We start from the raw sequence: 72,089 nt of genomic DNA, 5'->3' as shown, positions 1-72,089 counted from the left end.
AAGGGAGAATTATTGGGGTGTTACACAGGATGACTTCTTGTAGCGCGCATTTGGAAGTGCATAGACCACCCCATTGTTCCGAATCTTTGCCGATTCAATTGTCTGGTTGGGGATTAAAACTCGACACTGATTCATGAGCATGACCTTCTTAAGATCAAAGTTGAACAAGGTACCGCAGTGATGGTATAGGTTGCAAAGTTTTGTGTCGAGCTGACCATCCACCTTCACTTTTTTTGGCTTGTCACTGACATCGGTGATGTAGAACTTCTTAATCCAGCTATTCATGTTAAACTTTGGATTCTGCATGTACACAACAATAACAATTAATTGAGTGAAGGGTGTATCAAACGAAACTAAAAAAATGATCAATTAAAAAAATTAATAAATAATTTAAACGTTTAATGTTTTTAGAATATAAACCTTGTGATTTGCCACCAGCATATCACCTTGGCTAATTCTCACATACTTAGCAATGTCGTGTGGAGAGATAACTACCCCGGTTCTTTCATTAGTCAAGAACATGTCCTTCACCTTGCAGTCCACTTTATCCGCGTAATCCTTGTAGATATCTTCAAAGATCTGGTTTCTCTTAATTGCGTACATAATACCAAGATCACCCTTGTTGCTGCTTGCAACAACAAGGTAATGCAGGCTAGTTCCCCAGGGTTTCTGAATATTACCGTTGTCCAAATGCATCACTTTAACGGCCTCTTCAGCAGGTCGCATAAAGTCAGCTACACGTGGAATATTATCATCAACTCCCACCATCACCTCACGCCCACCCTTGCGTTTAGGAGTAGCCACCCTATGTCCGCAATACATCTGACGGATCATCTTGTTCCTAGCACACCAAGGCATGTACTCTTGTCGGAACGCAGGGATGTTTTCATGAAGTGCTTCGAATGCATTGTTCCTCAGGGTAGCTCTCAAAAGAGAACTACTGCTTCTCTTCTTACTCTCACCAGTAGTTCCCTTTCCCTTACGTTTGGCTACTAGAGACGAAGAAGAGCCTCCAGTGTCGGAATTGAGGGAAAGAGGTGGCTGGTCTTTTTCAGAGGATTTCATAGTGACTGCTAATTTTTTGTAATTGAGTTGTTGTGGTGACAATGAGGTTGGAACAATGTGGATATTTATAGTGCTGTTATGCTAACTAGGGTTTTTGACATAGTGACATGAGTTCATTTAGAACATTAAAATTACTTATGTTAATAGAACATTAGAATTTCTCTAAACACGTAATTAAGATGGTTAGATAATTTAAATGTTTAACCACCTCTAAGCTTAAAACTAGATAAAGGTGGTTACACAGGTGTAATTCTAAACATTGATAAATACATATAACGATAAACGCATAAATATCACGTTAAACAAGATTATTAATTTTTTTTTCATATACAGAAGTTCGACCCTAACAGATTAATTCGATCTCGGTCTAGGAGTGCACTTTGTATATTATTTAATCAATCAATTACAACCCTACTTCCATAAGTAAGGTCGGCTAACATGAATCAAATTAGATTATTCCACGTTTGGTTGGTCAATAGGGTTTAGGATTAGAATTCATAATATTTCCTAATTCAAATTAGTGTCTCGACTATTAAGTTTAAGACTTGGATGGTTGATTTGTTTTTTCGTATCCGAGTGTTGGAATAGTAATCAAAGCCGGGAATAATAACATTTTCCTAAAATATTACTTTATAACAAAAATTATAAAAAAAATAAATAAATAAAATTTCTAGGATTGCTATGGATGAATACCATAAGATAAAAAATACAAGATCTTTATCCTTAGATTTTTGAGGGTCATACGTTGAGCTTTGCTATCAACTTGAACTTGGAGAAAGATAATCACACTAATTTCAGTAAGGTCAACTCAATAAACGAATAGATAAGTTAGTAGCTGAGTCTAGCCACCCGTTGTTTTATTTACTTAGCTTTAAAAGGGTAGTGGTAGTAGCTGAGTGTAGGTGTATAGCATGTGGTTAGTTTCCAATTTATTGTATTGACATATAGCCAAATATTACGGATAGGCGAATATACAGAAAAAATTACCGTCAAAACATGGGAAATGTCGCAGTTCCTTATGTTTACATGTGAATAGAAATTCACAGAGAAGATTTAAAATCATTACGGAAAGATTTTGCTGAATTTTACGTATATAATTATTTCGCAAATCAAAGTTACAATCTCATTGTCATTTCGCTGGATTATAATAATACAATTATTTAACCCTTTGCATTTGAAAAGTTGTAAATACTTGTAATAACAAAAAAACCAAAAAAAAAAAAAAAAACCAACAACTTGGGAATTAATATAAATTAGAACATTAGCCAACATTAGCAAAGACTATATTAGAATTAGGTTTTTACTACGGTCGGCTCAACTGTTGATCGTTTAAATTAGGTTTGAGCTAGGACCGAGATCTAATCTTTTAGGGTCGAGCATCTGTATATGGAAAAAAATGAATAATCTTGTTTAACTTGATATCTATGCAATTTTCGTTGTATGTAAGATGTGTAGACTTACACTTGTGTTACCACCTTTGACAATTGTCATTTACAATTATATATTAGAAGATAAAATAGTTGATTCACCTAGACTCACCTTACAAAAACCCTTCATCCAATAATCCTAAACCCTAAACCGTAAAACCTTATAACCCCAAACACTAAACACTAATTGCTTAACACTAAATCCTTATAACCCTAAACCCTAAACCCTAAAATCCTAAACCCTTAAACCTATATCTTTATAACCCTAAACCCTTATAAACCCAAACCCTAAATCCTTATAACACCAAACCCTAAACCGTAAACCCTTATAACCCTAAACCCTAAAATCCTAAATCCTAAACCCTAAATCTTTATAACCCCAAACCCTAAACCGTAAACCCTTATAACCCCAAACCCTTATAACCCTAAACTCTAAAATCCTAAATCCTAAACCCTAAATCCTTGGTACCCCAAACCCTAAATCCTTATAACACCAAACCCTAAACCCTTATAACCCCAAACCCTTATAACCTTAAACCTAAACCCTAAATCTTTATAACCTCAAACCTCAAATCTGAAACCCTTAAAACCCTAAACCCTAAACCCTAAACCCTAAATCCTTATAACCCCAAACCCTAAACCGTACCCTAAACCCTTATAACCCCAAACCTTAAATCCTTATAACCCCGAACCCTAAACCCTAAACCCCAAAACCCTAAACCCTAAAACCTTATAACCCCAAACCCTAAACCGTAAACTCTTTTAACCGTATACCCTAAACCCTAAACCCCAAACACTAATTTCTTATAACCCTAAACCCTAAATCCTTATAACTCCAGACCCTAAACCGTAAAATCTTATAACCCTAAACCCCAAACACTAATTTCTTATAACCCCAAACCCTAATTCCTTATAACCCCAAACCCGAAACCTTCCAATCCCTTTTACCCCTGATCCGTTTTCCTCCATCCTTGTCATTTTATTAATATTATTATTTTTGTATTTATCATTGTTTTGACTCTTATCGAACCTAAACCATTAGTAGGTTTTTATCCTTATTGTTAAATTGTTTTATATTAATTCTATAAATATTTACTAGTAGGTCACCGTCCACCCTTATACCCTTGTCATTTTATTAGTAGGGTTGGATATTATTAATAAATTTTTTTTTTTTTTAAAAAAATTAACTGATTATTTTTTTGCATCATATTGTAAAAAATTATGGTTTATGTTACCAACTTATCACTCCAAAGAAGGTACCAAAAAAAAAAAGACGGTTGCTCCATGAACAAAAAATGTTTTTAAATAATTACAAACATGAAAGGGTTGTTGATAGTGACATAACACAAAAAGTAATTTCATGTCAAGTTTCAGTCGTAGGCACTAATATACAAGTAGTTGATAGTGACTGGTTTGTCTTAATGCTATGGAAAACTAACACTGCTCCATGATTTGCGAAAACAGTCGCTTTACTAACGGGGTATGAGGTTTGGGATAAGGCATCAGTAGTACAGTCATTAGTTTATCCATTTTTCATTTTTCTTTATTAATAAAAAAATTCTTTGGGAACTACAAGTAAAACAAAGTGATTAATTAGATATAATATTGTAGCATTTGTAACCTCGTACTAATCCTAGTTGGTGATTATGAAAAACTGACTTACAATGGGACGACAAACAAGGAGGAATAATGTGATTAAAAACTTATTAATAATTTTTTTAATTCGCATTCTTACATAAAAAACAGTAACTAGTAACTATTATTATTTTTTTATAGCTATGTATGATCAACTAATCAACAATTATTATTTTTTGCATATGTATTTCTAGGTTACGTAACTGTAGATATAATTCAAATAACAAGCTTTTTTTTTAAAAAAAAAAAACACAAAGAGTATGATGTATTTAAACCCTTACGTGCAAGAGTATATAGATACTGGGTTTACTTAAAAATAATTTATAAAAAACAAAAAGATTCAACGAAGGAACCCACTATTTCTTTAATCATCTTTAATTAATTTCAATGTACATTTTTTTAGTTACTTTTACTGATACATTAATAATATTTTTCTTTTTTTGGTCTTGTTTTATCTAGTGGCATTTGATGACAGATACCATTGACAGCAAAGAAAATGACTAGAATTTGTTTTTCAATCAGAAGTGGTGAATATTGTGGTTGTTTCGGTAATTTTGTAAGCCTTGCACCTCTATTGAGCAATGCCTGAGTGAGTCGCAGCATCGATGTCTAAGGATGGCATTGGGTCGGGTTAAATGGGCGCCCCATCCCCGCATAGGTGGGGCGGGGATGGAGGGAGGTTTGGCGGGGATGGGTGTTAAATGTGTACCAGCCATAGGTGATGGGGCGGGGATGGATCCTATCTTGTACCCGTTGGGACGGGTATGATATTATACTCGCCACGGGTGGTGGGGCGGGGATGGGTACAAGCTTTTTAGGCTGGTATGGGTATGGAGGCACCATCATCCGCATTCGACCCAACGCATTGCCATCCCTAGGTCTAACCCATATTGAACAGGATGTAGAATCTACATATTGATTTTTTTCACAATTTTGTTTGAACCGTATGCATCAAAAGGTGCCTGTACGGTTTAAATAGGAATTGGGGTATAAGGTTTCGGATTTACGTATATGAATTCTTATTTAGGATTTAGGATTCAGCGCATCAGGGTTTAGGGTTTAATTAGGAATTGGGATATAAGGTTTTGAATTAAGGTATATGACTTAGGATTTAGGGTTTAGGGTTTATTTAGGGTTTGGGATAAGGTTTAGGTTTTAGGTTTTAGGGTTTAGGGTTTATTTAGGGTTTGGGATAAGGTTTAGGGTTTAGGGCTCAAGGTAGTCAAGGGTTAAGTCTTTAGGAAACAACTTTCATAGTGAAAATCAAACATCATTTTGGAAAAATAACTTTGATTATTCCATTTTTATCAAAAAATAAAAAATCAAAAAATTTACACTGTTGATTTTGTTTAGGTGAAAAAATAATAAAATCAAAAACAGTAAAAGGACATATAAAGTCAGTAATCAACTTACTTTTTCATGACATGCTGTAAGCGAATAATGTCATTTTGGATTCTCATTGTTTACCATTTAATTTTCAAATTCTGAAATGAATTTTTGTTCCTCAAGCCTTCAGTTCACCATGAACAAAGCTAAGAAATCTATTAACAATGACTTGGCAAACGTTCAGATTGGAAGGAACAACAACCCAAAAATTTCATACCACCCAAAAAATCCTGTGTAGACACCCGTTTGTGTCTCCCCAAAACCAAACCCGGTGATGAGTACCTTTCACGTCGAATCATAATCGAATGAAGTGAAAGTGTGGAAAGTTTAGTGTTGCGGATAGTTTTAATTTCTTTTCTCTTCTCTCTGTTTTAGAAAACCTATTTTAAGAAAACAGCCAATCCAGTTTGGTTGGTCCATGATATGGGTCCAATAATAGTGTAGTTAGATAGGGCTTGAAAAGACCTTTCCGACGATATATTATAAGCTCAATTCCGATGAATATTGAGGAATTTATGGCCAAACTACTGAACTGGGCCTGGTTTGAGCCTTATATGCGGCCCAATGATCTAGAGAAGGGCCTAATATAGATTTATCATTCCTAATGCAATTAGGAATGATTTTAGTCTTCTAGATTCTTCTAGAAGGTTCTTTTCATTCCTAATTAAATTAGCATTGATAAATTGACTTTTGTTGACTTTTTAGAGTTTTAATCAGAACGAAAGAATGTTTTTGAGGAAAATACAATTTTATCCTCCTGTACGGCAATTTCTATCTAATTTTAGAAAACGCGTCAATATTTTAGTCAGCGCCAAACGCCAGCATCAGCGCCTGACGCTAAGCTTGGCGCCTGGCGCTAATGTCAGCGTCTAGCGCTAACCTCGTTTTACGCGTCAGAACTCTGTTTTGATTTTTTATTTTTTCGGCTGATTTTCTCTATAAATAGCCTTCTAAAAACTCCGTTTTCATGGACCAATTCTCTTCATTCACCAACTCTCATCAAGATTTTATTGATTACTCTTTCTCTCTCTTCTAAACTAGCCTTTTCACAAATACAAAATTTCGCATTCGCAAGACTTAGATACACCTAGCCATATTCGAAGTTGCCTTCGCCCTAGACGTGAAAGGTTTTAATTTCTGAGGGTTTGGTCCCAAATCTCTATTTCAATTATTTAATTTAATTGTTTTAATTATTATTTTCCTTGAAGTTACAGACGTGTGTATTTTGTTATTAGAAAGAGGTACGAGGCATCCAAGTAAGTACTTTAATGGTTTAATTGATGTTATTATATAGAAGTCATGCTTAGGTTGTTATTATAATTCCTAGTATCATGTCTAGGGTAAATTTAATATCAAGTATGATTAAAAGTATGATGCCTTTTATGTTCTTCCTAATATTTATGATTGTTAATATCATGTTAGGGTTAAAGATTTGATTTTTATTGCTTAGTGACATGCCAGGGTTTGTTATTAACCTTGTTAGTATCATGCCTAGGATCTTGCTATTATGTTTTAACATGATTATTTTTGTATAATTGTTATGATTATGATTGTTATAATTATTATTATAATGATTATTTATTATATTGCTTGATATATATTTTATTGTTATTGCTTAATCACGCCTTTTATGCATGTTTAAAGGGAATTTGTACTTGTAATCACGCTTAATAAGATAATTAATAATCTTGTTTAGGGTTAATTTGATTATAATTCAAGTGATCGCCAATAATAGATTTATTTGTGCATTAATATTCAACCAACATAGATTAATCAGGTTTAGGGTTAAACCTATTGATTGTATGTTAGTCAGAAAGCGCATATGAATACGATCAGAATAAAGTAGAGGCCTATTATTAGGGCAGGTTCAATCTCTTTTAGGTTGGATTTGCACCTTCATCCCCGAACTACCAGTCATGGTTCAAGACCTATTGGAGTTGACGATATCTTGGATCGTTAAGGGGTGTAACCTTCACCTCGTGAACGGTTTACAAGTTCCTAAAACTTGTTGGCGACTCTTTTGCTCTATCTTCTTTCCATTTGGACGCCACCGTACTTTAGTGTATGATCACAGTGGGGTTCAAGCTAGGGGTAATGCTTGAAATATTTCCTACAGTTTTTGGCGACTCCACTGGGGAGGATTTCTATTTTAATTCCTAAAATTTATTTCGGCAATGATTTAGAATGAGTGGATGAGCTCGAAAAGTTCTAAGTATTTCATCTGCGTAATTTTGATTAACATTATTGTCATATGCATAAAAAAGATCTCATTGGAAAGACCATCCGTAATGAGTTAAAACATAGGATTTTTACACGTAGGAAATTTGAGGAATATCTTTCACAACTAGGACTGAAATAACACTGCGCGAAACTGGAAAATTTTGTCGAGCACAGTAAGTTGTTGAGGAATGTAGGAATTAGCGTCAGAGAACAGAAGTTAGCGCCAATATTTTGGCTTTAGCGCCAGACGACAGCTTTGTCGCCAGGCGCTAAAGCCAAAAGCTGACGCCAACCTCTGTTTGCTGGCGCCAAATTCTTCCAATACCGAGCCAGAAATATGCGTTCTAATTTCGACCAGTTTTTAGCATTGTTTGCTCGATCCTACTTCCTGATTGAGTTTTTCTCACTTTTCTGAAACCCATATGTGTTCTACATATGGACATAACCCTCTAGGAATTCATGCTCCATCTACCTGATTGAACGCTCTGAGCAACAAAGGGTACATTCAAGAATGTTGAATTCACCAAACCATGGAAGCGAGTTTTTCTAAATTCGCGGTGTCCCATCCACTCGCGCCAACCCTTCACGGTTAGGCTTCCGCGCGGTGCATCTGGACAATTAACCATGGACCCTCGATCTTTGACTAACCCATATCCCGAACTTTAGAGAACTAGAGCCATGGTTAGGTTGCAAACTCATTGCATCATATCGTGCCTACTTGACTAATTGTGCATTATTTGTTGTGCATATGGTATATGTTTTTCTTAATCGTTTTTTTGACTTGTGCTAAGATTAAATAAATTGATGACTAAAAGAACTTTGCCTAATTAATTAATTAATTAATGAATTTGAGTAAATAAAGTCTAATATTTTAACCAGAATTGACCTAGTACGACTTTATGCATACCCCTGTTGATTAATAATACCGAAAACAGTTTCAGATCGAAGCTCCAGCAATGGCGCCAAAGTCTGAACTGTAGGGCCACTCTGTGGAGTGTGGCGCCTGGCGACAATTCTGTCGTCTGACGCTACACTGTAAAAAGAGGCGCCAATCCTGTCGTTTTGACGACAGTTCGGATTATTGATCGAGTCATCACTTTGTGTCTAATTAACCAGTTTGCTAATTAATTCGGTTAAATTCTACCGTCAATAATACCTTGTTAGGTCATTAATTGAGTCTAGGCACTATGTCCCATGGTCTTACACAAGATTTAAAGCATGTCACCTACACTCACTAGTCTTAGCACACACCTTCTATATGTCACCATGACCATGCCTTAGGTTCATGCATCAGTCGGTTTTTTCTGTCATTTAAGTTGGGGGTACATTCCATTCCAATTTCTTCATATCCCTCCATCTACATCATCTTTCTTCACTTCTTCCATCCATTGCATGTTGAATAAAGTTTGAGTCAAACAATTAACAATGAATATCCCCAAATTCCTTTTCCAAAGTACTTGGTCGAGGAGAGAAGGGCGATTAATCAAGGATAACCTCTTCATTCAATTCTTACTTTTTGATAAACCGATTCGTCAAAAGAGGAAGGCTAAGAAGATAATGGAAAGTCAAGAGGAAGTTAATGAACTTAGGATTCAATTGACTAACGTGACTGAGGTGTTAAAGGCTTTAACCCTCAAAATTGATGACCCTATGAAGCAACAACTAATGAACCTTATGCAAGAAAGATTGAGCAAGTTATCTAGTGACTATAAATTTCAGGGCATTAGTTCGCAAGGGGTCTCGCTGGACATGGAACTTCTTCTGCATAAGTTCAATGCCAACGATATCACAAATTCAAGGCAACAGATAACCCTTACTTTGATCTAAGAGCTTTTGAAACTATAATGAACATTAAGGGGATTGATAATAAATTCTTTCATTCTTTGTTTTCCTTATCCCTTGAGACCGTTTGTCAATAATAGCTCTTTTCCCTTGACAAAGAGAAAACTTCTTCTTGGGAATCAATAACAAACGCTTTCATAGATAGATATAAGTGCAACATCCTAGTCGAAACTGATTATAGACAACTTGAAATGCTAAGACAAAAAGAGAATGAAGGCTTTACTTCTTTCTTCAATAAGTGGAGGGAAAATTCCGCTAAGATGAGTGAGGTCCACATCGAAAAAGAGTCTGTGAGGATGTTTATCAAGAATCTCCAAGAAAAGTATTCAAAACACTTAAAATATCAACACAACTTGAATACTTTCAGAGCCGTCTATGACATAGGTATCGAGATCGAAGATGACCTCGCAAAGAAAAAGGCTACTAACAATAGTAACCACAGTGGCTGGAAAGGAAAGAAAAACGACAATCCTTCTTCTTCCAAAAACGCCCACTCTAGTAATAATGTTAGTACCTTTGACCATAATGGTGTCTTAGCCATGGAAAATCAAGGATATAAAAGGAAACCCAGGAGAGAGTTCACACCCATTGGAATGACCTACGATGCTGCTTTCGATCGTCTCTACGATCGAGGATTAATCAAACCTATTGGCCCTACCGAGGATCCAACGCCAGAAAATCGATCTTCGAGATGGAATCCCAACTCTTATTGCAAGTACCATCGACGACGCAGTCATACTACTGATGAATGTTACAGGTTTCAAAATCTCATTCAAGATCTCATAGAAGCAAATAAGATCTCATTGCCTCTAGCTAACCAGAAGACTGGGTGATGATGAAGCAAACAACACAAGACAAGAGGCGAGCTTCAACGACAAGATTTCATGACCTCTTTTTCCTTTTTCTTTTTCTTTTTTTTCCCTCCCTCAATAGGTCTAGCATAGGCACCTTTCTTTTCCCTTAGATTAATTTTGTAGATTATTTCTTTTTCCCTTTTAATAAAATGAGCATTTATTTTCTTGCATATGATCATTTCATTGCATTGCACAAAAAAAACAAAAAAAAATCATTGTCGAATTAAGCACAAGGTATACCAATGGTTTGAGGCACCCCTTGTAGCCACATCATATTTCCTTTCACCTTTCAAATATACAATCTCTTCTTGATAAACCACTTTGAGCCTCGTCTAACGATAGACCTTTCATTTTTCAACCAATATCTACCTAATCTTGGGATGGGATGGTGTGCAACTTATGCAATTTTCAATTTCATAAAAAGCTTGAGTGACCTCAAAAGATAAAATAGCAAAAAATAAGCAAAATAAATAAATAAAAAGTGTACAAAAGGGCAAGTGTTCCAATGTCTTTGACATGAACATGCTTTTAATAAGAACACGTCTCAGATTGCGTCTCTTATCGAGTGCTCGATACCGTGCCTGAGAAACATGAATGCCAAGTAAGGGATAGACCGCATGATCGGGATTGCCCACACTTATTAAAATAAAATAAATGCTAAAGCAAAAAAGAGCTAAAAAAGAGTAGAAACTCAAGCAAAAAAAAAATACAAAGATTCAAAAACAAGGTTGCACACCTTGGGGGCTTATCGAGGGTCTTGAGCCTTTATCCCCTTCTTCTATATATAACCTTTAGCCTAACCACGTTACAACCCTTAAAAAGCCCTTTTGGAGGTATACACATACTTGTGCGAGGTTTGGCTAGAGCTACGTTCGGCTTGATTCCTAACGGATACGTAGGCAACCTCACATCGAGGTGCGGCCGTAATAAAAATGCATTCACATTCACACACTCACACCATGATCATATCGAGGGATATCCTGTGCTCATCCCTATTCATTTAGAGCTAGACTTGGGGGCTTGATCCTTACATCATTAGCCTACCTAGCCTAAGAGTCACCATTATTTGACTCTTCTTGAAATAAAATTTTCCCACACACTTAGCCTTTGCGGCCTAACTTTACTATCACTTTCACACACCGCACAAATACATGACTAAATATAATTCCCTTAGGAACCCTTTGTCATGAAATCTCAACATAATGCTGAAGCATGCCTTGTCATGTCGAAATCACTCATCAATCATAATCATCATTGCATTACAAAGTACGAAGTGCTTAGCCTCCGAGCCTAAGTTACCTAAATACTGTCATCATGGAATCAACCATTGAGATAGCCCAGGATGGATTAATCCTTGCACCTTGAGAGATAGTATCAAACAACATTTGACTAAGCTCATTCAACATGCACCTTTAAATACTTTGATTCTTTTTCGCGTCTTTCTTTTTCGGGAGAAAGTCGGTACCCTCCACACAAATGACGGAAAATTTTTGCTTTTTTGCATTTTTGAGTCCCACGATCACATTACGATGCACACACGAGTCATGTACACATTGAGTCATGTCGTGTTATCACATTGAGTCAACACTATGCACACACGAGTCACATGAAGCGAGTCATGGTGAGTCAAGTTTATACCTTGAGTCATGTCAAGTCAATGAGTCAAGCAACACTAAGTCTTAGGTCAACCCTATTGAAAGATAAGCAAAGTCCTATAGTCAAAGATATAAATGCAGGTGCATCCCAGCAAACGAGGACATTCCCGGATTTTTTTTTCAAAAAAACCGCGAATATGATACAGGAGATCCCTCCAAGATAAGAGGAGTTACATGGATCAGTAAATTAGAGATGAAGAGCTTTAATTTGCAATAGACTTGAGCGGATTTGGTTGAAAAGAAACAACCAAGTTCAAAGTTCGAAGCGAAACCGAGCAACAGCGGCAGCAAGAGCAGAATAGGGAAGATCCGACTCCAGCGCCAGACAACAACATCCAATGTTAGCAACAGATTTCAGCGCCTGGCACTAGATCTCATCATCTGGCGACAGAGCCAATTCTTGGCGCCAGCGATATTTCAGCAGCACTAGAGCTCGAAGCCTCTCAGAACGGTTATTTCGACTTCATACAACAATTTTGGGTTCCTTGGTACGCCAATTAGCCCCTATAAGCAAATTGACATGATTAGTAGTCGGCTCGATTACAATCGTAGTAAGTGATTGACCTGACAAAAAATCGTCTCACTTAGCTTAAGCGCTTAAAACACTGGCCCATTACAAGCACCAACGTATCGGTTTAAATGCAAGCACTTAAACGACAATATTTCAAAATATGGATTGTCGCGCATTCTTCTTAAATGACAATGTTTCCAAATACGGATTTTCGCACATTCTTCTTAAACGACAATATTTCCAAATATGGATTGTCGCGCATTCTTCTTGAACGACAATTTTTCCAAAATTGGATTGTCATCCCCAACTGACAAAATTTCCAAATATGGATTGTCGTGCATCTTCTTCAATGACAATTTTTCCAAGATTGGATTGTCATCTCTGGCAAAGTTTCCAAGCGTGGATTGTCGTGCTCCTTCTCTGTTTGGCAATTTATTCCAAGTTCGGATTGTCATCGCTGGCAAGTTTTCCAAGATTGGATTGTCATACACCCAGTTCCCTATGGAAAAATTTCCCAAAGGATTGTTGTAGGTTTCTATTCATCATAAATATCGACAAAGGTTCCTCAACGTGGATTGTCATTCATTTCAGTAAGTGGCAAATTTTCCCGAAGTGGATTGTCAGTCGACTCTTTTTTGCAAATGTTCCAAGACGCGGATTGTCAATTGTGGCAATATTTTCCTAAAAGGATTGTCGCATAGCGTTGGAAAATTTCTAAGGTGGATTGCTTTCAAGAGTTATATTCCAAGATGTGGATTTTCGATCGTAGCAAAATTCTTATGACAGATTGTTACGAAGCATTGACAACTTTCCCTAAATCGGATTGTCATACATCATACGAGAGTTGTGTTGGAAACTATTCTCAAATAAAAGAGGATTGTCATCACAACAAAAGCACCGACATACTGGTTCACAAGCAGCAGAAGCGCCGACGTACTGGCATAGCAGCATTAAGGATCAACAAGCAGTGATCTTTTCGAAGACTATCACAGCGGAAATTGGAGGCAGTTACAGGCGTAGCAGTCTTCAGGCGGTATTCTCTAGCTTGCGGAAGATCGTCACGACAAATCGGTTACCCTTTAGAAACGTGTGCTCGACGGTGCAAGATACGCATTTCTTAACTCTTTTATCTGTTTAACTAATACTAGTTTGCAGGTATCGACGTTACAAGAGTGATTTAGGATCGCAGAACGTTCTAAATCATTCTCCGTCCCTATCGATACTTTGACTTTTGTTTTTGAAACTTGCGTTTCTCCAAACTCAGTCAAAGTGGGGGCTTCTGTAGACACCCGTTTGTGTCTCCCCAAAACAAAACCCGATGATGAGTACCTTTCACGTCGAATCATAACCGAATGAAGTGAAAGTGTGGAAAGTTTAGTGTTGCGGATAGTTTAAATTTCTTTTCTCTTCTCTTTGTTTTTGAAAACCTATTTTAAGAAAACAGCCAATCCAGTTCGGTTGGTCCATGATATGGGTCCAATAATAGTGTAGTTGGATAGGGCTTGAAAAGATCTTTCCGACGATATATTATAAGTCCAATTCCGATGAATATTGAGGAAGTTATGGCCAAATTACTGAACTGGGCCTGGTTTAAGCCTTATATGCGGCCCAATGATCTAGAGGAGGGCCTAATATAGATTTATCATTCCTAATGCAATTAGGAATGGTTTAGTCTTCTAGATTCTTCTAGAAGGTTCTTTTCATTCCTAATTCAATTAGCATTGATAAATTGACTTTTTTTTTACTTTTTAGAGTTCTAATCAGAACGAAAGAATGTTTTTGAGGAAAATACGATTTTATCCTCCTGTACGGCAATTTCTATCTGATTTTAGAAAACGCGTCAATATTTTAGTCAGCGCCAAACGCCAGCATTAGCGCATGACGCTAAGCTTGACGCCTAGCGCTAGCGTTAGCGCCTGGCGCTAATGTCAGCGTTTGGCGCTAACCTCGTTTTACGCGTCAGAACTCTGTTTTGATTTTTTATTTTTCGGCTGATTTAATCTATAAATAGCCTTCTAAAAACTTTGTTTTCCATGGAACAATTCTCTTCATTCACCAACTCTCATCAAGATTTTCTTGATTACTCTTTCTCTCTCTTCTAAACTAGCCTTTTCACAAATACAAAATTCCACATTCGCAAGACTTAGATACACCTAGCCATATTCGAAGTTGCCTTCGCCCTAGACGTGAAAGGTTTTAATTTCTGAGGGTTTGGTCCCAAATCTCTATTTCAATTATTTAATTTAATTGTTTTAATTATTATTTTCCTTGAAGTTACTAACGTGTGTATTTTATTATTAGAAAGAGGTACGAGGAATCCAAGTAAGTACTTTAATGGTTTAATTGATGTTATTATATAGAAGTCATGCTTAGGTTGTTATTATAATTCCTAGTATCATGTCTAGGGTAAATTTAATATCAAGTATGATTAAAAGTGTGATGCCTTTTATATTCTTCCTAATATTTATGATTGTTAATATCATGTTAGGGTTAAAGATTTGATTTTTATTGCTTAGTGACATGCTAGGGTTTGTTATTAATCTTGTTAGTATCATGCCTAGGATCTTGCTATTATGTTTTAACATGATTATTTTTTTATAATTGTTCTGATTATGATTGTTATAATTATTATTATAATGATTATTTATTATGTTGCTTGATATATATTTTATTTTTATTGCTTAATCACGCCTTTTATGCATGTTTAAAGGGAATTTGTACTTGTAATCACGCTTAATAAGATAATTAATAATCTTGTTTAGGGTTAATTTGATTATAATTCAAGTGATCGCCAATAATATATTTATTTGTGCATTAATATTCAACCAACATAGATTAAACAGGTTTAGGGTTAAACCTATTGATTGTATGTTAGTCAGAAAGCGCACATGAATACGATCAGAATAAAGTAAAGGCATATTATTAGGGCAGGTTTAATCTCTTTTAGGTTGGATTTGTACCTTCATCCCCGAACTACCAGTCATGGTTCAAGACCTATTGGAGTTGACGATCTCTTGGATCGTTAAGTGGTGTAACCTTCACCTCGTGAACGGTTTACAAGTTCCTAAAACTTGCTTAGGGACGCCATTCCGGGTTATGAAATTACCAAATGGGGATTTAAAACCTGTGTACATGCCCCTATTATCTGATTTGGAAGGTTACATGCATCTGGGTGGGGCAATGTTTGTGAAATGGTACTGTTGGCGCCACTGTGCATCTCTACCAGAATACATACCCCGTGGGATAGTCCCAATTTTCGACTTGAAACTGATGGTAAACCCAGATGAGCTACCATTGTTTGTTGTCCCAACAACAGAGCATGAGGTCTTTTTTGGAGCAACAAAATTAGGGATTCATGTGATAGAAGTCCAACACCTCCTGTCAATCATATCGTTGGAAGTCCACGCAGACGTCACAACGTCAACCAGATCTAGATATTTTCGCGTTACAGTGAGCTCAAATATAGCAAATGAATTACAGGGGCAAGGTAGCCATGAAAAAGGGTCCACAATTATAATTTGGAATGCAAGGAACATCCACCGCCCATCGTTTGCAGAAAATTTCCGCAAATTACATGAAAGATTTTCGCTAATGCTAGTTGTAATGATAGAGGCTAGGTCTAAGTGGCCCTTTCTTGAAACAGTAAAGAAGGATGTGGGGCTAAATTACATGTTTGAATCGATTAGCCCACCATCAGGTGTAGGAGGAGTGGCACTTGCGTGGGATGATCGTGTGGAGCCATATTTCTTGCACAGGCAAGCTTTATTGTACGGCCACGTACTCAGCGTTAATACAATCGTAAGCCTCTTAGTTGTGTAATCGATTACGTAGCAACTGTATGTGTTTGGAAAAAAAAACCGTCTTGGTTAGCTAATGCAAATACATCTTAATTAGTGTTATGTGATATGTTTTCAGCCAAGCTTTAAAGTAAGTCGTGGAGCACCGTTAGTGATTCCAGAAGGAAAGCACTACCTAGCGGAATCGGATTGTAGTGACGATGAACTATACGATGTCATGGCGGCGTGGTACACAAATTCGGGGTTGGACGAGGACCCATCTATCCACGACTGGTTATTTTAAATAATTCGTTGCTAAGTAGCTTTTCTAAGTTTTAGATTAGTTGGTAATTTGTTGGTAATTTGCACTCCCTAATATCACCCACTAGATTTGTTGGTAACTCCAAAGTAGTCAAGCAACTTAAGTTATGTGTGTTAAGCTACTAATATGTTATACAAATTATAGTAGGTAGTTGCTATGAAAGCTTTCTTTTGCGCCAAATCAAGGCAAACTCTTCTTCAATCTAACCCCTTTTAATTTTCTACATACATTTGTTTTCTTGGTGTGTGTGAGTGTGTTGATGAAATTGCTTTTGATAAAAATAGTCCAAAGGTGCCATGTACCATTAGATAATTTGTCATTTTAGTTGCATAAAATTGTAGTAAAAGACAATGATGTTTATAAAATAAATCTTTCCATAATGATAAAAAATCTTACCACTGATATCCAGTTGACATGAAAACATAAAGAATTGCCACATTTCTCTATTTTGACCATAAGTTTTTGTCTATATTCGCCTATTCCCATTCTTTGGCTTTATGTCTATAAAGTATATTGGAAACTAAACACATGCTATACACCTTAATTAGTGGACAAAGCTTTGGCGCAATAATTTCCTGCCCAACATTACGAATGGCGCTATGTTGCAAAAATTGGCGCCAATAGTGAATCACTGTATAAGTGTTGTTGTAGGGCGGCCTATTGTAAGTTGCCTTGAGCTAAGTCAACGAACCTCATTACACAAAAAACAGTGTAACATTATCATCGAAAATGAAACAACGCATCATAGCAATACCACTAAGTGTTTTTGTTCCACAAAAGCCAGGTAGATTAGGAGTCACAAACAAGGGGGGTAAACGTAGAGTTGTGAATAAAAGGCCGGTAAAGGTCCCTAAGTTCCTAGTGGAGACTCATCAACTGTGTGTGACCAACAAACCAGCACATTCAGTGGGTGGAAATGCTAGGCTAGGGGCTGGTATTATTGGTTTTATGGGCTCAGCCAAGCTATCTCCAAACGGCATGGTTTCTGTCGAGATTATGACTGCAAGGTCACTCGCTGCACGAGTTGCAAGTGGGAAGAATGAACCAGGAGATGTTATGGTGCTACAGAACAGTAAGGTGTACCCTGCCCATGTTCCAGTCCTATCAGATTTGGCATTGCTACCAGCCGCGTTAAAACTGTCTATAAGATGGGCACTGTTGAAGGACGGAGGAGAAAACGGAGAGGGTAAACAACATCTAGTCCCTGCATCCATAAAAAACATACTGTACCAGGTTGCAGCGTTACCCACGGTGATAGAATCCTTTAAGGTAACTGAAGGCATCCACGAAATGGTTATAAACAGCTACAGTGATGACGTGAAGCTGCTGCAAACTGGAGATAATGTGAGAGTCAACCATATATCTGTTGCCTTAAGCTGGTTAGGACATCATCTTTTGGACGGTCGGAAGGCATCAATTACATTATGGGAAATGCCGGGTCCAAAACATGGTAAGACGAAAATCTTAATATGGAACTGCAGATATATGGGTACATAATTATTCCTAGAAGAATTAAGGTTGTTGGTTGATGTACACATGCTAGATATCGTGATATTGACAGAAACGAGAGTTTCGATTCACATGGCAAGGTTCATATGTAAGAGCCTACATTGGATGTCTATCCACGGTTCAACAAAGTGTGGTGTGATTGGGGGCGTTCTGCTCATGGTCCTGTCCAACATGGTCAAAGTAGGAGTCGAAGGTCAAGACGGGCAATCAATAAAGTTGAGTATTAAAGAATCGCATGTACACGTATGATTGCTTTGAAATTTAGCATCATAGTGTTTGTATTGATTTGTATGTGCAAGTGTTAGTAAATGTGATCTACAAAAATTGGTGTTGCGTGCGTTGCAACTAATTAATTTTAGATGAAATGTATTTCCTCTTAAGTATGAGCCTTAACCGTACTAAGATTCTCATTTGAATATGTTTGTCTTATTCTAATATATATGTAAAAAAAATTAATATCTTTATAAGAATATTTTTTTAAAGTTTTTTTAACTTGTAAGTGTCCTTTTAACTAAAGCGTATTTGATTCAGTCCAGTCCCAACAAGATTCCTCCAGTTACATTGGTTGGAAGAAACGACGTATTAGCTGTGGGCCCCTATTCTACTGTATATAAGATGAAAACACCTCCACAGTAAGGAGCACATCTCAAACAGATCAAAAACCCTCTATTACAATTGCAGGTACACGATTCTATGACCAATATCAACTTCACAGTGTTAGTAGACCAATTCATGAAGGACGAACCCCCAAGTCGTTACCATGAAATCAAACTAACTCCTGAAGAAGAGGATGACAAGGCAGACTTAAGCATCGGATCAAGCATTGTGTTATGGAATGCACGTCGCCTCACGAGACCATCATTTGTGCCTCATTTTCGCGAAATTGTGGCCACCCACAACCCAATCCTGATGATTGTTACTGAAATCGGGGCACAAGCCATAAACTGCGAGAGGCAGCTCAAAAGGCTCGGAACAACCATGGCTTGGAAGGTGGACGAGGGCAACGGTTTAACTGGAGGGACGGTTGTATTCTGGGATCCAGCTAGGGTTCAAGCTGAGATTCTCTTGGCAGAAAGCAGTGCAATTGATCTCCGCATTGTTGGCACTGTGCGTGCCCTTGAAGACTAAGGTTCTAGTTTACCTCTTGTCAGGTAATTCTTAAAACATAGGACGCTATCTAACAGTTAACTTGACAAATGAAACAAACTGACAAACGTTTGTTTTATTTCACAGGACTGGAGGGTGGAGGATTGGATTTGGAAGCTTATGTATCAGAAGGATGCTTATTATAAATGTCTTTATTTTTAGCTTATTTTAGTGGGTTTAAATTATGTAATGTTACCAATGTGATAGTTATGTTAAGAAAATTATATATTCAAATTTCAGTACTAGTAGTTCTAAAAGTTTGGGATGTACTATGCCTTATTTAATTCGGGATATTAAGTGTGTTAATGTAAGGTATTTTAATGTTTCGTTTTGGATAGTTCGTATCTTAACGTATTTTAATGTATTGAAATTTGGATCATTGAATAGTGTTGTAAATAAATCACACACTGGGCCCAAAACAATACAACAACCAAGTATTGTAAATGGACCCTAAAGACAAGCCAATTGGGCAATTGGACAGTAGTGTTGTAAATGGATCATACCATGGGCCTAGAACAATACAACAAATTAGTATTATAAATGGACCCAACACAAGTATGATCTCAATTCTGAATACAAGCCTATGTCTGATGGGCCATAATGTAATTGGGCTTAAATATCAAATGAGCCACAAACTTAAAATTCACGAAACATCATCACGAACTTTATAACACAATGATGAGATTTGTTGTTTGAACTCAAATAACTGAAATTCATTTGTAAGACAAACTGGTGACAATTGAAGCAGGAAATCCATTACCTAGTCACACAGACTTGATTATCAATTGGACTTGAACCATGACTCTCCGTCCCCTTTGGTAGCTCTCCTTTGTCTTGGCTTAGGTGATGGAATGACTATAGACATTTCATCAATCTGCTGCAGAGGACCGAATGAAGTTAGATCAATGATGAGGCTGACTGAATTTAGATAAGTTAGAACAGTGATGAGGCTGAGTTAGGCTGGAGGTTTAATAATAAGATCGTAGTATGAAGAATCTTGATCTACATGGGTATTACTATATGAGTTAGTAGGTCCATTGCTATCCATCGCGTCCAACGGGTGTCTTTCACCATACGCGACATCCAACATTTGTAGGATGAATGAGAAACGAGGTTATAAGAAAAAACATATCTATGAACACGATCCTGCCTAGCAACTAAATGAGACTCACTCCAGCAGCTCTAAAATCACCGAAACAGCCATGTCTATGAACACGATCCTGCCTAGCAGCTTTAGACATGGCGTTATTTCCCCATAAACTAACGCGCGGGAATGCCCCCCAGCGGATGGGATCAGCATTGAAACGGTCCAAATATAACACCTGCAACAGCAATATACTATCCAGTCATTCATCCTACACAAGATGCAGTAAGTATGTTAACCATAATCCAATGTACACACCACAATGAATAACAAACAACCACAGCTTCCAGCAGCGTGTCCTCTAGAATAAAACTTCCTAGCAAACGAAGTGACACTAGAAACAAATTTTGATATAACAAGCCCACACCAGTCATATTCAGCACGATCTTTTGCACAAGTCAGAGCTGGCAACATATCAGGTGAAAATTGTGGAGATTGCGTAGGACAGAGAACCATGTACAACGAAAGAAGGAGAAACAATGTCTTAAATTCAACTTCATCCTTATCTTCCCAATCACCTTCCACTCTATCCATTATTGCAGAGTTAACTAGAATTCCTGTCACATTATAAACACGGCCTTTGGTGCATTTAGTCTCATATGACTGGCCATACTTCCTTAACAATTCCTTAACATCACCCTTCACATGATCATTCATCCTGCTCTTCGAAGGAACAGCCTTGCCACCATTTGGAATGCCAAAAATCCAATACACTTGGTTCTGTGACAATTTGAACTCTGTGCCATCAGGGGATATTAAACTTTTCTTAATAGGATCAACTCGACTAAACAACCAATACGCCAACTGCCTTGGGAGATGCATGCCTGAAGCTAGATATAATAATCCCCCGAACCCCATTTCACCTACCCACTTCTTTCGTTTGTCATCAAACTTTTGACAGATTCTACCAAAAGACTCGATACGTGTAGGGAATATTTCAAGCATTAATCACTAGCTTGAACCCCACTATGATCATACACTAAAGTACAGTGGCGTCTAAATTAAAGGGAAAGAAGATAGAGCAAAAGAGTCGCCAACAAGTTTTTTAGGAACTTGTAAACCGTTAACGAGGTGAAGGTTACACCCCTTAACGATCCAAGAGATCGTCAACTCCAATAGGTCTGGAACCATGACTGGTATTTCGGGGATGAAGGTACAAATCCAACCTAAAAGAGATTGAACCTGCCCTAATAATAGGCCTCTACTTTATTCTGATCGTATTCATGTGCACTTTCTGACTAACATACAATCAATAGGATTAACCCTAAACCTGTTTATCTATGTTGGTTGAATATTGTGCACAAATAAACTATTATTGGCGATCACTTGAATTATAATCATATTAACCCTAAATAAGATTATTAATTATCTTATTAAGCGTGATTACAAGTACAAATTCCCTTTAAACATGTATAAAAGGTGTGATCAAGCAATAAAAATAAATATCAAGCAACATAATCATAACAATTATCATAATAATAATAATAATGAATATCATACAATAATTATAACAATTATAATCATAAATCATAAAAATAATCATAATAATGTTAAAGCATAATAATAGCAAGATCCTAGGCATGATACTAACAAGATTAATAACAAACCCTAGCATGTCACTAAATATCAAAGATCAAAACTTTATCCCTAACATGATACTAACATGAATATTAGGAAGAACATAAAAGGCATCATACGTAGTACTTTTAATCATACTTGGTATTAAAGTTACCCTAGACATGATACTAGGAATATCATAATAACAACCTAAGCATGAACTCTATATAATAACATCAATAAAAACCATTAAAGTACTTACTTTGATGCCTCGTACCTCTTTCTAATAACAAAATACACGCGTTAGTAACTTCAAGGAAAATAATAATTAAAACAATTAAATTAAATAATTGAAATAAAGATTTGGGACCAAACCCTCGGAAATTAAAACCTTTCACGTCTAGGGCGAAGGAAACTTCGAATATGGCTAGGTGTGTCTAGATCTAATGAATGCGGAATTTTGTATTTGAGAGAAGGCTAGTTTAGAAAAGAGAGAGAGAGAATAATCAAGAAAATCTTGATGAGAGTTGGTGAGAGAGAGAATAGGTGAGAATTGATGATTTTTAAAATGGAGTTTTTAGAACGCTATTTATAAAGAAAATCAACAAAAAAAGATAAAACATCAAAACAGAGTTCTGACGCAGAAAAATTTGATTAGCGCCAACGTCGGCAATTGGCGCCAGACGCTAACATAAGAATTTGGATCCCAATTGGGAAACCGTTTTTCAGGCGGAGGGTCTTGACTGGGACCAATGGGGTGAATAAGACCTTGATCGTGAAGATAGTCAAAAGCTTCATTGTAAGTCATTCCTATTGGTGTGTATTCTTCAATGGTCCGTTTTGCCCGTGGCTTAGGCGCATTGAGTTCTTTATTAAATCCTTGGCGAGAATTTTATTCGATAACCATCACCCGATTTGCTAGTCCTTCTACCACATTCAAGAGCATGGCAACGACATCTTGCAGTTTTCGAACGTCCTCTTTTAGACTTGACGAGTCTTCCCTGGTATTATCTAAGAAAAGACTTTCATCCTCCTCGATTATGGCCACTTCATCGAGAGAGGTTATATAAGCTGTCTCAATTATGGGCTCTCCTACAGGTGTGATAAGAAGTGATGGATCGAAGGATGCTTGATCTTCTTCGATGGCTAGAATTTCGGAAGTTTCATTGTTATCGATCAGATCTTGAATAACTTCTTTGAGTTTCCAACACTCCTCAGTGTCGTGACCCTTTCCTTGGTGACATTTGCAGTGCTTATTAGGGTCCCACTTGGGTGGTCTGGCTTCTGGAACTGGATCTTTGATGGGCCCTATGGGCATGACTAGTCCTTTTTGATGTAGCTTCTCAAAAGATGTTTCATAACTCATACCAAGTGGAGTGAACACCCTTTTTGACCTTTGGATTTGTGATTTAGAGGCGTTCGTGGCATGTACCTCATTAATGGGAGAGGAAGAAGAAGGATGGTCGTTCTTCTTTCCTCTCGCACTATTATCTTTCATAAGGTCATCTTCAATGTCAATGCCTATATTATAGAAAGCCTTGAAAGTATTCAAATTGTGTTGGTACTTTAAGTGCCTTAAATACTTCCCTTGGAGATTCTTAATAAACGTCCTAACAGATTCTTTTTCGATAGGAGCCTTGACCATATTAGCGGAAGTTTCCTTCCATTTGTTGAAGAAAGAAGTGAACCCTTTGTTTTCTTTTTGTTTTAACATCTCGAGTTGTCTATGGTCTGTTTTATCTTGGATGTTGCACTTATATCTATCTATGAAAGCGTTTGCTATGGACTCCCAGGTGGATGTTTTTTCTTTCTCGAGAGAAAAGAACCATTGTAGGCAAACGGTCTCGAGAGATTGTGAGAACAGAGAGGGGAAAACCTTCTTATCGATACCCTTAATGCTCATTATAGTTTCAAAAGCTCTTAGATGAAAGTAAGGGTTATCTGTTGCCTTGAATTTAGGGATGTCAGTGGCGTTGAACTTATGTGGAAGAAGTTCCTTGTCCAGCGAGACCCTTTGTGAACTAATGCCCTGAAATTTATAGTCACTGGATAGCTTGCTCAAACTTTCTTGCATAAGGTTCATTTGTTGTTGCTTCACAGGGTCATCAATTTTGAGGGTTAAAGCTTTTAACAACTCGGTCATGTCATTCAATTGATTCCTAAGTTCATTGATCTCTTCTTGACTTTCCATTATCTTTTTAGCCTTCCTCTTTTGACGAATTGGTTTATCAAAAAGTGAGACTTGAATAAAGAGGTTTTCTTGATTAATCGCCCTTCTCTCCTCGACCAAGTACTGTGGAAAAGGAATTTGGGGATATTCATTGTTAATTATTTGACTCAAACTTTATTCAACATGCAATGGATGGAGGAAGTGAAGAAATATTGGAATAGAATGTGAAGAAAAATGATGTAGATGGAGGGATGTAAAGAATTAGGAATAGATTGTACCCCAACTCAAATGACGGAAAAAACCGACTCATGCATGTACCTAAGACATGGTCATGGTGATGTGTACTCAAAGTGTATGCTAAGACTAGTGAGTGTATGTGACATACTTGGACTTGTGTCACAACCATGTGGCTAGACTATGTGACTAGATTCAATTAATGACTTAACAAAGAATTATTGACAGTAAAATTTAACCGAATTAATTAGCAAACTGGTTAATTAGACACTAGATGTTGACTCGATCAATAATCCGAATTGTCGTTAAAACGACAGGACTGGCGCCTCTCTTTGCAGTGTAGCGCCAGGCAACAGAGCTATCGCCTGGCGCCACACTCCACTGAGTGGCGCTACAGTTAGACTTTGGCGCCATTACTGGATTTAGACTCCATTCAATTAATGACTTAACAAAGAATCTGAGGCTGTTTTCGGTGTTATTAATCAACAGAGGTATGCCTAAAGTCGTACTAGGTCAATTCTGGTTAAAATATTAGACTCTATTTACTCAAATTAATTAATTAATTAATTAGGCAAAGTTCTTTAAGTCATTAATTTATTTAATCTCAACACAAGTCAAACAAACGGTTAAGAAAACATAGTATATGCACAAAAAATAATGCACAATTAGTCAAGTAGGCAGAATATGATGCAATGAGTTTGCAACCTAACCATGGCTCTAGTTCTCTAAAGTTCGGCATATGGTTTAGTCAATAGAGGGTCCATGGTTAATTGTCCGGATGCACCGCACGGAAGACTAACCGTGAAGGGTTGGCACGAGTGGATGGGACACCGCGAGTTAAGAAAAACTCGCTCCCATGGTTTGGTGAATTCAACATTCTCGGATGTACCCTTTGTTGCTCAGAGCGTTCAATCAGGTAGATAGAGCATGAATTCCCAGGGGGGTTATGTCCATATGTAGAACACATATGGGTTTCAGAAAAGTGAGAAAAACTCAATCAGGAAGTAGGATCGAGCAAAAAGTGCTAAAAACTGGTCAAAATTAGAACGCATATTTCTGGCTCGGTATTGGAAGAATTTGGCGCCAGCAAACAGAGATTGGCGCCAGGTTTTAGCTGTAGCGCCTGGCGACAGAACTGTCGTCTGGCGTTATATTTAAAAGTCTGGCGCTAATACTCTGGTCGCTGACGCTAATTCCTACATGCCTCAGCAGCTTTCTGTGCTTGATAAAATTTTCCAGTTTCGTGCAGCATTATTTCGATCCTAGTTGTGAAAGATATTTCTCAAATTTCCTACGTGTGAAATCCTATGTTTTAACTCATTACGGATGGTCTTTCCAATGAGATCTTTTTTATGCATATGACAATAATGTTAATCAAAATTACGCACATGAAATACTTAGAACTTTTCGAGTCTCATCCACTCATTCTAAATCATTGCCGAAATAAATTTCATGAATTAAAATAGAAATCCTCCCCAGCGGAGTCGCCTAAAACTGTAGGGAATATTTCAAGCATTAATCCCAAGCTTGAACCCCACTGTGATCATACACTAAAGTACGGTGGCGTCCAAATTAAAGGGAAAGAAGATAGAGCAAAAGAGTCGCCAACAAGTTTTTTAGGAACTTGTAAACCGTTAACGAGGTGAAGGTTACACCCCTTAACAATCCAAGAGATCGTCAACTCCAATAGGTCTGGAACCATGACTGGTAGTTCGGGGATGAAGGTACAAATCCAACCTAAAAGAGATTGAACCTGCCCTAATAATAGGCCTCTACTTTATTCTGATCGTATTCATGTGCGCTTTCTGACTAACATACAATCAATAGGATTAACCCTAAACCTGTTTATCTATGTTGGTTGAATATTATGCACAAATAAACTATTATTGGCGATCACTTGAATTATAATCATATTAACCCTAAATAAGATTATTAATTATCTTATTAAGCGTGATAACAAGTACAAATTTCCTTTAAACATGTATAAAAGGTGTGATCAAGCAATAAAAATAAATATCAAGCAACATAATCATAACAATTATCATAATAATAATAATAATAAATATCATAACAATAATTATAACAATTATAATCATAAATCATAAAAATAATCATAATAATGTTAAAGCATAATAATAGCAAGATCCTAGGCATGATACTAACGAGATTAATAACAAACCCTAGCATGTCACTAAATATCAAAGATCAAAACTTTAGCCCTAACATGATACTAACATGAATATTAGGAAGAACATAAAAGGCATCATACTTTTAATCATACTTGGTATTAAATTTACCCTAGACATGATACTAGGAATATCATAATAACAACCTAAGCATGAAATCTATATAATAACATCAATAAAAACAATTAAAGTACTTACTTTGATGCCTCGTACCTCTTTCTAATAACAAAATACACGCGTTAGTAACTTCAAGGAAAATAATAATTAAAACAATTAAATTAAATAATTGAAATAAAGATTTGGGACCAAACCCTCAGAAATTAAAACCTTTCACGTCTAGGGCGAAGGCAACTTCGAATATGGCTAGGTGTGTCTAGATCTAATGAATGCAGAATTTTGTATTTGAGAGAAGGCTAGTTTAGAAAAGAGAGAGAGAGAGAATAATCAAGAAAATCTTGATGAGAGTTGGTGAGAGAGAGAATTGGTGATAATTGATGATTTTTAAAACGGAGTTTTTAAAACGCTATTTATAAAGAAAATCAACCAAAAAAGATAAAACCTCAAAATAGAGTTCTGACGCAGATAAAATTTGATTAGCGCCAACGCCGGCAATTGGCGCCAGACGCTAACATTAGCGCCAGGCACTAACGCTAGTGTCAGGCGCTAACGCTAGCGCCAGGCACTAATTTTGGCGTTAGTCGCTAATCCCGCTTTTAACGCGTTTTCTAAAATCAGAATAATTTAATCGCACAGGAGGATAAAATCGTATTTTCCTCAAAAATGTTCTTTGATTCTAATTAAAACTCTAAAAGTCAATTTATCAATGCTAATTGAATTAGGAATGAAAAGAACCTTCTAGAAGAATCTAGAAGACTAAAACCATTCCTAATTGCATTAGGAATGATAAATCCATATTAGGCCCTCCTCTAGATCATTGGGCCGCATATAACGCTCAAACCGGGCCCAGTTTGGTATTTTGGCCATAACTTCCTCAATATTCATCGGAATTGGGCTTATAATATATCGTTGGAAAGCTTTTTTCAAGCCCTATCCAACTACACTACTATTGGACCCATATCATGGACTAACCAAACTGTATTGGCTGTTTTCTTAAAATAGGTTTTCAAAAACAGAGAGAAGAGAAAAGAAATTAAAACTTTCCGCAACACTAAACTTTCCACACTTTCACTTCATTCGATTATGATTCGACGTGAAAGGTACTCATCACTGGGTTTGGTTTTGGGGAGACACAAATGGGTGTCTACAATAGGACATGTCAAATTCGGTGCCTATGTAACACAACAACGGGTGAAGTATGAATAACATATTGCAACTAATTCGTTTATCAAAAGGCACTAATACCATCAGGATTTGGAGCATACCTTTGACCGACTAGAAGAGTGATATTTCAACACTTCACCTTTTGCTTTGAACTGACCCCCCACACTCAGTCGGTTGTCCTACATACACCATTTTTCACAATTACATGCTCAGGTGATCTTGGAAAAAACAAAAATACATCTGGAATACCGTAAATTTCTTACCTTAAAGATAGCATAATGCAGTTGTAAACATTTTGGGCCCGTTGTTGTATCAGCAAACATTGAACTTTCATTGTCAAAAAGAGCATATATTTCAGATAATAAACAAAACCTCACATTTGAAATTTCAGGCCTGATGCAGTTAAAAATAATTCATACCTTCTCTTCAACTGTATGTTTTGAACTCCTAACACCATTTGCCTACATGTTATGACCACATAATTGACATTAGATGAACATTACCTTAAACACCAAGTCATCAATTATGTTTGAGTAAGCTCAAAGCTAATACCTTAGAATGCTTTCTCGTTTTTGTCATTTATCAACCTAAAATAACAAATTTTAATCAAACGCATCAGAATTGGTCCTAAAATAACAGCAATGCCTCCCAATTCAGATCATTAGAACTCCTAATCGAGCACTAACGCATCCAATTAAATCCCATTATCAAATTACAAATGCATGCAGTAATTATGACTCAAATATTACTCAAGTCAATCAAAGTTGAAATTCGATTTATTGAGATATTTAGATAATCGAATCAAATTACATGTATTTCAGAACATCCAATTACAAAATCAAGGTATTAACAAAAACATGCAACCATGGTATCGAATTCAGGCAATTCAAGAACAAAGATATGTCAAAAGCTTACTTGTAAAGAAGGAGCCACATTCAATTTGTCATCCCGAGTCTATTTACCTATTAACTATGTAATGACGCTGCAACAATCCTGAGAATCCCGACGGATTGAAGTTTGCTCATACTAAAATTCGGTAACAAGTTACAAAATGAAACCCTAAAACTCAAATTGAAGGAGATTGAAATTTATTGAGTAATTCCCTAATTGAAGTTCAAATTAGTTCGACGGACTAGCAGGGGAAGATGGAAGTTAATGCATGACAGAGGTAAAGTAGGAAACTCCAGTTAACCATGGTTTACTCACTTTTCACTAACGTCGTTTGAAGAAAGTTAAAAGCAAAGATACCCAGTAAAAGTTCAATTTCGGACATACCCCAATTTTGGCTGGTCAATTTGACGAAATTGACCCTTGATAAACGTTTTCTGTTTATCTACAAGATCAACCTAGGCTTGCTCTTTGTTATGCATTTGCAAATGCATAACACTGCATTAGTAATTCCTCGCATTACATTGCAATAGAGATTAGAGAGCCTCTTTTAGTGGCTGAGCAAATATTTGCACTAGTAATTGAAGCCAACAATGGACCTTCAACTCACTAAATGCAGATGTTGGCTTCGATCACAGGATAAACAATTTTGTAACTTATTTTATCAGGAGAGTACGACATCACCTTATCTAACAACCTTTTTTCATCAATCTCTCATTTTAGATCTAAATTTCTCTGTTTTGTTTATCGTTCTCTATTCTTCATTGTCTCTGATGTACAATAAAAAAGGGTGTTGCAGGTTGATTTTTTTTCGAATAATTTGCATTTCGTCTTAGTATTCTGTGGATATGCGCATCTATGTTCTCACCAGCAGGCTGTTTAATTTTAGCATTCATCAGGGACATAGCTAACTTGTTTCGCCTTTCTTGAGTTCCTGCCCTTGTAAACCTCCTCCATTTGCGTCTAAGCACAGTGTTCTCCAAGTATTCTCCTCCATTTGTGTTTTTGTAGCACAATCTTCTTTCAAAAGCTAAAACAAATACATCCTCTAGATCTTACATTATGTGAAGAAACAAATAATAAAGATCCATCGGGAAATGAAACAAGTGTTACACAAGCACCATAGCACAACATCAATTCACACAATTGGATTCCATAGAGCAAAAACAGACCGACCTTAATAAGTTTTCGATTGGATCAACGAGGATGGGACACCCATTGAAAATATTGCTGACGTAAATTTAGAGTACTCAAGGTTACAGAAAGAAGTTATGTAAGTTCACTCAAACCTCGACTAAAATTTACATTTTACAGTACTCAAAGACAGATTAGTTGCTGATCTGCCATCATTCTTGTTAACTTATGTAGCTCAAATCTTTTAACAAAATTCTACAGAAGTTAAATCTGCATCAGAAATCACATGATTGATACATACAAAACCCAAATGTGGCAAAAGGAGACCAACTCGGGGGTAGGAGGGTAAATCCAAAATTTCTATGTTATAATTATTCCTTGTAATTATTGTTCTAAAACAGATAGCTAACACAAAAACGTCAGGGTTAAACTTTTTATGAAAAATCAATTCACTACCTGCTTGGGACTTCCTCGCCCCACAGATATTCCAACTCAAAATTTCTGGGATATTCATAAACATATTGAGCAATAAAACTTAACGATAAAAAGGTCATAAAAAGTGTCAAAAGTGTATCTGAGATACACGGTCAAGGGTTATTTAAGGCTTGTTACATAAATGACACTACTTAGCAAGAGCCAAACACGGCCGGTGATGCAAATGCTCATATGAGAACATAAGCAGGGAAGCTCCAAAAAGACACCAAGTACAACACCTGTACAAAATTATAGAGAAGGCAAACCAAAAATAAGAGAGAGGGACAGCTAACTCTGAACCGATAAGAGAGTACATGACTAAGCTAAACCAGAAGAGAACAATGACTAAAAGACAGTAGCAATAACATAGTAACAAAATAAATAGCATGATAAGATAAAGATACACAGAAGCAGTGTTAATATGATTGTCAAATGTGCTTGACAAGCACAATGGGCAGCAACATTTCAAAAGAGAAAAACTCATATCATACTTGAAGAAAAATATCAAGACTATATGCTACAAATATTCTTCACCGCACATATGCAGGCAACATTATGATGCATGAGATACAATTTCAATGGTTTGACACCTACACTCTCAAAATTATCAAACACTGGTTTCAAGCAAAATAGACGCATTTGGAAATACTAATGTAATAGTGCAAGTACCAAACAAGAATCTTACAACCATAGGCACAACAAAATGACAATAAATTACGGGAAGCCATAAGCACATCAAGATTTATATAAAATTATATATAAAGAAACAAGTTAAAGAAGCCAAGCAAGAAGTTGAACCTCAAGAAAAATTAAACCCAATCCTCCTTCTCCAACTTCTTATCTAGATATTCATTATAGATGTAGTTTGAGTCTATGCTTGTGTGTTGGGCCCGTATTATCACACGACCCATTATAGTTAGGGCACCAATCCAAGGCCAATAAGTCGACAAGAATACGCAAAACGGCGTGATTGAAATAAACAAGGAAAGCAGCATCAAGCATATCAATCAAGGAGATACTTGCCAAAGATACACCTACAGAGCAGGAAACAAGATAAATCAAGAAGATCTTATACATTTCAAAGATATTCTGAATACATTTGTAAACCCTAGAGATCCCTAAGTATAAATAAGAAGAAATAGATATTTGAACATTCATGTACGTTCGCATATACTTAAATATAAACAATTTGCTCTATTTTTATCTACGGAACTGCGTCCTTACTGAACAGGGAAGCCTATCCTTACTCAGTATTGCATCTCTGAACTCATCTTCTTTATATAATTGAATATTTATTGCTTACTTATTGAATGCTTATTTATTCATTATCATTCTTAGTTATTTCATATGCTGTTAGTAGAATGATTGTTATTACCCCTCAAACCTAGCAAATTCTTAGATACCCTTATTGAGATTTGCCTAAACAATTTGGTGCCCACCGTGGGGCTGATAATCAATTAACCTACCAATTCACCAAAAACCAAGACAAACACCATGACTGGGCAACCAGTACCTTTTACTATTGCCGAAATTAATGAAGGAATGAACGCATTCCGCCAAACTTTAGACTAGCAGAAAAACCAAATCGAAACGCTGCTGGCTCAAAAGGTCCAAACTGAAGCCAAACTCACCATCCTTACTTAACAAAATGAAGCCCTTCGCAGCCAAATACAATCAGTTGCATCTAAAACCATTAACACCAGAATGAACACTAAAAGTATAGCCATGCAGCTCGACTTGTCCGGAACCTTTCACACCCCTAACGGGGAAAAAGGATCTAACAACAGGGAAAAAACCCTGGATCTAGTCTCTTTGGATGCAGGAACCCCCAAGAAGGGCAGTCAAGAAGGAGCCGAAGAGGGAAAAGTAGAAAAGATGGTCAAGGAATACCTCAAGACAATCGAGGCCAAAATAGCCAAAATCCCTGGAATGCCGAAACCCATGGAAGAAGAGGCAGCAGATGGCTATATAGAATCCCCATTCTCAGAAGAAATCGCCATGGTAGAGGTCCCAAAGAGGTTCAGCACCCCCAATATGACTATGTATAATGGAACAACAGACCCCGATGAGCATGTATCCCTTTACAAACAGAAGATGATAACAAGCTCAATCCCTAGAGACATCAGAGAGGCTATCATGTGCAAAGGCTTTGGAGCCACGCTATCAGGTCCAGCTCTAACTTGGTTCATTAAATTAGATAATGGGACTATTCGATCTTTGGCAGGAATGGTGAACCTATTCAAGGTCCAATTTGCTAGCAGCAGAAAAATCGAAAAGCAATCTTCAGATCTGTACCGCGTTGTGCAGAGACATGGTGAATCCTTGAGAGATTATCTTAACAGGTTCAACAGGGAGAAGATTGGAATACATAAGTGTGATGCTCCCACAACAATTGAAGCGTTCAGAAGAGGATTACTAGACCATAGTGAGCTCTACAAGGAGTTGACTAAATATCCCTGTACAACCTTTGAAGATGTTCAAGCCAAAGCTATGGCTCAAGTCAGATTTGAGGAAGATGCATATGCAAGAAAGACTCCCGAGCCAGATCGCCAGTCAAGAAGGAACAACAATTTTCCCAGAAGGGATCATCGATTCAAGCCATATCAGCGTTCCCGCTTTGATGAGGGAACAGTCAATGCAGTCGAAGAAGAATTTTCTGATTGGAGGGAAGATCCTGAGCTCCCACCTAAGTTACATGAGTATTGCTTTAACGTTAACCCTGCAGGAGCAATTAGGACCCTAAATAAGATGGGAGATACTGTGCAGTGGCCCAGGAAGAGTGACAGGACTGGAGAGAAGAAAGATTCGTCCAGATGGTGTGATTTCCATTCAAATATCGGTCACACTACTGATGAATGTGTCGCGCTCAGAAAGGAAGTGGCATACCTGCTAAAGAAGGGCTACCTCAAAGAGCTCCTCACAAATAAATCTAAAGCTTCTGGGAGAGAAAGAGAATCTAAGCAAGGAGGTCCTCCTCCTCCGCCTCCAATTGTCAAAACCGTCTGTTTCATATCAGGAGGATCAGAAGTATGTGGCTTGACGTATTCTGCAGCAAAGCGGCATGCAAAGGAGAGTAATAAAGATCAACCTGACAAGAGGGAGAAATCCAAGATAGACATTCCCATCATGTTCGAAGAAAGCGATGTGATGGAAGGCCATCATGACGGCCTAGTGATTTCACTCCCAGTTGGAAACTGCATGATCAAGCGAATCCTAGTGGACAATGGAAGTTCTGCAAACATCATCATGCTTGACACTCTGAAACATATGAACATAGACGAAAAAAATATCGTCAGCAAGTCAACAATGTTAGTGGGATTCAGCGAGGAAACCAAGAAGACAAGTGGAGAGATTACATTGGCCACGTACGCAAAAGGAATCAACCTACAAGTCAAGTTCTTAGTGATTGACACTCTATCTTCATACAATATGATCTTAGGCATACCTTGGATACATGAGATGAAGGCCATCCCCTCTACATACCATCAAGTCATTAAGTTTCCTACTAGGTGGGGTATTCAAGAAATCAGAGGAGATCCTAGGGAAGCAAAGGAATGTTACAAGATCGCACTAAAAGCAACATCCTCAGAAAAAAGTTCAGCATAGCAATCAGAGGGTCAGCTGGGCCAAGAAAAGTTAAGCATAGCAGAGGAACAAGAAGCTACAGAAGTCCAGTTGAACCCCAAACATCCAGACCAAAAGGTCAGAATAGGATCAGAATTGAAGTCAGAACTCAGACAACAAATATGACTTCTTAGAAGAGGAAAAAGATGTATTCTCTTGGACCCATGAAGACATGAAAGGCATCTCTCCAGACGTAATTACTCACAAGCTGAATGTAGATCCACTACATACACCAGTAAAGCAGAAGAGAAGGAAATTTGCGCCAGAAAAGAATAAGATTATTAATGAGGAAATCCAGAACCTATTGAAGACTGGAAAAATCAGAGAAGTAAAGTACCCAGAATGGCTTGCTAATGTAGTAGTAGTCAGAAAGAAGAACGGAAAATGGCGCATCTGTATAGACTTCACAGATATCAACAAGGCATGCCCAAAAGACCCGCTCCCTCTACCTCATATTGATGCCATGGTAGACGCTACAGCAGGGCATGAGTTATTATTCTTCATGGACGCGTACAGTGGTTACAATCAAATCCTCATGCACAAGGACGACCAAGAGAAAACCGCTTTCATTACTAATCAAGGAATATATTGCTACAAAGTAATGTCTTTTGGATTGAAGAATGCAGGAGCAACATATCAAAGGTTGGTGAACAAAATGTTCGAAGAGCAAATAGGAAATACAATAGAGGTCTACATAGACGACATGGTAGTAAAGTCCAAAAAGGCGGAAGACCACGTCAGAGACCTTAGAGAAGCATTTGCCATCCTGAAGCAGTACGGCATGAAGTTGAACCCCACAAAATGCACATTTTGAGTACAGTCAGGAAAGTTCCTGGGATACATGGTTACCTAGAGAGGAATAGAAGCCAACCCAGACCAAGTCAAAGCCATCCTAAACCTAGATCGACCAAAGTCGAAGAAGGAAGTACAGAGCTTAACAGGGAAAATCGCAGCGTTGAATAGGTTCATTTCAAAATCTTCAGACAAGAACAAAGCCTTTTACGAAGTATTGAAGAAGAATAAGGAATTCAAATGGGAACAGGAGCACGACGAAGCATTTCAGAAGCTGAAAGAATACTTGGCCAACCCATTGATTCTCTCTAAGCCCAAGGAAGGAGAGCCACTCCAGCTGTACCTCGCAGTGTCTGAAGGGACGATCAGTGCAGTCCTCACAAGAGAAGAATACAAGGAACAATTCCCAATCTACTACGTAAGCAAAACCCTACTCAGTGCGGAGACAAGGTATGCGTCATTAGAGAAGGTCATTTTAGCCTTGGTCACTGCTTCAGTGAAGCTACGCCCGTACTTTGAAAGCCATTCCATACGAGTACGCACCAACTACCCCATCAAAGCTATCATGAGAAAGCCAGAAATGTCAGGAAGGATGGAGAAATGGGCCTTACATTTGAGCAGGTACGATATACAGTACGAGCCCAGGACAGCAATCAAATCACAAGCCTTGGAAGACTTCGTAGCAGACATCAGCCCAACTCTCGAGGAAGAAGCGCAAAAAGAAGTATTGGCACTACGGGAACCAAAAGCTACACAAAAGTGGATACTCCACACAGATGGCGCAGCAAACATACGCGGAGTAGGCCTAGGAATAATACTGACATCACCCCAAGGAGACAAGATAGCACAAGCAATAAGGTGCAACTTCAAAGCCACCAATAATGAAGCTGAATACGAAGCGCTGATCACAGGATTAACCGTCGCAAAGGACATGAAGATACAACATCTAGAGGTAATTTCAGACTCCTTACTCATGGTAAATCAAGTCAACGGAGAGTATGCAGCAAAGGATGCCAGGATGGTAACCTACCTGGAAGTCACAAAGAGGCTCATTAAAGAGTTCAAGGAATTCAAGATAGATCAGGTACCCAGAAACTTGAACACTGAAGCAGATGCACTAGCAAACCTAGGATTAAACATCAACCCAGAAGAATTTAGAGCTATCCCCCTAGTGCACGTACTTTCTCCAGCCATAGAGAAAGAATCAACTGAGAGCGTCTACAAAGTTCAAGAAAACCCTACAGAGAAAGAAAGCAGCAGCTGGACAGCATCACTGAAAGAATACCTCTTGGACATGACGAAACCAACAGGGAAAGTAGAAGCTCAAGCACTCGCTCAAAAAGCCTCCAAGAATTTCCTAATCAGCAACGTACTCTTCAAGAAATCTGCAGCAGGCCCCTTCTTACGATGCCTAGAAGTAAAGGAAGCCAAGCAAGTTTTACAGTCTTTACACAATGGAGAGTGTGGAAATCATTCTGGAGGAAGGAATTTAGCCAACAGAGCACTTAGAATGGGATACTACTGGCCCAACATGAGGAAGGATGCAGCAGAATTCGCCAAGAAGTGCCTAGCATGCCAGAAGCACGCACCCTTGACGCACAGTCCATCAGAAGTGCTACATCCAACACTGACACCTTGTCCATTCATGAAGTGGGGAATGGATATAGTAAAGCTCCCTCCATCATCAGGACAAAGAGTATACTTCTTAGCAATGACAGACTATTTTTCAAAATGGATCGAGGTAGAAGCATACAAGAAAATCAAGGATAAGCACGTCATATCATTTATAAAAAGAAACATCCTAAGTAGATTCGGGGTACCAGCAGAGATCATTACAAACAATGGATCCCAGTTCATCAGCAATAAGACTACAATGTTCTGTAAGGAATGGAACATCTCCCTCATTACATCCACACCTAGGTACCCACAGGCAAATGGACAGGCAGAATCAAGCAATAAAGTCCTCATAGGTAACATGAAGAAAAGGCTGGAAGGTGCAAAAGGGAAAAGGCCGGCAGACGAGCTACCCAACATACTATGGGCAGACAGGACAACCCCAAAAGGCGCTACAGGCCACACCCCATTCTCGTTGGTCTACGGATGTGAAGCAGTGATCCCAACAAAGGTAGAGGTCCCCACAGCAAGATATGGGTTAATGACAGAAGAAAGGAATCAAGCAGAACTAATTCACAACCTAGACACGGTGGAAGAACTTAGAGAAGACGCAAGAATGAGAATGGCAGCATATCAGCAAGAAGTAGCAAGATCCTTCAACAAGAATGTCAGAACAAGAGTCTTCAAGTTGGGAGATTGGGTTCTCAGAAAGGTATACGAAAATACTAGAGAAGTGAACGCAGGGAAATTAGCACCCAACTGGGAAGGACCTTACGAGATCATTAAGGTGGTAGGAAATGGAGCCTACAGACTCAGAAATGCAGAAGGAAAAGAGGTACAACGAAGCTGAAATGCAGCACACTTAAAGCTATATCATTTCTAAGGAGCGAAGGTACGTAGTTATCATTTCAATTTTATCTCTTTTTACAAAAAACAAACAAAAAAAAAAGAAAAAAAAAGCACAAAAAGCTCCAACAGCCAAAATCAGCACGAAAGGTACTCCTCTTTACTCACACTTTGTCAATTCAATTTATGATCATTACGAGTACTGACTTTGGCATCGGAGGGTCATTAGGGAAACCCACGACCACCCCTCACATTATTCTGTTTTGCAAGGAACAACACCTACACTGCTAGGCAAGAGCACAACAGGTCATCACAGAGCAAAGGTTAATCATCCTTGCAAGGAACAAATCAAGTAAGAAGGTCATTGTAAAACTGTCCCCACAGAACAAGCAAACACATGTAAGCAACACTACATTCATACTACAACTGTAATACAACTGTAATACAACTGCAATACAACTGCAATACGATCATAAGACAACAATGATACAATAAGAAACATAAATACATATCAACATAGAAAAAGAGGCAGAATTACTTAGTTGCAAAGCAACAAAACAGACAAATTATCCAGCTACAAAAGTGTAGCACAAAGACAAAATAAAAATTATCCAACTACACTAAGACAGTAAAAGCAAACATCCTTCAAAGTTAACAAATTTTTAAGGTGACAGAGCACCATTAAAACTAATTCTCATCCATGTTATCAGCAGGGACCACTTCCTCAGCAACAGGCTTCGTACTCTCCGGGACATCCCTGACCTCGGCGTTGTGAGGAGAATTCACTTCCTCATTAGCATAGCTCAGCAACAATGTGCCAGGAGCAGCGATCCCTGCAGGAAATGTAACCTCAAAAGCAGCCTTGTCAGCATCATAATCCCAGGCCTCATGTTTTCCTTGCTGAAACTCCTCCATCATTTCAAGACGAGCTTTCCCAAAGTAATACACTACAGCATCAACAGCCTCGTTTCCAGCCTCCTTCAAGGTCCTCTTCAGCCCATCACGTTCAGCAATGCATTCTCTATGCCTAGCACGTTCAGCCTTAAGAGCATCAGTGGCAGCCTTGTACTTGTCAGAAAGAGCATCACGCTCCTTCTTCATAGCCTCATACACTCGAGTAAACTCTGACACTTTGCCCAGTACACCCAAACAAGACTGAAGGCTCTGTAGAATATGGAATCAAATAAGAGATGCGCAATCCGATATAGCCATGTTTATTAAATTTCTGTTTTTTTTTCGGAGTATACCATACCTGGAAAGACTGCACAGCAGCCTCTTGAGAAAGGTCAGCGAAAGTTTGCGAGGACTGGCGATCCTTGAAGGACGGAAACAGTAGGGTATCCACATGCGGAGCCAAGGAATCAAAAGAGAAATCAGCAGCATCAACATCAATAGGTACCCCCAACTTCCTCTTAAGGCCAGTACGAGGTGGAGGTGGAGGAGGACCGCTCTTTGGAGCTACCGTGTTGAGAGAAACAGCCTCAGTAGTTTGAGGAGAAGAGCGATGTTTAAGGCGACCCAAGAGAGAGGATGAGCTAAGAAGATCATGAGACCTTAGTGACCTCAAAGTATCTACAAGGAACATGGCAGAATTCAAAAGGGGATACAACAAGGAGCATAACAAACGCATACAACAAGGAACACAACAAACATACTCAGCAAAATACATAACCACCTCAGAAAGGACAAACAAATTGAGAACTAAGTAAATCATTAACAAGGGCGAAACAAATCTGCAACATGATACATCTACAGGGAACAACACAACAAAAATCACAAGCACATCAGAAAAAAGAAGAACATACCTTGAGACATAGTTGGGGCAACTTTCTGCTCAGAATCAGAATCGTCCAAGGACTTGATCTGGATAACCGCTTCTGATTGCGTCAACTTGATGAAAGATCTCTCGTCTGCACTCAACTCGTACAACTTGTCTATCAGGGACGGAGACTGAGAACGCTGCTTCAATTTACTCACTGCAACCATCAAGCAAATAAGCCCAAATCAACAAAGATGGAGAGAAAAACACAAGAAAATGAGAAAACTAAGTACCTTCGGCCTCAACAGTGTCAATCAAAAAGTCACAATCACCACCCAATGAGTCAATCCTCACAAAGAAGAACTTGTGATACCACTTCTTGTCAAATGCCTTCTTCAAGTCAGTCACCAAAGGACCAACACCATCCTTCAAACGAAGACCAACCTGACCCTTACCACTAGTCCTAATAGTATAAGGATAAAAAAAATCCCTCACATCAAGTTCTAAACCCAATTTCGCACACAGCAAATCCAAAATTCTCAAAACCCTCCAAGTTTGGGGCAATAACTGACAAGGTGAAACCTTAACCCCAGAGAGAAATTGACGAACAAGAGGAGAAAAAGGGAAGACATGCCCAATTGCAAAGGGATACTCAAAGAAACACACCCAACCAGGGGCAGCCCAGTCAGCCCTCTCCCTAGAAGATGGGATTTTCACCACAACCCCATCAGGGAATCGCGCAACAGCAGCGATGCTCAGAACTTCCTCTTTTGTTATGGTGGAAGGATAAACATCCTTAGCAGGGAATACGTTCTGCGCCATCAAAGACGGCTTTTTCACACTCTCATCCACCCCAGCAAACACCACTTTTACATGACCACCCATCGCAAAACAAAAAGGAAACAACGAAGTAAAGAAAACAGAGTAAACAGAGAAGAGAGAGAAAATACCTGATGAAAACTGAAATTGGGGCAAAGCAATGAAGTGATTAGACAAGAGCCTGCACACCCAATAAATACCAAAAAAAGAAATAAACCGCCATGAACGGTTATCGAGTAAGTTGCTTTAAAACTGCCATCACGTTTCCTATTTTACTAACCGTTAAAATAATTTCTGAAAATTTCAAAATCCTTCCAACGGCTTTTTAGGTAATTTTCACTTCCAAATACTTGAAAATAAAAATTAGGGGCAATTGTTGGGCCCGTATTATCACACAACCCATTATAGTTAGGGCACCAATCCAAGGCCAATAAGTCGGCAAGAATACGCAAAACGGATTGATTGAAATAAACAAGGAAAGCAGCATCAAGCATATCAATCAAGGAGATACTTGCCAAAGATACACCTACAGAGCAGGAAACAAGATAAATCAAGAAGATCTTATACATTTCAAAGATATTCTGAATACATTTGTAAACCCTAGAGATCCCTAGGTATAAATAAGAAGAATTAGATATTTGAACATTCATGTACGTTCGCATATACTTAAATATAAACAATTTGCTCTATTTTTATCTACGGAACTGCGTCCTTACTGAACAGGGAAGCCTATCCTTACTCAGTATTGCATCTCTAAACTCATCTTCTTTATATAATTGAATATTTATTGCTTACTTATTGACTGCTTATTGATTCATTAGCATTCTTAGTTATTTCATATGTTGTTGGTAGAATGATTGTTATTACCCCTCAAACCTAGCAAATTCTTAGATACCCTTATTGAGATTTGCCTAAACATTGTGCTGCGGTTTGGGTTTATAAACAGGAAAGGCATGAAGATAGGGTGGTCTTGGAGGCACTTCAGCTCAGCCTTCCAAGCTTCTTTCCTGCAGAAACAAGGATCACTTAAGAGCTGATCATTCACCATTTGGAAGTCACTCTAATACTGCTTCCACGAATGAGCCTTGAAGCAAGCACCATAGGTGTCAATGTCAGAAGGCCTTAGGCCGAGCCATTTGATGTTGATAGTGTTGTCCTGACTCACACCTGCACGCCTACATTCCTCTGAGAGATCCAACTTGTAGTGGGTAAGGAGCTCATTGGGAGGCGTGTCAAGGAAGGAAATGATGGCAATGTTGTGGTTGTCTAGATCGGTGACAACTATAAAGATCACGCCAGGCACACATTGGGCAAGTTTTCTGGGGAAGAAATAGCTCGGCTTGTCCCAACCAACCCTAACAACCACATATTCATCTAGATGTTTGACAACATAACGCAGGAGCTCCTCCCATGTGTGGTTATTAACAGCCAAAAGAACGCGCTTACAGTTGATGGTTATGTTCACAAGGTTGTCTACACCGTGGAAATCACCACTAACCTAAAGGGTATTAGTTCTGGTGTTATACCCCTGGATGTGGCCAGCGACCTCCACAAATGTCCAACCCTTCACGTCATCTATTGATATAGGTCTCTTGTCATACTTGAAAATATCAACATCAACATTGTCATGCTTGAAGATATCAACATCATCATTACTAGACAGCTCTCCCAATCATCATTGTCATCATTGTTAATGTTCTGCTGCTTGGTAGTAGGCTCCTTATCTATCATCACAGTGTCGTGATTTGATGCACCAGCTTTCTCCAATAAATAAGCCTTGATGACGGGTTCTCTGCTACCCATTATTGCAAGCAGGTCATCAGACGCTAAAAATTGGAAAGTTGTGCCTTCCTTGACGGGTCTTATGGATATCTGAACCAATGGTTACAACAAGATGAATATAACAGCAAGCCATTAAATATCAGGTGCATGAACATTATAGCACAATCATCATTTTTAAATTTTAGCTATTTCTTCAAATTGACAAGTAATGGATGGGAAATGAATAAGAGGTTCATATGGTGCATAGCGCTTAAGTGTAAGCCTATATTCAACTACAGTTTTCCAAGTCATCAAAGAGAATCCCTTTAATTGAAGCCATCACATATATCAAATTAATATTCGAATATATATACCCAAATTAATACGTATACTTTTGTCAATTAACATTCTCTTAAATTAGCTATGAGTAAGAAATTCACATAAAAAAAAAACTAAAAATAAAAATACCCTAATTTGTAATCAAGTTTCGAAAAACTGATATATAGATGGACAAATTAAAGTATTAAACAATTACCTCTGGTCGAAACTTGTTGAGAAAGCCTTCAATTGCTTCGAATTTACTTAATTCCAATAATGGCGTGTAAGAGCAGAGAAAAAGGAGAGAGAACGAAGGAGATTGAGTGTTTTTTTTAAACAAAGGAGATTGAGTGTTTTTTTTTTTAAACAAAGGAGATTGAGTGTTTAATTGGAGGGAAAAGAGAGTGAATTAGGAAAGGGGGTGTGATTAGAAAACTAGAAATCACGTGACACGCACATGTGGGGAAAACAGTGGTCAACGCTGCAAAAACAAGAGTCAACTTCGGAAAGTGGCCTTTGGCTGTCTTCAACAAAAAAATTTAAAACTGGCCAAAAAAAAGTTTACTTCAAAAGGTTTTTTTGAGTAAAATTTCCAAAAAAAATGAGTAGTTGTTTACAAAACAGCGTATACACAAAATTTCCTAAACCCGATCCACACATACTCCTTCCGTATTTTAATAAGTGTTACAATTTAACTTTTTTATTGATATATAATTTACCAATATATTCACATAATGGTTTTGACTTGATTAATTTACAAATATAAAAAATAAAAAAACAAATGTTATTGTATAATACATAGTAAGATTTGTTATAATATATACTTTCATAATATCAACTTTTCTATAATTTTATTGATATATAAATACATAAATTATTGGTCAAGTGTCACGGCCTGCGTGTTTGCTCAGACTGTAACACTTATTAAAACACGGAGGGGGTATCGATTTTTAGAGGTTTCGTCTCCTGTCTCTAGTTTCTAGCTCTCTACTGAACCAACTTTGAAAACCTTCGACAATCCTTGTTACTCCATTGCGCTACAACTCTTTTTATTCCCCCCCCCCCTCGTTTCTGTTTTGAAAGTACATTGATGCTTCTTTGATGGTATTGAAGCATTCTTATCTTTTCTTTCCAGATTATAGATTACCCTGGTGAGATATTCTTGTAGATTTTTTATACGTCTGGTGTAGAAGTGAACAGAAAATTCACACGGCATGACAGTAAGCCTAAACTGGCTCTACTACCTGCAAACTAAACTTAACAATTTGTATGTAATTCATCATTTATCATACTTTGAATTATATTGTTTGCCTCTTTGAAAGCATCTTTTTCCTTTTATGCTCTTCTGGACACCTTTTAAACTTCTTGATTGGTTTCTTCTTCACGGCCTTATCAATATTATCATGCTTTCCATGCCTCGCTGATGATTTTATCTTGATGGTAATTCCTCAAGGTACCGACTCTAAATGGTTGAATATTTCACTTCTAGGGACTACTTAAAATCATATTAGTGTGTTGGAAAGGATTATTCACCTTTGGTCTGTGACGAAAGTTTCAGATGTGGTAAAAAAAAACTTTTCCTTTACTCAGTGTCTCACTGAGATGAAATATCTTTTCTATCTTTCCATGTATTGTGTCACAGGACATTTCACACATCTTCAGCTGCTGAGTAAAATTTGCATAAATTATGTTTTGTTGATCAACTTGTGATGTACATCTGCTACAACCTTGGTATATATTTTTAGGAATACAGTCAAATGTGAAAACAATGCTCCTTCCATTTAATGTATGAAGGTTAAATATCTATATGAATCAATCATATCATACCTTGGGTTGATATTATAGATACTTCCATAGTGAGCTTTTGTTGTAATGTTTATATATTACCAACCTCAAAGGGTGTTAGTCCTAAGTAATTTATAACAGGTGGGCTATGTTTCGAGAGATTCATATTCCTAAGTCCTAACCCAACCCCTTAGAAGTTTGTTATCTGGTTTAATACAAGGTAGGTAAAGAACATGTTTTTTTGATGGTTATAATTTTTGGAATGGATCGATTTTGTAGTTTCCTTTTCCCAACCTTTGTAGGTTATTTGGGTCCATCATACATTTGCTTATCCTTCTTATCGCTCTTGGTAGGGATTTGAATGAGTGTTTTATTTCTTGAAGGAGTTCAAGGATCTTACATTTTTAAGATTTCTAGTTTGGAGAGGTCAATATTCTTACTTTACAGGTTTAGAGGCCAAAAAGACATTATATCCCAATTTAGGCTCATTGTACTTACTTGTGAGGAGGCAAAAAGTCACTCCTTCTTGCATATGTTAGGAATTACTTGTGGGCGAAAGGAGTATTTAATCTATGAGGTTGAGGAGGCAAAGTGGGTAAACACACACACACATACAAAAGCAAAAGGCCAACTCTCTATTTTAGGTTTATCAGAAGATTATTCTTTATCTTCAAGCCAACTCTCTATTAGTGATGTTTGTTAAAGACGAACTTTGATGATTCTCATAAGCTTTATTCTAAGGACTCATGGTTCTCTTTCTGATGTATTTATGTTCTGTTGTAACAGGAAAATAGAGGAGGCGAAAGGAGTATTTAATCTATGAGGTTGAGGAGGCGAAGTGGGTAAACACACACACACATACAAAACCAAAAGGCCAACTCTCTATTTTAGGTTTATCAGAATATTATTCTTTATCTTCAAGCCAACTCTCTATTTAAGTGATGTTTATTAAAGACGAACTTTGATGATTCTCATAAGCTTTATTCTAAGGACTCGTGGTTCTCTTTCTGATGTATTTATGTTCTGTTGTAACAGGAAAATAGAGAAATAAATGGAACCTCTCTAGCAATAAGACCTTTCTCTGAACGTAACAAAACCTTCATTTAAAAACTTTTAAGTGACTCAAAGAAGGTCTTCTGTTGCTAAATCAGTAGACAGGTTCCATTAATGGCCAGAAGTTGACAAACACAAAGTTCGAAGGGGTGGGAGAGGAGAGACATACAATACTAACATGTGGCCCTCCTTTTTGGTAGGTTGGTGAGAGAATTGTGGGTTATAATGATGCTCTATGCTAATCTTTTGGTACACAAAAGTGAAGCTCTTCCTATAATAAAGGATAGGTTTAGGAAGCTTAGTAAAAGTGGTGTTTCCAAAAAGGCTATGACAATTTTACTAAATTTGTGTTGGCCAACATGATCTCAACGTAAGGATTCCAAACTACTACCTGCGTTTTTTATTAGTTGACACATTTTGACTTTAGCACTATTCACACACTTTTCTTTGACCATGTTTTGTGATTTATACATAGTGAAAAATATAATCATGAGGGATCATGTTAGATTCATCACGGTATATGTTTTCATAATATCAACTTTTATAACTTTTACTTATCAATAATTAAATATATAAACGGCTGAAATCGTGCATTGGAAAACGTGACTAAAGAAACGTGTCAACTAAAAAGAAACGGAGGAAGTATTATTTTGCTCAAGTCTTTCTTCTTTCCTGTTTGCCTTGGTCAATAGGAGGTCAGCCATCCTAGTACTACTCTCAATCATTGTGGCTCATGTCAAGCGATGTGACAAAGTTTAACACTGGCTGACATTAGCCTGTCGTGACCCTCCTTTATCTATAGGCTTGGGACTGGTAACAGGAAACCCACTGGCGGAGTTAGAATGCACAATTATCTTGAACAAAAATTAGAAATATATCAAGATTAAAACAGGTAACTAACAGAAAAAATAGTAGAAGATTAAAGTTTAAAACCCTAATTACAATACCTGTTTAAGGGTTGCAATGGGAAAAACCCATTTAAGATGATAAGTTCATAGTTAATTCTTTTTTTAACACACATAGTTAATTCTCAAATAGTCAGATTCAATTGTTAGAATCTGCTATTTTTCTGAGCCACTCATATTTTACTAACGTTGAGGATTTTCAGAATTGTTAGTTATACATATGTGTTTAAATGTTTTTCCATGATTTGATACAAAGTATAATTTATCTAGTGATGATACCCTGCTATATAGATTGACATTTATGTTTCAATTGTAAGAAAGCTGCGAAATTTCACTGTTTTTTCTGTCCACTTGCTGTTTGTACTGGATATTGTATGGGTGAAGCAGAATTCGATTTTGTCCGAGGCATCAAAGGATTATGCTGCAACAGTCTGATGTTTGCCTTATTTTGTGAGCGACCCTACTTATGGGACTAAGGCTTTGATTGATTGATTGATTTGTAGCAAGAAACTTGGAAGAATTCTTAATATGCTTGAACACTGCTAGCAGGCGAACAGAAAGGATCTTGACAAAGATGATTCCATATCTAACACATGTCAAGCTGAAGCTCACCGTAACTACATGAACCTATCTTAGCCAGTGTAAGGTTGTCACTGTTGATGAGTTGTTCAGAGCCTTAGGGTCGAAGAGTTCACAGTGAAATCAGATATTCGATGGTAAAGAGTGACAAATTGTTTGGTGAGTGTGGATGATTCAAAGTCAATAAGCGGGTGTATGATTCAAGAGCGGTCATAAGAAAGGAACCCGTCCTCTGATTTTGGGAACAATATTTGGGCCATGAGATTAGTGGTTTCATAGTTTATCGAATTCACATTCCCAAGACTTCTGAAGAGCTCAACTCCTCATGCTACAAAAAATGCAGCATCATTATCTTTGTTATTCTGAACATTGTGCTAATTGTAGATCCTTACACTATTGTACTCCGTATAAGATCTATAAGCTCTTGTTTCCAAATAAACGTTGCTAATATAAGGGCTTTCCTGTTGTGTTTCATAGTGTAGACACCCATTTGTGTCAACCCAAAACCAAACCCGGTGATGAGTACCTTTCGCGTCAAATCATAATCGAATGAAGCGAAAGTGTGGAAAGTTTAGTGTTGCGGATAGTTTTAATTTCTTTTCTCTTCTCTCTGTTTTTGAAAACTTATTTTAAGAAAACAGTCGATCCAGTTTGGTTGGTCCATGATATGGGTCCAATAGTAATGTAGTTGGATGAGGCTTGACAAGAGCTTTCCAACGATATATTATAAGCCCAATTCCGATGAATATTGAGGAAGTTATGGCCAAATTACTAAACTGGGCCTGGTTTGAGCCTTATATACGGCCCATTGATCTAGGGGAGGGCCTAATATGATTTATCATTCCTAATGCAATTAGGAATGGTTTTAGTCTTCTAGATTCTTCTAGAAGGTTCTTTTTATTCCTAATTCAATTAGCATTGATAAATTGACTTTTGTTGACTTTTCAGAGTTTTAATTAAAATCAAAGAACATTTTTGAGGAAAAGATACGATTTTATCCTCCTGTACGGAAAAATTTATCTGATTTTAGAAAACGCGTCAAAACAGGACTAGCGCCTGGCGCTGGCATTGGCGCCTGGCGCTAGTGTTGGCGTCTGGCGCCAATTAGCCAGCATTGGCGCCATCTCTGTTTTAGGTGCGACGGATGCTCTGTTTTGTAATTTTATCTTTTAAGCTGATTTCACTATAAATAACGTATTAAAAACTCTATTTTCAATCATCAACAATCAGTTTTCAATTAGAATCACCTACAACCAGTTTTCAATTCTCTCATTCTCTTCTCATTCTCCATTTCTTTCTCTCTTTTCTAAACTTGCTTTTTACATACAAAATTCCGCATTTACAAGACCTAGAAACACCTAGCCATATTCGAAGTTGCCTTCGCCCTAGACGTGAAAGGTTTAATTTTTGAGGGTTTGGTCCCAAATCTCTCTTTCAATTATTATTTAATTTAATTGTTTGATTTTATTATTTTCCTTGAAGTTACTAACGTGTGTATTTTGTTATTAGAAAGAGGTACGTGGCATCAAAGTAAGTGTTTTAATGTTTTTATTGATGTTATGATGTAGAAATCATGTTTAAATTGTTATTATGATATTCCTAGTATCATGTTTAGGGTGATTTTAATATTAAATATGATTGTTATGATGCCTTTTATTTTCTTCCTAATCCTTATGATTGTTAGTATCATGTTAGGGATAAAGATTAGATTTTTATTGTTTAGTGACATGCTAGGATTTGTTATTAATCTTGTTAGTATCATGCCTAGGATCTTGCTATCATTATGCTTTAATATTAACATGAACATAATTATGATTATAATTGTTAATATTTATGATGATTATGAATATTATTATTTCGATGATGATTATTTTATTTATGATAATTATTTTAATTATTATTAATATGATGGCTATTTTATTTATGATTATTATCATGATTATTTCAATTATAATTTATTTTTATGATGATTATTATTATTTTATTATGTTGCTTGATATTTATATTTATTGTTTGATCACGCCTTTTCTGCATGTTTAAAGGGAATTGGTACTTGTAATCACGCTTATATAAGATAATTAATAATCTTGTTTAGGGTTAATGTGATTATAATTCAAGTGATCGTCAATAATAGTTTATTTGTGCATTATATTCAACCAACATAGATAAACAGGTTTAGGGTTAATCCTATTGATTGCATGTTAGTCAGAAAGCGCACATGAATACAATCTGAATAAAGTAGAGGCCTATTATTAGGGCGGGTTCAATCTCTTTTAGGTTGGATTTGTACCTTCATCCCCGAACCCTTATTTGGTTCAAGACCTTATGGAGTTGACGATCTCTTGGATCGTTAAGGGGTGTAACCTTCACCCTGTGAATGGTTTACAAGTTCCTAAAACTTGTTGGCGACTCTTTTGCTCTAGCTTCTTTCCCTTTGGACGCCACCATGCTTAAGTGTATGATCACAGTGGGGTTCAAGTTAGGGGTAACGCTCGAATTTATTCCCTACACATAGGTTGATGATTTGGCACATTAACCATTGTATAATACAAGTATTTGTAGAATTTTTTAGATTCAATGATACACCATATATAGAAAGAATATAAAATTGATCCAACTATAAACACAAATTTTAAATCTGTAAAATATAGATTCAAAACCAATGCAACAAAGTGTGAATTTTATTAATTTGATAATTTTGGTACAATCTCTAATTTGATCCTCTGATTCGATCTCCAGTTTGACTTTGACGTAATTCACAAATTGACTTGATTTTCGAACGAGGGTCGTCGAGGCTTGATCTCGATCGAAGATTATTTGATGCAGAACTTTGACTTATGTTAATGTATGTAGACCTTTGACTCGTTGTTGATGTAGACCTTTAACTTGAACTCTTGATTGAGGGCCGACGAGGCTTGATCTCGATCAATGACTATTTGATGTAGAGGTTGAACTAGTGTTCTTAATGATTTGAATTCCTTCTTTCCTTCGTGTTGAGGGCCGTTGAGGCTTGATCTCTTCCACAGATGATCTTCAAGAGTAGAACGGCACGTCAAATGCTTGTTGTTCTTCTAGGTTTGAGAGGTTTTTCCGGAGAGGTTTAGAGTATTTGATGAGAGGTTTTCTCTAGAGAAGCTTAGTGTATTTGAGAGGCTTTCTCTGTATTTTGATCTACTTGTTTACTTTAGGTTTTTCCTCCTCTAGGTTTTCCTCTTTTTTTCCTGATTTCCTCCCCTCAAATGAAATAGAGAGCTTCTATTTATAGGGTAAAGACACCCATAGGGTTAGGGTTAGATGTATACATTGGAGTTGGGCTTGACAATAATATAACACTAATTAAAATGGGCTAATTTAAGTTATTTGACCTAAAATAATTAATTCTAATTAAAGTCAAATAAACATGAGTCAATACTTTGACTTTGACCCGTATAATATCCAATGTGGCACTTATATAAAATTTACGTGCCTACAAATTGCCCCCTTCGAGATCGGTCACGGACAAGACTTTGGAGTGTTTGATCGTGATTGAGTCTCGATTTTTTTTTTTTTTTTATGGAAAAGTAGTGCAACCCTTCTACTCCATATGTAACAAGTATTACAAGAAAATTATTCATGTAGTATATAAATTTTATGTACACTAGCTATCAATGTGATAGGCTAAAGCCTTTCACATACCCACGATATGTATGCTGCTTAGCTTGGCCTCATCAAATTTTTTTTTTTTTAAAGAAGATATTATCTCAACTATACTTTGCTTGAGACAAACTGACCAAGTAAACGTGATACATTAACACTTCACTTTTCTTTTTTAAAAAAAAAAAAAAATTTGAAGATAATCTTGAATGCTAAAACAGTCAAAATGCACGAAACACTCAACAACTTTCAAAGATAACCTGGAAGCCCTCATAATCTTTCAGTTGAGAGTTTATCATCTGCATAGTTGCATCATGGCTATAAATACACCCAAAGGTGAATGGATTTTCTACACCAAACCGAGTCACCGTAGTATTTGCTACTAGCTGTGACTTGCCTTCTAGCAACACGCCATGAAGAGAGCTGCTACTTGAAGGTCTCGAACCGACACCCGCCATGGAGCCACGGAGCACCACTTACTTGACATCAATAGCATGGGGATCAAGTCACGCCACGAGACACAAATGATACCACACTAGAGGGAGCTCCAGGCCACACCATACCACAACAACTTATTTGATGCCACACCGCAAAACCATGCCAAGAAGATGAGGAGCCAACATCGAAAGTCGTTGTCTTCGGCAACCATTTATACGTAATGACAAGGCTCTTTTTTTTTAATCTTTGGTGCTTTGACGATATTTTCCAGATCTTCCAAATTTGTTGGTGAAGTATTGGTGCTTGGTAGCTTTCTCCCATCTTCATGTTTGATGTTTTGAGTTAATCTCCAGTGCTTGGAAGCATTATCTGAATCTCAAGTATATTTTGGTGGACCGTTGGTGCTTGGAAGCTTTCTCCAATGTCCACGCTCGATTGTGAATCTCTGGTGCTTGCAGCTTTCTCCGAGATCTCAAGAACTTTGGTGGACCGGTGCTTGGTAGCTTTCTCCAATCTTCATGCTCAACACTTTAAGTTGATGATCTATGGTGCTTAGAAGCTTTCTCCAGACCTCAAGAATTTTGGTGGACTGATGGTGCTTGGAAGCTTTCTCCAATGTCCATATTACACAATTTACGAATCTCTGGTGCTTGCAGCTTCCTCCGGATCTTCCAGTAAATTTTTGAAGTATTGGTGTTTGAAGCTTTCTCCAATCTTCAATAGATGACACCATAACTTTGTGGGAACATTCAACTTGAAACTTGCCCCCCAATCTTGTAGTTTATCATTTTTTATGGCTGCCCTTAAACACATTTTGATGTATCCAAGATGCCTACGTATCAATAAGTAATTTACTTTTTGGATCAAGCCAAACGTAGTTCAATTTGTGTGATTTTTGCTTTTTTTTTTTTTTTAGGCTCTTGCTTAGGAGCTTTGAGGACACTTTTTCATCTTTGCCCCCTTTAGATGTTGATGATCGTCTAATCAGATCTATCTTCACGATTGGCTATCGTAAACTCCATCTCATGAGCTCGGGTCGCCAAGTCTTGGAATGTTTTGGGCTTGATTCCCTGCAAGATGTAAGCAAGATCCCAATTCATGCCTTGGATGCACATCTCGACTGCCGAAGTTTCGAACAAATGATCTTTGCATTGAAGGCTTAATTCTCGTCATCGATTGATGTAGTCCACGACTGGTTCATCTTCCAACTGGTTGGTTTGTGTCAACTCAGTCATACTGACAACTCGCCGAGTGCTGAAGAAGCGATCGAGGAACATTTCTTCCATTTGCTCCCAACTGTCGATGGATTTTCGAGGTAGATATGTGTACCAATCGAAAGCAACAGTCTTAAGAGAGCAAACAAACTGCTTGACAAGCAAATCTCCCGAGGTCCCAACATTATTGCAGGTCTCTATGAAGTGTGCAATATGTTGCTTGGGGTTGCCCATCCCATCAAATTGCTGGAATTTTGGAGGTTGATAACCGCTTGGCATTCTCATTTGTCAATAATCCTCTTGGTGTAAGGTTTGCTGTAGCGACCATCTTTGTCGACGTCTCTACCGAGCTGGTGTTTGATAGCATTAGCTATCATTTCTTGGATTGCTTGGAAGCTAAACAGATCACCTTGGTTTTTTTCACATTCTAAACTAAGCTTTGTCTTTGTGCTATATCACCTTCACTTTCTTCGATTGGGCGCTTCTCGAGTCTTCTTTCAAGTGCAGCAATTTGTTCGCTTTGGAGCTTAATTTGTGCCCCCTTTTCTTCGTTGTCCTTGACGAGCTTCTCAAGAAGTAGCTTCATATTTGCTAAATCCTCCTTGATGGTGTTTGCTTCGATTGCCATGACATTGACGACGTCGTCTTGTGCACCGTCTCTTGTCATCATTTCTTCTATGTGCTTCATCATTTTAATTCGTGGAGAAAGAGATGAGAGGCAGAAATCGTCCCACCGAGCATGCCAAATTTGTAAACACAAATTTTAAATCTGTAAAATATAGATTCAAAACCAATGCAACAAAGTGTAAATTTTATTAATTTGATAATTTTGGGTACAATCTCTAATTTGATCCTCTGATTCGATCTCCAGTTTGACTTTGACGTAATTCACAAATTGACTTGATTTTCGAACGAGGGTCGTCGAGGCTTGATCTCGATCGAAGATTATTTGATGCAGAACTTTGACTTATGTTGATGTATGTATACCTTTGACTCGTTGTTGATGTAGACCTTTGACTTGAACTCTTGATTGTGGGCCAACGAGGCTTGGTCTCGATCAATGACTATTTTGATATAGAGGTTGAACTGGTGTTCTTGTTGATTTGAATTCCTTCTTTCTTTCGTGTTGAGGGCCGTTGAGGCTTGATCTCTTCCACGGATGATCTTCTAGAGTAGAACGACACGTCAAATGCTTGTTGTTCTTCTAGATTTGAGAGGTTTGTCCGGAGAGTTTTAGAGTATTTTATGAGAGGTTTTCTCTGGAGAAGTTTAGTGTATTTGAGAGGCTTTCTCTGGATTTTGATCTACTTGTTTACTTTAGGTTTTTCCTCCTCTAGGTTTTCCTCTTTTTTTCCTGATTTCCTCCCCTTCAAATGAAATAGAGAGCTTTTATTTATAGGGTAAAGACACACCTAGGGTTAGGGTTAGATGTATACATTGGAGTTGGGCTTAACAATAATATAACACTAATTAAAATGGGCTAATTTAAGTTATTTGACCCAAAATAATTAATTCTAATTAAAGTCAAATAAACATGAGTCAATACTTTGACTTTGACCCGTATAATATCCAATGCGACACTTATATAAAATTTACGTGCCTACACCAACTATTAGGTTGAGACAAAGGATGACTAATTTCATATGGATACATTTTGAAAGAAACAATATTATGCGACATAATTCTAGCTAGTCTAATATAGTATATAAAACTAGTTTTACAGAGTACTAGTTAAAAATAGTAATATAAAATCAATTATAGACTCAATTTATTCCCTTTTTGTTTTAAAGATTAAAGAAAGGAAAATGTTAATTACTACCTTAAAAAGGGGCATTTGTGAATTACTACCCCTAAAAATACCTAAGTGGATTTTTCGGCTAATTAACTCATTAATGACATCATTTGTCATCTTAGTACTAAATTAATCATTTTAATCCTAATTTAAAAATTAAAAAACCCTAGCCCTTTTTTGCGGCGAGCGCCTACCACAAACCAAACCCCCTCCTCTCCCGGCGGCGACTCCCCTCCCTCATCGTGTACCACGAACCCACCTCCCTCCCCCGGTGAACACCATGAGTCCATCCCCCGTCCACCACCAAACACCATGAACGCAAAGAAATGAGGTTTAGGGGTTACGAATGGAGGCGGTTTTCGCGGCTACGAAAAGGGTGGAGGACAATTATTGGGGTTGGGGAAGGAAAATTGGTTGTTATTGGGGGTTAAGCAAGAGTTGGAGGTTGTTTAATTTCTAGGTTTGGGGAAAGGAGGGGGAAACAATTGAGGGTTATGGATGGAAATAAGACAATTTTCAGGTGTTACAGGAAGGTGGAGGGCGGTAATCGGGGGTTACGTTAGGGAAGGGAAGGGGATGGGTTTCGTGGTGAGGGTAAGGTAAAGGGTGGATTTTCGGTGGTGGGGCTAGGGAAGGGGGAATTTCTGGTGGTGTGGATGGGGTAAAGGGGTTGCCAAAGGTGGAGCGATGGTGGTGTGAAGGTGGATAGGTGGTAATTTAGAATTTATTTAATTAATTAGGATTTAAAGTCACTAATTATAATTTGGCCAGAAAATGATATCATTAGTAAGCTTAAGTGACCGTAAAAGAGGAGAAGGTAGTAATCAGTATAATTAATTGATTTTAGGGCTAGTAATTAACAACTTTTTTTTAAGGTAGTAATTCGCAAATGCATCTTTTTTAAGTTAGTAATTCACATATTTTTAAATAAAAATTGTATAGTACTTCGCTTGAAAATGATTTTCTCACTCGTGAATTTTACTCCATTTCAAAATGATGTTATCAAATGTAGTATACATTACTCACTCCGTTACTCGTAAATTTACGGTTGACATATATGTATAACTAGGTTAACCCCCGTGCATTTGCACGGTTGTTGAATAATTATGATAATAATATAATTATATAAAAATTAATGAATCGATTCATCAGGTATTAAAGTGCATGAAATATATTAAAACAATTAAAACATGTGAGAGAAAATATTTATAATTATAAATTATAACGTGCAAGTTGATATTTTAAGAAGTTTATTTTAGATTTTATATAAAAAAAAAAAGTCATAATCTAAACGCAATCTTTATTTTTATATAACTAGGGCAGCTAACGCGCGCGTTGCGCGCGGAATAGCTAGCCATTTCGAGTTCGCTTTTTTCAGCTTGTGTTTAGGAATGGCAATAACCATTTATCACATGTGTATGTAATTATCACAAGTGTAACTAAAACTTGGCAGTGTTTGGGTGGAACAACAATTACTTTAGTTGTGGATGATTACTGTTTTACATTATGTGTTTAAAATAAGTGTTTTTTTTTTTAATAAAGCCTTATGAATTTAGGCCGTAGTTTTAAGGTTTATTGGAACAACTAAAGTATCTAACCTAACGCATAATATTCTTAAACCATAACCTTGAAAATGTTACAAACAAAAGGTTCAAAAGCAACAATTACAACCAAACATTGAGCATAATATGTTGTATGTGGTAGTGTTCTTGTATGAAGAAACACTGTGTACTTATTCATGTTGTTGCTAAGTAGTTCTAGTAGAGTCTAGGAAAAGGAAATGGCTTTGATAGCCCACTTTAGAACCCGAAGACTAGTTAGGGATGTTGTTGATGCAATCTAAACATACAGTAGCTTGGTTGCCAAGGTGGTAGTTATTACTTCAAATTCTTGTTAGTCACCCTGTGAAATAATGCATTGAACAATACTTACCTATTTTTTTAAAGGTGAAGGAGACATTAAGATGAAGGAGAAATAGGAAAGCCAAGTATATAAATTGTTGGAATTATAAAAGAACTATCAGTTTCCTAAAAAAAAAAAGTTACAAACTTTAGCAATTCTTGAGCTTGGTTTTAATTAGAATTTAATTAGAATTGAATTGATAATAGGAAATGAATGCACGGAATTTGAAAAGAGTTACAATTATTGTTTATGGGAATAATTATTGCAAATTATTTTTAAGTACGGAGTACTATTTTAATCTTCCTATGACAGATTGATAACGTAAAATGTTGTGCAATAAATTAAAAATATAGCCTCCATTGAGCTAATGAAAAGCTTTTTCACATTCATCATCTTTATTGCTGGTCAATTATTACTTTTGGGTAGTGCATCATCTTCTCTGGGTTTTCTTCTACTCAGGGATGGTGAATAAAGATTGAGGAGATAGAAATTAAAGCGTAAAACTCATTAATGGGTAGGGATTATAAAGGGGTAAGAAGGTAAATAAACATTTTGAAGGGCAAAAAGGTCCGTGCACTATTCATAAGAACAACTTCCCACTTTTTATAAGGTAGGGATAACCATTTTTTTAGAAAGTAATTTTGGCGAGAATTATTTTAATAATATGTTGCCAAGTGTTCCTTAAAATTCGTTTTTAATAGTATGTAATTGATTGATTGATGATTGATTGATGGATGCAACTCATTAATGTTACTCCTCTCATTGCCAAAAAAAAAAAAAATAAAAAAAAAAAAATAAATAAAAAATTTACTCCTCTGTTTTCACTTTGTTTGGTTTTTCCGTTTGAAATTTTAATTTGTCCGCTACCTTCCCTCTTTCTCTCCTCCACTGAAGAGTACACTGAATCCTCCATTAAACCAACTTCCGAGCTTTCTTTCCTCCATTGAAACTACTTCTCAGGTAACATTTTCTTTTCCTCTTTTTTTCAATCATCGAATTCAAATTTCACAATTTAGGGTTTTGTTTTACACCATCCTTAATTTAACTGTTATTATAACAATTTAGGGTTCTTCCAAATTGAACTATTGTATTATTAATAATAAGTACTCATGTTATTTAAGATTATAACCAGCAGTTTTGTTGCTAGAATTTTTCGATATGCATTTAAAGTTGTTGTTTTCAAGCTAGAAGATTTTTATGCAATTTTTTTGAGCCTAATTTGATAATTGAGTCAATTTAATTGCTAATATACTTCATACTTTTGTTTATAAAGCTTTAATGTTAATATGGAACTATGAAAATGGATCAATTCTTCCTCGGCCGAAGCTGGCCGCCCCCTTCTGCTGTGGCTAGGGGATAGGCCTGACTTTGCTTCATCATGATGCATTAATAGCAATGTCATATGTGCAACATTGTATTTAATTTATATGCTCTCTTTCAAGTTTCAACAATCGTAGTTTCGATTAGGGAAACATATGTTGATTCACTTTGTTGTGTATGTGTTAGATTTAAGTTTTCTTTGTAGACCGTCTTATGTGTTTTTTGTTTAATTTTCAGACTCGTAAATACTGGGACTGCAGTCAGACACACTACTTCTTTGCTGATTTTTACTAATTAGTGGAATCTTGAAAACTTGTTTATGGCAAAATACTATGACATTGATGATATTCTTGCAGAAGAGGAGGTAAATTCGAGTACTCGTTTATTAGCGTACAGATAATCAATCTCTAGTAATAAAGTAATCAGTGTTAAGAATCCTTATTGATTCTTTGTTTTGAATTTCTTCAAGTTCATTCCAGTGGTGTTCCAGAAGGCAGCAACTGGAGTAGGACTCCTTGACCCCAGTGCTGAAACCAACAATGTAAGATTTCTGAAGTCGTAAATTTAGATTAAAGGAAAAAAATTACGTTTCTTTCTGACTGTTCGCCGTTGACATATTTCCAGATTGAACAGGGAGCAAAAGTGGAATTGCCTTTCTGGCTTGCTCATGAGTTACATTCAAGACAAGCAGTGGTTATGAACATTCCACCCTGCTTCAATCAAATGTAAATGAAATTTGCATTATTACATTATTGAGTTAATAAGTGCTGCATTGTGTCTCGTAGTCTCGTCATCTATAGATATTTTGTGTTATTGCTTAATCGAGTTAACTATTGCTTGGTATTAAGATTTTGCATGACTTAACATGTAGAGTGTTCTATTGTAGTGCATGCGATTTAATCTAATTTAGATCTTGTTACCTGTTTCCTTCTTATTTCAGGACAAGGAAGGAAATTCAGGCTGATCCCGGATCTGTTGATCTTCGAAATCGATGTCAATATTTTTATGAATTAGGATGCAAGCTAGCACCTATGTAAGCTCTCCTTCCTTTTGTTTGCACATGTATATGATTTCTATCCTTGCTAATTTTGTAAAAGATTGCACATCTGTATGTACTTGCTACTTGGTAACCCTGTGATGTAACAATTTGGTCAGCCGAATAACTTTGCCTCATGCTTTATAGGGTATATACTGCAAATCCTCACCTCATTATTTTCCCCCTGTATGTGGTTTCAAATAGCTTTGTACAAATATTTTGCTACTTTGTTCTTAAGAAAATATATGGCAAAAAAGCCCAAATGAGCATTCATGCATCGGCATATTACCCCGCTTTGAGGATTGACTATTAGATTCCCGAAGGTCATGATATTTTATTGTTTCTATTTGCCGTCAAGAGTCAAAACAAATTCAGGTTATAATTTTCATCTAGGTTTGAGAAAAGTCGTAATCATCAAGGTTTACTTGATTAGGTGTTCACTATTGGCATTAAACACTATGTATTTTGATTGTTCAGCATGATTTGGCCTTGTTTGGTAAAGGCCATGTTTGGTAATTGGCTTTTTAATGGCTTTTTGGTTAGCTTTTAGCTTTTTAAGGTGGTCAAACAGCCAAAAAATGTGTTTGGTAATTGGCTTTTTAGTCAGCGAAAAAGCTGGCTTTTAAGCGAAAATGAAAAAGTTGCTTTGAGTAGCTTTTTTGTTGGCCCACAAATTATCTAATAAACAGTCAACAACCACCAATTAATTTACCAAACACTTTTATAAACAGTCAACTTAAACAGCCAATTTCAAAAGCCATTATAAACAACCAAACATTCCAGCTGGTCAAACAAGCCAAGTGAACCAGCCAACAGCCAACCGCCAACAGCCATTTGCCAAACAAGGCCAAATTTTACTGGTGCTTATGATGGATAAATTTTACTCTCATTTTACTCATTCCACTTTTTTCGCTTTTATCTCAGCCTAAAGGCCGTAAATCTTTCTTTAATGGCGGGTTTTATTATATTCTGAAAAATTTATCATACAAACTGCTGGAGTTGTCTTGCAAGTTTTGGCAGAAATCTTACTGTTTGGTTTTACAATGATTAGGGTTGGTGATAGAACAATTGGGTCCTTCCTCTTGTACGCATTTAAGAATAGGTATAAGGAAGTGCTTAGCAAGGCCCATACTGCTACTTATGTTGCTGCATCAAAGCCCCTAACTCTGCTAACTAAGGAAGAAACTCATTGTAAGCTTTTTTCTTCATCACTAAATACAGCATGTGCACCCCGAGCAATCATCTGAGTACTGAACCTGTTTCTCTGTGTTTGTGTAGTGTGTGATGCAGCTCAGTCCTCAATGACTGCCTTCAAGAAGTGGAGAATGGGAGGCTCTCGATTTGAAATGCCTTCTGTGCTTGGGAAGAGAAAGCCTTCTGAATAGTTTGTTGTTTCTAGCCATTGGTTTCTAGTTCTGATTTGATTCCAAGGGGGGAATAGTAGCTCCTATATCTAAGAAGATGAATTTCATCTAGTGTTGCCATTTCCCTCATTTCTCCTTCAGTTGAATGGATGTTGTGCTTCATTCAGGAAAATGCTTGCGACAAACAAGCGTGTTTTCCATGTGCTGTATTCTGTGTAGCTTAGAGAGAAGAAAGCCCTGGAAGAACCATATAACAGCCAGAAGGGATTCAATCTCATACCTTGTGGACAGGCCTGTAGTCTAAGTAACTGAGCTATTCCTATTTCTTGAGCAATTAATTTTTATATATGTTTTTTTTTTCCCATTTTTTAATTATTAATTAATGGCTAAAAAGTTACTATTTGTTACCATTGATCATGCAGATTGTACATCTTGTAGCTGTAGAATTTATTCTTGTATTGATCTCTTCCAATCTGGAGTCTGTTTATTCATGTTAGTCATAGTAGAATTTAGCAATGTGATTAGCCTACTCATTTCTCTTGTTTTCTTTTAATACTAGCTTAACTGAAGATCATATTATATGAATCCCTCCAATCCTCTATGTTGTTTTCATTACTTGGACCATAATTTTCATTACTGTAACTATAATTTTACACTGACAAAAAACAAATAAAATATTACTGTAATAAATCAAACAAGTTCTCACTCGACTATGTTTTTTTTCCTCTTAAAGATGAATCACATAATAAAATGGAAAGGCAGAAGTATGTACCATCAGGTCCATCACAACTCACTTGTCTAGAAAAAAGGATATTAAATCTTTCCCTGTAATAACAATTGCTCGTATATGTTCATTACATTTTACTATAATAACTAACACATTTAAACTTGCTTAAGTAATTTTCTTTAAAAAAATTACTACTACCTCCGAATTTTTTTAGTTGCAATTTTAGGGTATTATTTGAGAGATATAAAATATTCCAAATTTATTACTAAAAAAAATCAGAGGTAGTATTAAGAATAGAGCCTTAATCAGAAGAGATTTTACCCAAAAGATGATGTATTTGCCATTAAATTAAGCTTCACTTGATAAGAAAATCCTTAGTATGACTGTATGAGAGGTTAGAATTTAGAAGACTACTTTTTAAACAAGGAAAAAAGGACCGTTTGCCTCGAATCTCCATAGCAAAAGAAAAAGAATCAAACGGTGGGGAACCATCTAACACACACATGTCTCTATCTTTCAAAGTCGTAGACTTAAATTGCCATTTTTTTTATTTATCTCTTTTTTTTTTAATTATTATTTTTAAATAATTTATCCGTTTTTCTAATTGACACCGTTAGACTTTTACACTATTCACACAATATGCTTTGACTCGCTTTTATGGTTTATAGATACGGAGTATGATAAAACATATTCACGTGGAATCTTGTTGAATCGTTTTAATGTATATTTTATTAATATCTACTTTTTATAATTTTATCATGTTGATAATTAGAGATATTAATCATTAAAAACATGCGTTGACAATCGTGATAATAGAAAGGTGTCAGCTAAAAAAAACGGAGGAAGTTTTTTTTTTTAGATATACTCTTTTTTTTTCTTTATAATAAGCTACTAGAGTTGGGATTTTTCACTACTCATATATCATCATTGACTTAATTTTTTTAACCAATATATATATGATTATATGATATTTCGTATGTTGTTGGATTTATCATAATGTCAACTTTTATAAATTAATTTTTCATTATTTTTACTAACCTCTAATTAAAGGAATTGATGCAAAAAATAGTATTTCGACAAATGCACAGACCTAATTATAACTTAAATAATAATAAATAAATTTAAAAATTTAAAAAATAATAGAGGGAGTACCACTTTCTAAATACTACACATGTATGATTGTATTAAACTAGATGCATCATTTTGAAAGTTAATAAATTTACTATTTTTTTTCTTTGTAATCTCATATTATATAGATCCTCTTTTTTCCTTCTTAGGGTCTGTTCTCTTCACATTATTTTTAGTTCAATTCTATTTATTTCCAATAAGTTAAGTTAAGTTCAGTTTTAAATTTTTTTCTTTCATAAAATATTCAGTTCGGTTCAATTCAGTTCAGCCTCAATAAGTTCAGTTCAGTTCAACTTAATTCAGTCAATTAGACACAGGCCCTAGTAATACGCCTATAATTACAAATACAAATTTAATAATGGTATCTAAATCGGTTAAAATGTTGCGATTATTATGAGACCGGACGACGGAAAGTATTTCAAACACACCCAATCTCACGTGACACATAACGGGGCCCAGTCTACCCCTATCATCCTTAACGGAGGTTTGCCAGTTAGTCAGAGAGTAGCGGGAACCCGTTTTGACTGTCTTCGGGCAGCGGTCAGCTTCCCCTTTTCCCGTTTCGGGCAGCCCTCCAGCCTACCTGCACGCCTTCACTCATTCCTCTCACTCCCCTTTTTCCCCCATTTTCTCTCTCCTCCTTTCTAGAGAGAGAAGCTTAAACTAACCTTTTCTTGCATTGTTTGTTTCTTAGATAGAGTTTTTTAGAGAGAGAAACTGATTTTTTTAGAGATAGAAACTGGGAAAAGGTGTACAGTGTAAAAGGTCTTGGAATGTGAGATTATTAACATAGAGAGAGAAAATAAAGTTGAAATTTTTGCTCAAAGGAAGGGAAAGTAGTTTGGTTGCTCTTAAACTATGGAATGTTGCTTTTAATGGGTTTTGTTTGATTTTTGAGATCAAGTTTTTGTTTGATTTTTCTGGGTTTTTTTTTTTTTTTTTTTTTTTTTTGAAATTTTTGTATTTGGTTGACAATGGTGGAATTGGGGATTGTTCTTCATTTGGGGTTTTAGGGTTTTTTTTAAGTTTGATTTTTTATGGTTTGAGAATGTTGGGTTTTTGGATCTGAGCTGAGGTGAATTCTGAAGTTGTACAAGAATCATGTGGGTGGAGGTGTTAGCTTCTCTTTTGTATATTTTTCTCGCATTCAAATTCACTTCTGCTAATGTGGAAGGTATTTTGTTCTCTTTTTTAGTTTTTTTTTTATTTTTATTTTTTTGCAGCTGAATTTTTCTGGTTTATGTTAAAATCTGTCAAATTTGATAAATTAAGTTTCTAATTTTATGGATTTTGTGTAATTTTCTGGTTTTGTATGCTTTTTTATGTTGTTTGTTTGAATGGTGTGGAGTGTTGCATATAAGAATTTGTGTTTGCTTAGTTAGGGAATTTTGTTTGAATGTCACTTTAATCAATTGATGGTTAAAAGTCCTTAAATTGACTTGCTAAAATTTGAATTTATATGGGACTTTTTTTGTTCAGTTTATAGTTGAGGTGGTCCCTCAATCAGCTTGTTGGGTATTTGATGGTTTGTGAATTGTCAAAGATTGAAGTTAGAAAGCTGGTTATGACTTCTTGCTTTGCTGATCATTGTTTAGTTTTTGCGAATAGCTCACCTTGACTTCTTATGGACCGAAAGTGACGAGTACAATGTGGACTCACTTGTTGTCTTTGATTTTCTTTGAAGTACCTTGTTTCGTCCCTTGGACGAAGTAATAGTACATGATGCTTGGATTTCCATATATGGTCCTTTAATTCACTCGTGTGTTGACCTTTCTTCTTGGGTGTGATGGGTTTGTGTACTGGTATGGTGTTGACTTATCGTGTTTCCGGGGCTATTGGAGAATTAAGAGTTCCTTTTGACTTTAGGACAGTGTGTTATACATCATTGTGAGTTCTATATAGGCATATATAACTGTTTCTAGTTGTTTGTTGTTAATGTGATTTAGGGGGTTTTGCATTCTCTCTGCTCATATCTTTGTCAACATCCATCAAAGATCATTGAAATAAAGTGGCAATTTCAAAAGGGAAGGTTGTGGCTTGTGAGCAGTGGGGCTGGGTTTCACTTGATTAACATTGAGTTCAATGGTTTATTTATTTGTCATGTCATCATGAAATGGACTTGTAACCATCATTTGTTTACACCTCTCTTTATCAGCTACTTGTTATCAATGCCCATTTTCATTACTATATATGTCACTTAACTGAATTTTATATGTTTGTTGCTCTTATTGCTTGTGCTTTTGTAGTATATATTTCTGGCTCTTTAGGTGCAATTCTAATACTTCGTACCATACAAATGACTGAAATTGTATGCTTATTTTGAACTTTCTCAATTAATTGAACAGGGGATGCTCTTCATAGTTTGAGAAACAACCTAGATGACCCTTTCAATGTATTGCAAAGCTGGGATCCCACCCTTGTAAATCCCTGTACATGGTTTCACGTCACTTGTAACCCAGATAACAGTGTTATAAGAGTGTAAGTACCCACCTTACATGGTTGTGCTTGGTATAATTCACGCTTCCATCCTAGATTTTACAAATTAAAATCTATTATCTTACATCATTTTCTCTTCTGCGTTTGCTCAGAGATCTAGGAAATGCTGCATTGTCAGGTCAACTGGTTCCAGCTCTTGGCTCACTTAAAAATCTTCAATACTTGTAAGTCATAACTTGTACTTTAGACAGAAGCTTTCTTCTTTTTATCATATATTGGAGCTTTGTTCTGCTGATATTAGCTATGTATATTATACCATGATAGTTGCATGATCTTTTATTTATTCTGTTATTACTCATACAGTCATACATATTATGATGACATCAGCTGTGATTATGATTGACATTCATTGGTATGTTTTCTCATGGAATTTTAAATAGAGCCTAACTTTGAATGCCAAACTGCCAATAACTGGTTTACAACATCACGTTGAAGTTGGAAAACGTAGCCAGAAGTTTTTTTAAAAAAATGTGTATAAAGAGATTTTAATCTTGTCATCTATGTTTGTTTGTGTTGGCCTCACACTAGGTGTATGAGTGTGGTGTTTGGAGGCATCATCCAAATATGTGAACTGCTGTAAGTTTGTAACAATTTACTGTAAATCAGGAAATTGGGTTATGGGACTGGTTTAAATTTTCAGCTTGGATGGGTTTATACTTTTTACCGTCAACTAAAGGACTTTTTATGGACTTCTGTCGCTAGTTGAGCTGGATGGGCATAGTGTTAAAGGGTGACCCACAAACTAAAGAGTGGCTAACCACAAACATAGAAGCTTTGATGGGGGAAGAATTAGAAAATCAGCGACCACATTTCTGTTGGAATTATCTTTCCACTGGAGCTCAAGCTCAAAGGACCTATAAAATAGTCAGCTCTCCTATGTAATGCCAATGTTTTAATAGGCGTTGTCTATATCTGGGTTGAAAGAGAACCTTGATACAAAAGCTAGAGGTGTGGGTGAATTCACAAAAAAGGCTTATAATATAAAACCACATTTATAGTGTAGCCATTTAAGTTTTTCAAAGTACACCTTTTACATGTGTACTTTGAAAAAAGAAAAATAAAGGTAATAACTGCATTTTTTTTTTTCAAATTTTAGAGTATTAAGATCTTTGTAATGATCATAGAAGTTGTGAAGTTATTCCCAAACCTGACTCTCATGTTATTGATTTAAAAGAACCTCTCTATAGCTCTATAGTGAAGTGAACCCCAAAATAAGTCAACCATTGATGGCCATGAGTCTGCTCATTCAGGTACACATTCAAAAGGTTGGGGATAAATTCAATAGCTATTTGGCATAGCTATTATGTGTTCTTGGGTAGTTGGGTGTAAATATGATAGTCACAAAAGAAACTCTCCAATCCTTGATGACTAGACAAGTGAAGTGCAAGTGTCCCAAAGTTAGTGTAAATGCAAGACTGGTGAAGGACAATATAATGAAGAGGGAAAAAGATCAAAGTTTAAACACATTAACCTGTATATGTGTATCCAAGGTTATAGTGTCTACCAAGATTTGAACCATTCAATTGCAATGTACAATGGCTGACCATCTAAGCTATGCTATTCTTGTATTTGTTTAATCAAACTAACCATTATTATTCTATATTTGAAAGGTAAATATTGTTTTTAAAAAATAAATAGAACAACAAAATTTTAAACATTGATTAACAAATGCATAAATACTTTATCATTGTTATCCTTTAAATTAAGTCTCATATTACAATTATTTGGGCATCGGGGCCATTGAGTAGTCTTGTGAGCTGAATGCCATTATTATACTGTGTAGTGGAAGGCAGACTGGCTTGCTTAAACAAAGTTGGGATAAAGCCTTCACTAAAAATGCATGGGGAACCTATATATTGGGATTTCTAATTATGTTGGATAACATTGCATAGGTTGAAGGATTTCTAATTATATTGGGATTTCTAATCCTTGAGCCTGGTTTGATGGGAAATCAACTGAATTATTATTGCTTTTGCGCTTTTAATATGAATCAGGCACAAATTTAATTGTTTTCTGGTTCATTGGAACGTGACTTTTATCATGTACTTATTCGAGTATGTTTTTTATTCTTAGGGAACTGTACAGTAACAATATCAGTGGGCCAATACCTAGTGAGCTGGGCAATCTGACAAACTTGGTCAGTTTGGATCTCTATTTGAACAGTTTCAGCGGTCCAATTCCCGAGTCTTTGGGCAGGCTATCAAAGTTGCGCTTTCTGTATGTATACCAATCTCTTGCCTGACTTTATTTTGTACAAGAAGACTATACCTTCTTTGCCTTTGACAGTTATATTGATATGTACCTGTGTTGAATTTCTGCGTGACCTTATGATCTTATGTTATCTGTCTGCTAGTTGATTTGGCTTTTGCAGTTGCTCTTGCTTAATTTATTATGGCTGGTGATGAATTATTGACTGAGTGTTGAAGAAGTGTTTCTTAATGCTAGAGATTTGTCCTGGTTTTAATATGATTTTACATTTTAACAATGTTGTTCATAATAGTAAGTTTGATGAACTGATGACAATTACCTTATTTTATGAGACCATCAGCAGTTCGAGGTCTCATTAATGGTCTCTGATCTTGTTTTGGTGTTTATTCTTACCATTTTCTTCCTCCTCTCTATTCACTAGCTTTTCTCGCTTGATTTGATGATTTAAGGTTCTATTTTGCACTAGTTGCATTTGAAAGTCAAATTCTTTGCCTGTCAAATAATCTTCACATCTTCTTGTTAAAGCAAACTTGAGGTTTGGAATTGGATGGTTGAAACTCTTGAATGAGTAGTGAGAGAAGAGGGGGCAAGGCAGAGTGTGATGGGTCATGGGAACTAATCATTGTGGACTCTTAGGATCTCCTATGGGGGGCATCTTATATGTGAAGGAGACCCTTTAGTGGTTCTATCAGTTTTAGTTGTGGAGGGATAAGAGACAAGTGAGGTTGGTGTGCTAATTTATTGGCTTTCTTTTCAGTTTCTTTGCCAGAAGTATAAAATATATTGATGTGAGTGAAATGCAAGCCAAGTTGCAGTAGTTGGACAGATTTTTTTTTTTTTTTCCTTCTCTCTTAATTATTTCATTTCAAGGTTGTAAAGTGATAGAGAAGCTGCGGAAAAGAGCCAAAACAAGGACCAAACATATGTCTGATAATTTTGTAACATTTGAGCTGTACAATTATTTTCTGCATAATTTAACGGAACTCTTCTAGGATACTTCCTGTGTATGTATTTTTTGACATGAAAAGAATTCATATGACTCAGGACATTGGACATTACTTGACTCAAATTTGCTTCCAAGAGTGTTGCTAGTGAAGTTTGCTTTTGGATTTTGTACTTTGAATATTAGATCTGTTAAATTAGAGTGCATCTCAGTTGATTGAAGAACTATAAGGTCCTAACATTTTATTTTAATTTTGAAATTTCTGTGCAAGGATAGTCGGCTAAACAACAATAGTCTGACAGGCCCCATTCCTATGTCCTTGACAAATATCACCTCGTTGCAGGTCTTGTAAGTTTCTTTGTACTTTCACTTAGTTGGTCTAGTCTTATTGTCCCTGTTACTCAGTTTTTATGAATTTTTGAGACATGGAATCCTTTCTTTGATCAGGGATCTATCAAACAACCGTCTTTCGGGAGCTGTTCCAGACAATGGTTCCTTTTCCTTGTTTACGCCAATAAGGTCTGTTTGGATGTGAATTTATGTGGAATAGACATCAATATTGTTGGACTTCTAATATTTTCTTTTTGTAATTGCAGTTTTGCTAATAACTTAAATCTATGCGGTCCTGTCACTGGGAGGCCATGTCCTGGATCTCCACCTTTTTCACCACCGCCTCCTTTCATACCACCACCACCAATTAATAATCAAGGCAGGTTCTTGCTCTGAATCAGAAACCAATTAGTTATGGATTTCCATTTCTTGATTGATAGACATCACTTCTACCTTGGTTCTTTGAATGAGCTCATGCATCTTGATAGTACTCTGTGGGTATATCATTTATGTTGTCGTTAACTGTAGTCTTAGCTCATAGGAAGGCTGCTACTTGCTGTGGTTTTGTTTGTGAACTGAATTCTTCTTTAGTGCTAATGCATTGTTACTCAGTTGTAGGTGATTTGATTCATCTACTTGCCCACACTTCTACTTATCGGATATAGCTCTGAGTTTGTTATGATGTACTATGCCCTTATTGATTCTTCATCGTTTGGATTTTTAGGTGGTGTCAGTGCCACGGGAGCAATTGCTGGTGGAGTGGCTGCTGGTGCTGCTTTACTGTTCGCTGCCCCTGCTATATTATTTGCCTGGTGGCGGCGTAGGAAGCCTCAAGAGTATTTCTTTGATGTCCCTGGTAAGTCCTCAAAGTTTTCAACCTTTTATTTAGGCTCACATTAAAAGTTGCCATCACCTACCATAAATATACTTATTGCTTCCATTCTGCAGCTGAGGAGGATCCGGAAGTACATCTGGGGCAGCTTAAAAGATTCTCTTTACGAGAACTGCAGGTCGCTACTGATAGTTTTAGCAACAAAAACATACTTGGGAGAGGAGGATTTGGTAAGGTGTATAAAGGACGCCTTGCTGATGGATCATTAGTTGCTGTAAAACGTTTGAAGGAAGAACGTACTCCTGGTGGTGAGCTGCAATTTCAAACAGAAGTGGAAATGATCAGCATGGCTGTGCATCGAAACTTGCTCCGGTTGCGTGGATTTTGTATGACACCAACAGAACGGTTGCTTGTTTACCCCTATATGGCTAACGGGAGTGTTGCCTCCTGTTTACGAGGTAATGCAATCTGGTGTGCTATTGCTCTTTCAAATAATATGTTCATTTCCCTGATTGCGATTCAGTCAACAACCTTTTCTTTGTGGTGGGTTGGGGGGTTGGGTTGGAGGATGGAAGTGTGGTAGTGGGAAATAAACCATATCTGACTGGTAGTTTATTTTTGTTTGGGTTATATCTGATCTTATTACTGACATTAACATTGTTTCTTGTCAGAACGTCCACCAAATGAACCGCCACTGGATTGGCCTACACGCAAACGAATTGCATTAGGATCTGCAAGAGGACTTTCCTATTTACATGACCATTGTGACCCAAAGATCATTCATCGAGATGTAAAAGCTGCCAATATATTATTGGATGAGGAATTTGAAGCAGTTGTTGGTGACTTTGGCCTGGCTAAGCTGATGGACTACAAGGACACTCACGTGACTACAGCTGTACGTGGGACCATAGGACACATAGCTCCTGAATACCTGTCTACTGGAAAATCTTCAGAAAAAACAGATGTTTTTGGTTATGGTATAATGCTTCTGGAATTAATCACTGGACAGAGGGCTTTCGATCTTGCTCGACTTGCGAATGATGATGATGTCATGTTACTTGATTGGGTATGCCACTTGCAACTTTTGGTAGATTATTAGTGGAATTTGACTATATATCTTTAGTTCATGATGTAAAAAAAAAAAAAAAATCCAAGTTTTTATGCACTCATTAATCTGGCTGTTTCATCAACTAATGACTCCACAGGTTAAAGGACTTCTCAAAGAAAAGAAATTAGAAATGCTTGTTGATCCCGACCTTCAAAATAATTACATTGAGGCAGAGGTGGAGCAGCTTATTCAAGTTGCGCTTCTCTGCACACAGGGCAACCCTTTGGAACGACCCAAAATGTCAGAGGTAGTAAGGATGCTTGAAGGTGATGGTTTGGCCGAGAGGTGGGATGAATGGCAAAAGGTGGAAGTTCTTCGGCAAGAGGTGGATTTAGCTCCTCACTCTAACTCAGATTGGATCGTCGATTCAACTGACAATCTGCATGCAGTTGAATTATCTGGTCCTAGATGAATGCCACTCCCAAGTGACAGAATCAAAAAGAAATTAATTTAATTAACTCCTTTTTTTCATTATATTTATTATTATTATTATTATAATTTTTGTTTTTCTCTTCATCTTTAGGCGTGTTCTTGTAACTGGGAAGTCGTCCCGAGTGCCTATTTTTTTGGGGCTACATATTTATTTGTGTATATGGACATGGACCTGTTTTGGAGGGGCAATTTCACTGGAGATTGCATATTGTTTATGGGACTATTTTGTGACCATCTGACAGAAGTGATCAATTAAAAGTAGATTCAACAACTTCTGTTATAAATTCTTGCATGGACACAAAATTTGGGTTGTGACAAAACCTTGCCATTCATACACAAATATGCAAACGCTTCTAACTCAATAGAAGACTATCCTAACTTGAATCCGTTTAAGTAGTGCAAGAACTTGAATACCTTAGTTGAAGGTCTTTTTGAATTGTCTTTTAGGTTCTGTTCACTTCAGCTTAATCTCAGTTCAGCCCATCTCAACTCTAATCAGTTTAGTTTAGTTTAGTTCACTTCAGCTCCTAATTTCCATCTCTCATAAAATATTCATTTTAGCTCTATTCAGTTCAGTCAGCTTAGCTTAATTCAGTAAATGTGAACAGACCATTAGTGCTTTATGTGAGATAAAAGTGGCATAAAACATTGATAACAATAAGAAAAATAAAATTAAATGTAGAGGTAAAGTTAATATGTTGAGTCTTACTCTTTTCAAAATTCTTTGTATTTTGCCTTTGGCACTAGCAACCTAATGGAATAAATTCCTTGCATCGTGCCTTTTGCAGTTTTGCACGGTGTTTTAGGATTTGTTCTTATTACAAAAGGTATACTCCGTAATAAGTTGATATATGAACATATATATTGAGAGTTTGAGAGTTGAGAAATTGAGACTGAATCTATCAAGAATTTTATATGACCAATTTTCCATGGATATTGTTGTATTAATCATAAAAAATAGTATGTAAATATCGTAAAGAGATATTATTGTGAAATTATATCTCATATAAATAAATGACAATGTTTTGCTTAAAATCGGACTAAGTGTGTGAGTCTAATATATCTAACATTAATAATTTAATATCTGACATTAAATAATTTAATATTTGACATTAATAATTTAATATGACATTAATAATCTGATAATCTAATGTCTGATATAGATTATTAATGTCTGATATATTGGACTCGCCGTGAGTTCGACAGTCCGACTCACCCAATTTTTTTTTCGTGAATCAATATACATTCATATCTCAATAGTATGTTGGGTCATGTATTACCTTATTTCAGACAAAGAAAACAAAAACAAAGGGCTTGTTTGACATTGTTTTTTGTTTTCTGTTTTTTCTAAAACAAAAAACCAAAATTAGAAAACAAGAAAAAGGTATTTCCAATTTTTTTATTGTCAGTTTTCATAATTATCATGATTTTAATAAGTTTGACTAATTTCTTATTCATTATATGACATATATCATATGATTTTGAAAAAAAAAAAAAACCAAAAAACAAAAACCACAATGATACCAAACTTTTAATTTATTCCATTTTCATGGGAATAATAGCCTATATAAAACAATTTTGCATTTTCGGTGTGTATTGAAATCTCCTTGTCTATTTGTCTTATCTAGTTCGGAAGAAGAAGAGTGTTGTAATTTAGCAACTTTATAATAAAAATCCAAAAGTATATTATATCATAAATGTAACATGTTAATCTGGAAATGACTTGATGCAGGAACTCATAACTTTGACACACATTTATGCACTTGTTGGACTCACCAATTGAATATTTGAATAAATTATCTTCTTAAATTAAGAATCTTAACTCTTACTATAAAGTCTATAATATATGGTTATATTTATATATAGGTAGTTGATAGGAGTTAGCTGCAAAAAGACAATGTATAAACCTCCATGCAGTTAAATGTCAATGTAACATACTCCCTGAAATACTAGTTGGTTTATTAGGTTGCTAATTTAATATTATTATCAGTTTGCAAATATAAATTAAACTTTATCATGATCCTAATAAGAGTATCTTATATAGTATTGTCATTGTAGATTTAATGCAATGATATAGTTATACGTTATTTCAAGACTTTTTCAAATGATACTCTATCAATATAATTTCAAATAATTAAAAATTGCATATCATCAATATATCGTGTCCTTAAAAATCAATATTTGTAGGGTTTTTTTATTCACTTTAAATTGATCAAAATTTAATTCACAATTCTCTTTTTCTGTTCTTTTGATCCACCAAAATTTTAATATCTTCTAGCAAAAACTTTATGTATGCCTTAAAACAATTAAACACTAGTACATCACTATATGTGTACTATTAATAGTATTCACCTTCAATTCATAAAATTTATGCATATAAAATTTTATTTGGGACTAATTATTTATTTTAAAATTGTACAAAATTGTGCATTGTTTATATATTTTTTTTTAAATATAAATACATAGTACTGTAGAGTTATTTTAAGTTTCAGTTTCTTGAAGAGTTTATTTTTGACATGTTTCTAAACCAGTAAACCGTTTAGGAGGTTATGTAAAATGATGTTTGAGTCAAAGTGTCAACATGATCTAGCTAGGAAGAATTTGTGTAAAACTTAAAATATACGGAATATTAAATAAAGTACGCAAAGTTAATTAAGATTCAATACGTAATTTATTGATTAAACTTATTAGTACGTGGTATGCATTGGTGTTTGTTTTCAGTTTGCTGTTGTTAGTTTTCAAAATTATTATGAATTTAATAAATTTAACTAATTTTTTATTCGTTATGTAACATACATCCTATGAATCTGGAAAAAAAAAAAATCACAATGATGTCAAACGAATACCTATTGATTTTATTATTTTACGAAGATTATACTCTCTTCATCCACAAATAAAATAAGTTCGCCCATATC

The 72,089-nt window shown here is 36.4% G+C and overlaps 5 protein-coding genes across 5 annotated transcripts in view; 4 read left to right on the top strand and 1 right to left on the bottom strand.

The window, feature by feature from the left end:
- Positions 1–1,162, bottom strand: part of LOC110682731 — a 1,200-nt gene extending 38 nt beyond the window's left edge. The window contains exons 1-2 of the mRNA XM_021859054.1: positions 421–1,162; positions 1–300 (exon numbers count right to left, since the gene is read on the bottom strand). The exon at positions 1–300 is cut by the window's left edge and continues 38 nt beyond it. Of these exons, the coding sequence (XP_021714746.1) occupies positions 10–300; positions 421–1,065 (936 nt within the window). The 5' untranslated portion in view covers positions 1,066–1,162 and the 3' untranslated portion in view covers positions 1–9. The remainder of the gene's footprint in view (positions 301–420) is intronic.
- A 14,616-nt stretch (positions 1,163–15,778) lies between these two features.
- On the top strand, positions 15,779–16,824 carry LOC110682730. The gene is made up of 2 exons (XM_021859053.1): positions 15,779–16,393; positions 16,511–16,824. Exons 1-2 carry the CDS (start codon positions 15,866–15,868, stop codon positions 16,673–16,675), a joined length of 693 nt encoding a protein of 230 aa, XP_021714745.1. The 5' UTR covers positions 15,779–15,865; the 3' UTR covers positions 16,676–16,824.
- Positions 16,825–32,141: 15,317 nt separating this feature from the next.
- Positions 32,142–34,022, top strand: LOC110682741. The gene has a single exon (XM_021859065.1). The coding sequence runs from the start codon at positions 32,142–32,144 to the stop codon at positions 34,020–34,022; it is 1,881 nt and encodes a 626-aa protein (XP_021714757.1).
- Positions 34,023–56,049: 22,027 nt separating this feature from the next.
- Positions 56,050–59,685, top strand: LOC110682815 (DNA replication complex GINS protein PSF3-like). The gene is made up of 7 exons (XM_021859160.1): positions 56,050–56,210; positions 56,808–56,934; positions 57,040–57,111; positions 57,195–57,295; positions 57,511–57,603; positions 58,658–58,797; positions 58,885–59,685. Exons 2-7 carry the CDS (start codon positions 56,890–56,892, stop codon positions 58,989–58,991), a joined length of 558 nt encoding a protein of 185 aa, XP_021714852.1. The 5' UTR covers positions 56,050–56,210; positions 56,808–56,889; the 3' UTR covers positions 58,992–59,685.
- A 1,663-nt stretch (positions 59,686–61,348) lies between these two features.
- On the top strand, positions 61,349–69,363 carry LOC110682814 (somatic embryogenesis receptor kinase 2). Its single transcript, XM_021859159.1, has 11 exons — positions 61,349–61,999; positions 63,171–63,303; positions 63,414–63,485; positions 65,395–65,538; positions 66,749–66,820; positions 66,920–66,991; positions 67,069–67,181; positions 67,527–67,658; positions 67,751–68,092; positions 68,306–68,700; positions 68,840–69,363. The coding sequence occupies exons 1-11, from the start codon at positions 61,927–61,929 to the stop codon at positions 69,152–69,154; spliced, it is 1,863 nt and encodes a 620-aa protein (XP_021714851.1). The 5' UTR covers positions 61,349–61,926; the 3' UTR covers positions 69,155–69,363.
- The last annotated feature ends 2,726 nt before the right edge of the window (positions 69,364–72,089 follow it).

The sequence above is a fragment of the Chenopodium quinoa genome, unplaced genomic scaffold, assembly GCF_001683475.1.
Source record: "Chenopodium quinoa cultivar QQ74 unplaced genomic scaffold, ASM168347v1, whole genome shotgun sequence".
Lineage (NCBI taxonomy): Eukaryota > Viridiplantae > Streptophyta > Magnoliopsida > Caryophyllales > Amaranthaceae > Chenopodium > Chenopodium quinoa.
Note: the sequence above shows the minus strand (reverse complement) of the source record. Positions and strands in the feature narration are given on the sequence as shown.

Excerpts from the sequence above, each read along its gene's own strand:
- LOC110682730 (XM_021859053.1), top strand. The coding sequence starts at position 15,866 with ATGGTAAACCCAGATGAGCTACCATTGTTTGTTGTCCCAACAACAGAG. Across the intron at positions 16,394-16,510 it reads TACTCAGCGTTAATACAATC|CCAAGCTTTAAAGTAAGTCG; the intron begins GTAAGCCTCTTA and ends ATATGTTTTCAG.
- LOC110682741 (XM_021859065.1), top strand. The coding sequence starts at position 32,142 with ATGCAGCTCGACTTGTCCGGAACCTTTCACACCCCTAACGGGGAAAAA.
- LOC110682815 (XM_021859160.1), top strand. The coding sequence starts at position 56,890 with ATGGCAAAATACTATGACATTGATGATATTCTTGCAGAAGAGGAG. Across the intron at positions 57,296-57,510 it reads CCACCCTGCTTCAATCAAAT|GACAAGGAAGGAAATTCAGG; the intron begins GTAAATGAAATT and ends TTCTTATTTCAG. Across the intron at positions 58,798-58,884 it reads AACTAAGGAAGAAACTCATT|TGTGTGATGCAGCTCAGTCC; the intron begins GTAAGCTTTTTT and ends GTGTTTGTGTAG.
- LOC110682814 (XM_021859159.1), top strand. The coding sequence starts at position 61,927 with ATGTGGGTGGAGGTGTTAGCTTCTCTTTTGTATATTTTTCTCGCATTC. Across the intron at positions 62,000-63,170 it reads CACTTCTGCTAATGTGGAAG|GGGATGCTCTTCATAGTTTG; the intron begins GTATTTTGTTCT and ends TTAATTGAACAG. Across the intron at positions 65,539-66,748 it reads CTATCAAAGTTGCGCTTTCT|TCGGCTAAACAACAATAGTC; the intron begins GTATGTATACCA and ends GTGCAAGGATAG.